The sequence below is a fragment of the Magnolia sinica genome, chromosome 1 (assembly GCF_029962835.1).
Source record: "Magnolia sinica isolate HGM2019 chromosome 1, MsV1, whole genome shotgun sequence".
Classification (NCBI taxonomy): domain Eukaryota; kingdom Viridiplantae; phylum Streptophyta; class Magnoliopsida; order Magnoliales; family Magnoliaceae; genus Magnolia; species Magnolia sinica.
The window spans coordinates 131,522,122-131,586,994 of record NC_080573.1 but is presented as its reverse complement, the minus strand read 5'-3'; the positions used below and the strand labels follow the sequence as shown (position 1 = coordinate 131,586,994).

Genomic DNA, 64,873 nt, shown 5'->3' with positions numbered 1-64,873 from the left:
CTGAATAAAAAATAAAGTCAATACGACTTATCATAAGTAGACATGTTACAAAAGAGAAAATACCGAAAGGTCGAGTCATAGTGCGTGGTATCACGGGCCAGTAGGGGCATAGCACCAAGGACCACAACTGACGTCAGTCTCATACCCAACGTGCGAAGTGATTCCATGATGATAGACTCCCAATCCAGAATAGTTCCATACCTATTGGAGATCGTGGCCCACGAATGTGTGCACCAAAATTTTATTTAGGCATCCACAACCCGAATATATGAGAACATTAACATTTTAATAATAACAATTGAAATTCTAAATAAAGAATTCAAATAAAATAAAATGACTTCTAATCCATTTTTGGACTTGGCCAGGGCAGAGTACCCATATATAGATTCACTTAACCTTACATAAAAAATAATAATAACTTGCATCCTAGAACAATGGCCAAGGATTGAATATCACATACGACATACATCCTGAAACATGGGTCGGGGATCGAATGTTCATAATTGTTAAATTTTAAATGTGGTACAAAATAAACATCCTTTTCGGGATTGACACGGGCAGAGCACTCATAACAACATGATCCTTTCTAGGGCAGAGCAATCATAACAACAGTGAATTAAATATATTATACAATATGAAACATAAATTAAATAAAATTCATGCTACGATGTAATACTCAAATAAATCTAATTAATCTATATAATGAGAATCAAATAATTTCAATTTAAATAATTATGCTCAAATAAATTTATTGTATATATTGATTATCGACTAAACTCAACGTAACGTAATGTTTTCAACGGGGAAGATCACCTACCTGTTGTGATGATAAAACATTTTGATATAGATATGAATTTTCGTAAGATTATTCTTTAGATAACAAAGTCTGCTACAAATCTGATTCGATGTAACGATCACGAACAAAATTGGATTTGTATGCTATAATTGGTCTGATAAGATAAGATTTACCTATGGTTCCAATACAATTCTCATAATTAGGATTTTTACGTGTACAAAAACTTCTGAAAATAAATGAATAATTACAAGCTAATTGACTTAGTGAGTTGGCTTATATTACAACTATACATTGCTTTTAGATTAATTATCTGGGAAACAATTTACCTATTATAGGTTGTAAATATACATATTAAGACCCTGGATATTAATTAATGGTCAGATCTATTTTTAATAGGCCTCATGGAAAGATTTACTTCTCGTAATGCTGGTTTACATATATCAGATGGTGGTGGTGTAGATGAAGAAGAAGATCATGTCAGAATCTGGATTGATGCATTTTGCAACACTGACAGTTATGGATGCTTCTTACAGACCGTACAAATCTTGTGGGCTCCACAAATTGAAGCTTGGATTGATTTTGTTGGTTGATTTTGAACTTGGAAAGTGCAGCAGCTAGTTGCATGAAATTGAGAAGTAGAAAGAAGAAGAGATTTATTTATTTATTTATTTTAGAGATCTCAATGGTAAGTTTTTCAATGGCTGTGAATCAATGAGTGGGCGGGCTAGTATCAACGAGGAGAATCTCCACGATCGTAACAGAGGAGATTTGTATATGAAGGAGTCTGAGAGAGAAAGGAATATGAGAGCGTAACTTCGTGCACAAGGTAGATTTTTACTTTCGTTTGTTGTAACCGTGAGGAGTGGGTAGTGATGTAGGGTCCACCATAATGGCTGAGAGAAATCAGGCCATTAATCAGGTTCCATAGGTCATAGTGCTAAAAAAATTAATTCAAATCAAGCTTCAAGGTGAGCCACGTAAAAAAAAATTTTTGGCAAAAGATTTCAAGGGCTAAGGTTAATCGAGGGTTCGGGTTCATTAGACGGTTTAGATTGAGGAGCGGGTCCCACCATGATGATGGCATGCATGGTTGATGGGTTCATGTGCACAATTGTATGGCGGAGAAGAAGGAAAGAGAGAGAGAGTCGTGGAGAAGAGGTTTTGTTTTTTGTTTTTTTATTTTTTTTTTGTGAATGGGCCCCAACAGGAATGATGTGACAAATCCACATCGTTCATCATTTTTGCCCATCAAAGTTAGGGCATGTGCTAAAAAATGAGGGCCATCCACAGCTCATGTGGGCCACACCATATATAACAGTGGAACCCACCGTTAAAAAAGACAGTGTTACAACCAGTCTTCCGGCAGTGATCGCACCAAGGTCATACTTTTTTCGATCTATTGTCTCCAGCTTGATGTTGAGGCCCTTGAACCGAGAGTGCAGATCCTTCAGGGCTGTGAGTCGCAGTTGGTGGTCTCATCATCACTTTCTTTCGACTCTCTTCCATGCGGACTTTTGAAAACGCCTCTCGAATACTAGGTAGCAGTTTCAGCCCATGATTCTTCCTTAAACTTCATCAAGGTCCTTGTTGAGGCCCAACAGAAACTTATACAGTCTTTTCTTTTCAATAATTTTTCAATATTTGATTCCATCTTCTGGGCATTTCCAATCGTATTCTTCAAACATGTCTAATTGCTGCCAATTCCGTGTGAGAGTGTTGAAGTATTGAGTGATCGTGAGATCTCTTTGGCGTAGATCATGAAGAATACTTTCAACAACGAACAGTTCGGATGAGTTATCAAAGCTAGAATACGTTTCTTTGGTTGCGACCCAGATGTCCTTTGCGGTCCCATACAATAGGATATTTTCTCCTATTTTGTTTGTCATTAAGTTGATAAGCTAGGACATCACCATGTTGTTCTCTGACTTCTATGTTCTGTACTTCGAATCTTCTTTGCTTGGTGGGGCTGCTACTCCGGTGAGGTAGTCGTCTCTTCCCTTTCCGCAAATGAACATCATTACTGATTGTGACCACTGAAGATAATTTTGTCTATTGAGTTTGTGCCCTGTAATGGGCAGAAGATTGCCATCTGATCCTCCATTGCTGCCTATGGCTGAGGTTTCAGGATGGGTGGTGACTTCAGAGAAGGATTGACTTTGTCGAGCCATTGTCATCCCGTATTTTGTCATCTATCTACGATTCAGATGTGGCTTTGATACCATGTTGTTTTTAGAGAAGAAATAATTCTCTTATTCATCAATGATAAATGTACAACCTGTATATAATGGAAGGAAGATAAGTTCCTTTCACTATATTCGGTAATAAGATACTAATTACCACAAAATCAGGGAACTAGCTAAATACAAATATAGGAAACTACAAAATAGGAAACAAACTAATAGAGATATCAGGAATTTTTCAGAATTTCTTTATTCCTAAATTAACGTGGTCAACTAATAATAAAATCGGAATGGTTGCAGTGGTATCCCTGATAATCAGGGATTAGGTATTTTCACACACACACACACACACACACAAACTTCTAAATTTGCTATTGAATATTTCAAATAAGGGACCTCGGTTATAGAAAGAGAAAGTGTTAGGCATCCGCTTTATCTATACAATTGTATGGTCTTTACTTCACATGATCAAACAAACCATTAAGGATCAAGATTAGTTCTCACCCACCAGTGATGCAAAGTGTGTGCAATGCTTTGATAGATATAATGAGTATGACAAGTTGTAGCCTTAGATGGATAAATTTGCCTTTACTCTCCCACTTGCTAAAGCGCTAACCAATTTGTCCATGTTTTTGATGGGCATGATCCAATTATCTAGACAAGCCACGTAGTATACTTTTGAACAGGTTGGATGTTGAGTGCTATGTATTCAATGCTTACATACGCAGAGTTATGTGATGTTGCATGTGTGATACGGTGTTAGAGGTAACGCCTATGACAAGTTGTAGCCTAGGCAGAATAAATTCGCCTTAACTCTCTCACTTGTCAAAGCGATAACCAACCAATTCAAGTTTTTAATGGGCAAGATCCGATTAATTCGGCGAGCCACATATTGTACATTTGAATTGATTGTGTGCACAATACCTATGAATGCAATGTTATAGATACAATAAGCAAAGGGGTTGAGAAAGGAACAAGTGTTGCATGATGCTTATTTAAAGATGAACAAAGTTGTTGAGAGTTAGACGGTAAAATCAAGTGTCTTGGATCGAGGCTTGGTTGGCTCAGGAAATTAGGGATTTACCTGAATTAGGCTAGACCTAGGCTGGACTCTTTCCAATTATTCTCAATTTCCTTTGTGGAGGGATGAAAATATGAAGTTAAGGGAGCTTTTTCCTTGATTGGAGAAAGCTTGGAAATGAGAAGGTGTGTTGAAATGAGAAGAGGAAGAGGCTATAAATAGTCCCCAAGTCCGGATTTCTTATAATTATTAGCAAGTTCAAGGTTTGAAGAGGGTTGCATGGCCTGAATTTGAAATTGTCACGTGACAAGATTTCAATGGTTGGATTGGGTGGCATGGATCGTAGTTTGGGTGTAAGCGAGGGATATTAGAGTCTTGATTACCCCTAGCACAAGGATAACCTTACATGCGTTGCATCTCTCTCCGCCAAGGCAGGAGAGCTGCCATGTAGCTGGCAGCACCTTGGGTGCCGCCAGAGTCACATGGAGCTTCCTGCTTTGGCAGGTGAGCATCCCTACATGTGTGGAGGCCCTATTTCTTAGGGTGCTAGGTTGCTGGTGCTCCAGATAATGGGATTTGGGTATATGGGCTTGGTTTAGGGCTTCATTTAATGCTTGACTTATCTAGGTGAGTTGATTGGGCAGGTTGACTGGGTTCGATGAGTCAACTCAGCGAGTTAACTAGGTTTGACTGGGTCCTGTTTAGCGGGGTTTTAAGTAGGTTTGATTGGGTGAGTCAGGCTGGGTTGATCGACTGGGTTCTAGGGTTAGGATTTTGGATTAGGGTTTTGCTTAGTTGAAAATTTGGTGGAGTAAAGTCTGTCCAACAAGATCAACTTGTTGGCTTGGGGTGGGGTGTCTACACATGGCCCACACTATAAAGGTCAATCAAAATCCTATACCTTGATTCCATCACCAATCATATGATCATATCCATACATGAAAATTAGCTAGATTTGGGCCCAGCTTAACAACCTACTCATATCCATCCTTCCTAGCGTCCCTACTCATTTCTCAAAAATATATGATCAGACGATCCAGTGGGGTCCGCAATCTTGAAAATGAAGATAGCAAAATTCGTGGCAATTGGCTGGATTTAGACCATGCCAAATTCGTCTACGCATGGCCTGAACCATAGGCCCAAAGCAAGAGCATGGCATGGGCCCACTAGAGAAACATCAAGCCCAAACTTGGAATTTGGTTGGGCCCAAGCCCAATACAACAACCCAATTTGGTGGGCCCAAAACTGATCACATCCCTATTTCCCACATAAAGGTTCCAAATTCATCCGTTGCTAAAGCAACCCACACATGCACAGAGAAATAGACATTTAGAGGAATGAAACGAACCATCTAATAGGTCCACCCAAAAAATGTGAAATCAGTTTGGTCCAGGTCAAAAATAATGCGAGCCGACGCCCACCCTAAAATTCACCTACTCCGGTCCACAGGCCTAGCTAATAGGTCTAAACCCAGGACAGTCCACCCAGCCCACTACCACCCTTACTTCCTTATACAAATGAGGTGAGCAATTGGCCAGGACGGACTGTCACCCGAACCAGTTTCTTAGGACCCTGATATGTTTGTGGGCCTATGTTTGGGTCCAGGGCTAGCCAACCCATGGCTTATAATCTTCAATTATTTATGAGACGTGATCGACGTGCAACTGTGCAAGAACAGGTCCATTTTGGTACCATAAATTGGGGTGGGCCTAAACGTATGGCCAGTAAGCAAATAGGTGGGCCCAGCGTTAGCTGCCGTATATGGAAAGAGTTAGGGTGGGCTCACCAAGGACATACTGATGGTTTTGTTGAACAAACATCATCAATAACGACTGAATTAACATCCATCTCCCTTGACCGAATAAACTCACTTGAAGGATGATCATGGCCATTGAAGATCTCTCTCCAGTGGTCCAGATTCATCTATACATATAAGGTTGCGTAAAACCCTAGGTCTGTAGTACCCACCATGCTGTATATGTAAAATCCACTCCGTCCATCAGATTCCATCCTTATTTCTAGATCCCAGAGCCAAAAATCAGCTAGATAGAGAACACAAGTGGGCCACACCACAGGGAACAATTATGATGGGATGCCAACCATAGGTTTGTGTGTGGCACAATCATGGTACGTATCTTTAATCAAACCTATTAATCAGGTGGAACTCACCAGGATGAAGTGAAGATTCAAAAATCCACCTGATCCAAAACTCAGGTGGGCCACCACATGAATTTATATGTTATAGGAGCAATTTTATATTGTTCCCATTAGCGTGGGCCATCGTCGTTTTCTATAAGGCTGATATTTTCCATGTACTTCGTATAAAGTGGGGCCCACCTATGAGATGATTGGCTAGATTTTCAAGCTGGGATATCTATAGAGTGGTCCCCACCTGATGGCCCACTTAAATTTGAACACGTACAAGGTAGGTAAGGAGAAGCAACAAGAAACAGTACCAGCTCCAGTCAACGTTTTAATCAGAGACCTATCCATCTCTCCTTTCTCTCACTTGTTTCTCCACACAATCTAATACCAGTTTTATCCGTAGCCGCCTATACCTCTTCCTACTCGCATACAAAACACACCAGTATTCAGAATTCAGTCATTGAAGGTGAGATCTACAACTGATTCTAAAGCTGAGCTTTCAACACACTTCTATTTTGTCACTTTTGGTTGTGTTTGGATGCTCATTTTGGACTACATGGAAATAATTCAGCTAAAATATAAAGGAATTGACTAAAACCAAGTTGGGGTTTTTTTTTTTTTCCTTGGAATAAAGATCATTGCAAATCAACTTGAATTAATCAGACTAAAATGATCAATAATTGCAACAAGCACATATTGAAATTGAATTGAAGTGTGACAGAGGGTAAAAGAGAAATTAAGGGTGTGTTTGCATGTACAAGTGAATGAATTGCAAACATTTAGACATTATGCAAGAGAAAATTTGAGAGAAGGGGAGTTAAGTTACTTAAGAAGGGATTTCCTGGTTTTGATCATTTCCTAACAATTGAATTCTTCAAAAGCTGTGGAAAATTAGTTTCTATCTTTTGCATAGATCATATTTGATTCAGTTCTCTACCCTCAATAAAACAAAACAAAATAAAATAAAATAAAAAACACATGTTCCTGCTCTGCTAACTTTTGGGCTATGTTTGGAAACCATGAATTACATGCCAAAGGATGGAAAATACAATTTATGTTGTTTGGACAGCAGATAAAAAGGGTGGATTCCACCTAGCAATAAGATCGCACTTTTCCATAGTTTTAATTCTTGGCCCAAGAAACTAGCTGATTATTGTAAGAGAATATGAGATTTCCACTTTCTACCCAAACAACTAAAAATTGGAATCGATGTTTTTTATAGTAGCTCTCATGGAGATAATAATTTGATAATTGTTGTTCTTTTCTTGCTATTCCCTTCGATTCCGCGTATCCAAACAGGTCTTTGGTATCTTTGAGTTTCCATGTTTCTTCTTGCATGTTGATTCCATGGTTCATGGTTTAGTATTTTGGGAGTGCTGATCCATTTCTTGCTTCTCCTATGTTGTGTGGCAGCCATGGAAATCGTTGGCGGGTTTATCACTGGAATTGTGAATTGTTTCTGGGCACCACTTGTCAGTCAGTTCAACCATCTAAGAAGACTCAAAGGAAAGGTGAATACTCTGAAAGCCAAAATGGAAGAATTGAGTGCCCGAGAGAAAGATGTAAAGAAAGAGCTGAATACGGCACAGTTGCGGAAGCAGCCAAAGAACGAGGTGCAAGTATGGTTGGAACGTGTGGAAAAGGTCACAAATGAGGCGGGCAGCATAGAAAATGAATTTGAAGAGAAAAGGAGATGCATGAAAGGGTGTTTCCCAGATTTCCATTCTCATTTAAAGCTAAGCAAGCATGCTACGGAAAAGATCGAAGTGGTGGTTGAGCTTCAGGAGAAGGGTCGATTTTCAGATGGATTGTTTATCAATCCACTGTCTGCTAGTCGAAGTATCTTACCTGTAACAATGTTAGTGGGTAAAACAACGGCACAGAAAATCTTGGAAAGGATTTGGGACAGCTTGATGGATGTCGAGATTGGGAGGATTGGAGTCTATGGAATGGGGGGAGTTGGCAAGACGACAATTATGACACATATCAATAATCGACTGAAGGGAGCACAGATTTTCGATGATGTCATCTGGGTTACAGTTTCTCAAGCTTTAAGCTTGGAGAAACTACAAAAAGATATTGCAAAAGCAGTGGATTTGGACTTCTCAAGTGAGGAAGATGAAATGACTCGAGCAGCCATATTGTTTGAATATTTGTTGCGAAGAAAGTTTGTCATCATCTTGGATGATATGTGGTGTAGATTTTCTTTGGAAAATGTCGGAATTCCTCACCCAAATAGAGATAATGGCTGTAAGTTAGTAATGGCTACCCGATTGATGGAAGTCTGTCGAGGTATGGAAACACAGAGAAATAAAAGTGGAGGTTCTTTCCGAGGAGGCGGCCTGGGACTTGTTCAAAGCTAAGGTTGGTGGTGAAGTGGCTCTTTCTCCTGACATAGAAGCAGTAGCAAGGCGTGTTGCAGAAGAATGTGGTCGTTTGCCGCTTGCAATCATCACAGTGGGACGAGCTATGAGGGAAGTGCATGATATAAGGGTGTGGAGGAATGCCTTGGAGGAATTAAGAGGCTCGAGGCCGGAGATTGAAGGAATGGATGATGATGTCTTTGCCCATTTGAAGTTTAGTTATAATCACTTAAAAAGTGATAGGATTCGAGCATGTTTCTTACATTGTTCATTGTTTCCTAAAAATGAGGAGTTTGATGGTGACGAGTTGGTTGAGTATTGGATGGCAGAAGGATTGATAAGTGAAGTGGGGGATAGAGAAAAGGAGATTGACAAGGGGTATGCGATACTGAATGAACTCAAAGATGCATGCATGTTGGAGAGTGCGAAAATTAGAGCAAGAAAAATAAAGATGCATGATTTAATTAGAGATCTTGCTATAAACATAACGAGGGAGAGCCCTCGGTTCATTGTTAAAGCCGGTGTAGGGTTGAAAAAAGTGCCAAATGAAGACGAATGGGTAGAAGATGCTGAGAAGATTTCGTTAATGGAAAATAAGATTGATGTGCTTCTAGACCGACCCAGGAATCCTCAACTCACCACCTTGATGCTCCAACGAAATCCACTGTCGAAAAACATCCCGCAATCATTCTTTGAGCACATGCCGAATCTTAGAGTTCTTGACCTCTCTGACACTAGGATCGAATCACTTCCAGACTCACTTTCCAACTTGGAGAACCTCCGTGCATTATTGTTACGCTTTTCGGAAATAAAGAAGTTACCTTCAGTGGCAAAGCTTAAGGCGTTGAGGGTACTGGACCTCTCTTGTACCCCAATCAAAGAACTGGGGCCAGACATAAAAGAGTTAGTAAATCTCAGACGCCTTGACCTATCCCATACGGAAGATTTAGAAGTATTCCCAGAAGGTGTGATATCAAACCTCTCCCTTCTTGAAGACTTGTCAATGTATGGAAGTGGATATCAATGGTCGATCGACACAATGGAGATAGGAGGAGCAAATATCAAGGAAATCATGAGCACTGCGCAATTGAATAATCTTGGCCTCTCCTTTACAGACTTGCCCAGTTTCATTAGCTATGTGAGGTCATGGCATTGGAGGGAGTTAAGAAGCTTCCATGTTGGTATAGGACTCTTGTCAAGCTTCCCATCCACTTCCAGAAGGAACTATAGTGTAGAAATCCAAGGATGCGATCTCGTTAGCTACAGGAGCACCATGGTACTTCCCAACAACACTCTCCAACTCGGCATCCAAGGCTGTCACGACATCACTCGATTATCGGAACTCTCATGCCTATCAGGCTAAACAGAATTGAGAGAATGTTATATCTCTAGATGCAATGGGTTGGAATTCTTTGTGGTGGCTAGAGAGAACATCTTACTGAGCTTGGAGACGTTGACCCTGCGGAAGCTTCCCAGTCTAAGTGCACTTTGCAGGGGAGTAATGCCACAGGGCACCCTTGTGGGCCTGAGGACCCTAAACATCCACTGCTGTGATAATTTGAAGATTCTTTTCTCCCTTGAGTTGTTGCAACACCTCCAACACCTTGAAGAGATTGAGGTTTGGAATTGCAGCCAGATAGAAGAGATCATAGCAAGAGAAGAGGCGCAGGAAGTCAATAGCAGCGTTGCCATGACCATCACATTACCAAGGCTAAGACGTTTGTACTGCTCTACTTTGCTAGAATTGAAGAGCATCTTTAATGGGGTGTTCATTTGTAATTCGCTACAAGCTATCAACATATGGGATTGTCCCAAGTTGAAGAAACTCCCAATCTCAAGCCACGACCTACCACCCAATCTCAAAGTGATTGGAGGAAGTAGGAAGTGGTGGGATGCATTGGAGTGGAATGATCTGAATGCCAAGACCCTCCTGCAACTCCTATTCAAAGAAGGCGAAGAAGAAGAAGATGATGAAGATGAAGAAGACAACAAATGAGAATCATGCTTGTCAAGATGATGGCAACAGCGATGATGAGATCAAACCTCATTACCATGGGTTTGATGAAGTAGACTTTCATTTATGGCTTTCTGGTGAGCAATTTAAATAAAGTATTCATGTTCTTGCAGGTTTGTATTGTAAAGGGGATTGTTACTAAGGAATTGTAGGATGCACTGACCAAGCCTTTTGAACAATATAAATGGGTTATCAGTTCTGAAAAGTAGGGTGATGCTTCGGAAACCCAAAGCACTGTCCTGTGGCTTCCCATGTGGATGGACCATGCCAAATATATATATATATATATATAATATAAAATATATATCCACAATAGCATAAACATAACCTTTTGATTTGTAGCCTACAAATAGATGGTTAAGAAGAGAAGTACAGCAACCTTCCAGATTCAACTTTATTAAAAAAAAAAAAAAAGGGTTGGCGGCTAGGATTTTCCAATCTAGGCAATTGTTTGGAGCATGGTGCATCCACTGAGGCACAATATAGAACAATGGGCAGACTTGTGCAGATTAACACTCACATGTAATGTGCAAAGACTTGCATTTTGTACCCTGTAATTCCTCAATATTACTGCTATTAGCATCATCATCATCGTTATTGCCAGCATTAGTAAAATGCAAGGCCATGCACATGGGAGCAAAACATGTTCTAGAAGTGTAATTAATGGGGAATGACGGTTTGCTCTAGTGGTTATTACCCAAGTGTTGGCTATTCAAATCATGGTCCAATCCCTCTTTACTCCAAAAATAAAAATAAAAATAAAGGTGGGATCCTAACTCTTTTCCTATAAGTTCCCAATTCTTCTATTCGAAAGATTCCCATCCCCTCATTTCTCTTGGTTAGTAATGAAAATTTTGTTGACGACAACAAGATGGCCCACATAAGGATGTCTTACAATACTTACAAGCCTGAATGATGCGACTAAAGGAGTGCAACCTAATTTTTACCCCCTAATATTGTAGCTTAAGCTATTATTAGAAGGCATTAAAGATCGTTTATCCTTTTCCATAACTAAGCCCTCTGCATTGCAGCATTCTTTTCTTCTTCTTCTTCTTTGAAGAAAGAAACGAGATTCTATAAAGGAGGGGACCAGAAGTCCCAGTACAAAGAAACGGATGTGAGGCCTCCAAAAAAGCAAAGGCAGACACCAGAGATATTGGGTAATCGGCAAGAAGTTTATGTGGAATAGTTAACCCCCAAGCCAAGACAACAATTTTTGATATAGAAACTGAGAATGAATAGACCGCACAGCTTCCCGAAGAGCTCTTACCATGGCTTCCAGAGCAGAGTCCACGATGGGCAGTCCTGAAAAGGCCCTGGACTTCCTCCCTGAGCTATCCAGGAGTTCTGCGATATCAAAGGATTGCAAGAGCTGAAAACTGCATCAATGATCATTCTCCAGCCTGGATCCATCCCCACATTGCTTGGACGACAGTTGATCATTCTCCAGCCTTGATCCATCCCCACATTGCTTGGACGACAGTTCATCCTATTCAGATATTCACGATTCTCTTTCATATAGGGTCCTGAAGGAGAAGGCTGGAATGCCAACAAACGTCTATTATCTAATTCACCCAACCCGATAGTAACCGTTTTAAGCCCATGCAAGGATACTTTATCACTGATTTCCAATTGCGCAATAGTAACCATTTTAAGCCCATGCAAGGATACTATATCATTGATTTCCAATTGCTAAGGAGATCAGGTTCTGAAATCCATTGAAAGGCTCTAAGACTGGACACCCAAGGACAGAGATTGGACATGATATTTTGAAGGACTTTCGGCAGCCAAGATTCCTCTACTTTAAAGATCCTCCTGTTCCTTTCCAGCCTCATTTCCCGACACAGCCCAGGGAAAGGTTCTACTGATTCTGTAAAGACTGAAACCCCAGCTTTCCATAAGGTCTTTAAGACACCCACTAGCTAGCCAAGCCAATGCCAAATAAGGATGCTGGCACATGAGGAGGACACAAAACCACAGTGAATGAGAACGTGTTGGATAGATTCAACATTTCATTTGCACATAACACGCCTTTTAGGAATATAGATACCCCTATGAAGATTAAAGGATAGTAAGAATCTTGTCCTTCACCGCTGTCCATGAGAAAGTTGAGACTCATGGAAACAGCCAATGACCAAATAATGGATGGAAAGGGAGCTGAGCCAGATTTGGTGAGATGCTGGAAGAGAGATTTGTATCGGCATCCACAACATCCATAGGTATCCAAGATGCCAATGCTGGAAGAAAGATTTGTATCGGCATCCACAACAGCCATAGGTATCCAAGATGCTGATGCTGGAAGAAAGATTTGTATCGGCATCCACAACATCCATAGGTATCCAAGACGACGACGCTGGAAGAAAGATTTGTATCGGCATCCACAACAACCATATGTATCCAAGATGCCGATGCTGGAAGAAAGATTTGTATCGGCATCCACAACATCCATAGGTATCCAAGATGCCACAGAGCAAAACTCCCTCTCCACCACCAAAATTGCTAGTGGAGTACTTACGATGATGAATATAAGCACAAGTTTGGAGACTGGAGTTTGCCTTGAATTAGAGCAAGAAATCTTTTAGACTAGCAGTGGACATCTCATTTGGGCCCACAAAAGGAATTTTAAGAGATTCCAACTCCCCTGTTGATTTCTCACAGAACCACCCAAAAGAGGGCGCACTAAAAAGGATTGACCCCACTTTGCCGGCATAGTATCAAATCTCGTTCCCAGAAATTTCTTGGGAGATTTTCAAAAGCAGAGTTTTTTTTTTCTCAGGAAACCAGGAAAATCTTGCCAAAAAATAAATATAATCAAATTTTAAATATATATTTATACAAATTCCTTAAGGGCCTGTTTGGATAGTATGCATCTCGGGAATGCAAACTGTTTGCATCAATAAGACATTTGCACCTGTTTGGGAAGCAGTAGATGCAGCAACAAACTGTTTGCATTTGCTTTCCACTCCACAATAAAAGAGTACAACTGTTTTTCGGAAAGTCAAATGGAGAGTGAGAGTTTGCTCATCAAGAAAAAAGTAAAACTATTTTTCAAAAAGGCCTACCTTTGTAGGATTACCATCCAAACAATTGCAGATGCAAAGGAAAAGCATTTTCAAGTACTTTTCTTTAGCAAAACAAGCAGGTATAAAGGATTGCCTCTCCTAGTGCTGATGTCAGTTTACCCACTGCTTATGCTACATTTTTGCTTTCCCTTATATTCCTCTAGTCTACTTTCAATCCAAACAGGCCTGTTTGTACAATTTTTTGAGTTTATATCATGATAAAAACATACATATTTTAAAATCTGCCTATATTTTGAAAATTTTGCGATAACATCATATAGGGCCTGTTTGGATACCACCAAATAAGTTGATTTTTCTACTTACAGCAGTAGAAAAGTAACTTACTTGAGATAAGTTAGGTTTAACATCAACTATAAGTAACTTTTACTTACATTTACCTAATCACTTCAGCTTAATAAGTAGAAATCATGATAAGTTAGCTTATCTTGAAGTAACTATCCAAACGCCCCGATAAGTCTCCCCTCAGTCTATTTTTCACGCTGTTATTATCACACAGTTTGCCAGGTCATGCCTACCCCACACTGTTGAGTACCCTCAGGTGGTGACATGTCCAGAGGACCAGCATAACACTACCATACCCAAATTCATAATATAAGTAAAGAAAATTCTAGATTTTCAACAAGTAAAAAAAAAAAAAAAAACTTTCACCATTCTACCACAAGCATTCTTCGACCATGAAATTCCTAACATTTCCATAGAAAATTGTTGATTTTTACCTGTTTTCTTAGTGTGAGGTGTCAATCTGCAGTTTACAATCATGGGATGGTAATGTACAGTCAATTCAATGGATTGTGTGAAGTTAACACATCCCATCATCTTTTAAATAAACAATACATCCATAGGTGGGGTTAGGCTACATGAAATGTGGGTTAGAATTTGAAATGACAAGCATTTTAGATCATTTATCCTATTATGTATTTTCCAGCAAAACCCCTGCTCCCTATACATCCCTATTTGAAATTTCTTTGTTGCTACGCAGCCAAACGTCATCCTGCACTTTGCTTACATTTTGTTGATGTATTTTCAAATCTGGCTCCAGATCATCATTTTCAACATGCCAAATCAACAAAAATTGCTCTCATCAAAAGCTCTTTTTCTTTTGTACGGTTTCAGCTAACATATTGTTCAGAACTCAATACAACCCAAAAAGGGGGAGAAAAGTTTCTGATCTAGATGAATTTGCTTCAAACTTAAATTGTCCCGCATGGAGAGAATCAACCAAAATGCCATCAATGGCTATTTATTCAGATGATATAAGTCACTACATCTAAGTTTTACTGTTGGGACCTACCTAAGTTCTAGCAACAAAATAAAACTTGCCAAGGACATGCAGAATGGCAACAAAGGCTATGAATCCGATGCTCATGACAAGGACAGTGTTGGGCGCGATCTTGCAACCTGTGGTGTCATCCGTGTAGAATTGGAGCACGTTCGCTCCTGCTCCAGCCGCAGCCCCGGCAGCACCACCACCTCTCCTCCTACGCAAGCTTGCAGCTGCTGCCGCACTGCCCCTGGGCGGTGTTCCACCATTCGCAACCATTTTTCTTCAGATCTTATTCTAGATAAGAACAGAACTGGGCTGTTCAATAGTAGCATGAAATGTATTAGCAATATTCAGAAAATAAAAATAGCAATCCATTTCAAAATGACAGAGAGAAGCTCCTGAATGAAGAGTATTCTCCACACTTCCATGGGAACTTTTATTGGCTTATGAAAATGAGATTAAATTAAGTCGCTTCTAGCCTTAAATAGGAAAGTTGCTGTTATTTGCTGGGAGGCATACTGTAGCAGCGTAACAGACAAAAAGATTTATCTAAATCAGATTTTTATTTGCTGACTTGCAGAATTATCCGAGGGCACTAGAAAAAGCATGAGCACTTGTACAAGCACCAGTTAAATCTAGCACCATCATCATCAAATGACGGATGAAACATGAATGGAATTTCTGAAGTCCAGATGCATGGGAAGCTTAGACTTATGCGTGCAGGAGATGATGAGCGTATGACATGAATGAACGGAATGCAAACATGTTATAAATAAGTTAAAATGATGTTAACCAAATCGCCAAAACAACTATATTTTCCATCCTGAACCGCCGATCCAAATTATAGACCTCGATACAATGAACTAGCCCTTGATTTTATTTCTTTCCCTTTTGCTTTTAGGCCTAGAATATATTCTAAAATCTTTATAAGATTGACACCTTTTTTAATAGCTGACTCCAATTAGGTGCAATGAGGCTTAGATGATGATGACTTTCAAAATAACAAAAAGGGAAATAATAAAGATTCTGAGGCCATGTTTGGTAGACGCCTAAAAAATGTGTTCATCACATTTTATTTAACAGTGATCATGTATACATGATCACTGTTAACCAAAATGAGATGAACTCATTTGTTGGTGCCTACCAAACAGGGCAGAAGTATCTAATTGACACCTAATCTAGAAATTTAATAAAGGGAATAATCAACAACTAAAGACTCTAGAAACATGCAGGAAAGAACCAAAACAGCCTTGCATGGACAATTGGACCATCAAACTGCATATATAGATTCATCAAGGTTCTACCATAGTCCATCCTGACCCCTGATTTTGGTCAAAATGCCAGGCCATTGGACGACTCAGATCTTCCATCACAGCAACCTGGCCCTTTGGTTGGGTCCAGATCCTAAAATGGGACAGTTGGATCTGCCCAATCTGTGATCAGGACAATTAGATGGACTGGGTCTGGGCAAGCAATGCATTCTGATAGCCTGATCTACAATTTCAAGCAGATTGTGTGACATGGATGCATCCTCCGATTTCTCATACAGTAAAACAAACCAGGAGTCGGGGCAGACTGACTCAACCAAATGATTCTTTGCAAAAATAAAAATAGCATTTCAAAGAACTTCTGTGCATGTTTGAAATCAATATCCCTCCAATCAATAAGAGAAAAGCAACAACATTAACAACAGACAGATTATGCAATGCTCAGCCCAAATTACCACCTACTGTGTTGAGGCCAGCACATCCCTACAGGTGAAACCGTCTTTCAGTAATCCAGACCACTCACCTGGTGGCCCCCACTGTGTATGGGTAATAGATCAAGATCTCCTACATCAAACAATCAAGCCTGAACAAAGAAAAACATAATTCCGGCAGCCGAGCGTTGCAAGGGCTGGTTTGGATGCCTTTAAATTTTGTTAGTAAATGATTTGCAGGTGTAAATCAATTACAACCTGTCCTGTTTGGCTTTAATCTGTAATTTGTTTACAGGTAAATAGTTGTCTGTGTTTGGACAGCCTGTAAATTGTCTACAGGGATTTCATTTGCAGCTAAAAGTTCAAAATTTAACTGTTAGGCTGTGAATGATTTGCAGGTAAATGAAATCACAGCTTTTCAGAGGAAATTCACTTGCTGCAAAAAGCTGTAAATGATTTACAAGCATTTTCAGCAACCAAACACTGTCTGCAAATTATTTACATGTATTTCATTTACAGGTAGCCCACTTTACATGGAATCAAACGACCCCTAAATTTCATCGTTGTTAGAATCCAAACCATGTCATTCTTTCTCTAACGAACCGTACGAAACTTGCGGGATTTTTATCAAATAGAATCCAATGCAATTTTATGAGAATCGAATCAAATATTGAGAATCAAATCATAAACCGTAAAAATAATCCGCCGACGAGCTTACAATTCAAGGCATTCTACAATCTACAATTCCACGGTGCCCTAAATTTTCGTTTATGTTATGCTATTTTCATATCGAAATTACAAAAATTAAAATAACATCAAGCCCTGTGTAAGAAGAATGCAAGGAAAAGCGCATCTTCTGGGATCGTGATTTTCATCAGATGGATTGTAAGAGGCAAGATCTGGATTCGAATTCCACGGATACATGTGTAATCTCAGAGAAATGAAGAAAGATACATACCTGGATCCGTCTCCCTCTCCCTCGCGCTCCGAAAAACCTAGGAAGCGGGTTTTAGGAATTTCGAACTTTCGAGATCTGGTTTTAGGTTTCGCTCTGGTTTTTGTTATGGCATTGGAGAAGTCGTACGCGGTCATACCGCCACGCGGCGCATGCTCTTTTTAGGAAGGATGCGACTGAGGTGGATTGGGAAATCCCAGCCGTCCAAGATGCATTATGCTTGCAATGATGGTCGAGATTAGAGATTTCTGAGAGTCCCAAACATGCACGTCCCCCGCTCGGCCACGAGTACATGACTACGCCCAGTCATCCATGGGGGCGTGGCTATTCGTTTTTGTGCATGGACGACTGCATATAGATGAGATCCAAGCCGTCCATTGTGTGGGCCACTCCTTGTTAGGTCTTCACATGGGTAGAAGAGTCATGTAAATAGGGTCTAATCTGATATTTGTGATATATCTATTTTGTCGGGAGCGGATTAGGTGAGATCCCGGATCCACTGGGGTCGGTGGGACACATTACTGTGGGGCTCACAATAATGTATGTGCCTTAAATCCACACCGTCCAACCATTTTGAAAGCTCATTTTATATCATGGTGCCAAAAATGAAGCTCTCTTAGGTAGACCGCACCACATTAAACAGTAGTGGTTGAATCCCCACCATTAAAAACTTCATGAATTCCACCGGAATGTTTATTTGCCATCAAACCTGTTTACAATGTCACAAACACCTAGATGACGAGACCACACAAATATCATCTTGATCCAAAGCTTTTGTAGCTCACGAGAAGTTTTTAATGGTCAAGCACCATTGTTTCCTGTACCATGGTCCATCTGGGATTTGGTAATGCTTCATTTTTTGGATTATGCCCTAAAATTAGATTTCAATTGGGATGGATGGCATGGATGTAGTCACATACATCAAAGAGGGCCCCACAGTCAGGGTCACACCCACCTTGGTACATCCATTTTAGGCCAACCCATACTCGCGGGAGGTCTGATCCAAGGGGTCCAGAGGGCCGTTCCACGCTTGCATTAGGCATCCCATCCACAGGCATGCCCGAGTGGCACGTGTGCATTCCATCCCATCCATCCATCCATCCATCATATCACCTTTATTATTTCTATAGTCCAGCAAAAACCTCATGCCTGTCAGCAGATCAAGCTGACCACAATTTAGTAAAGAGATGTAGAGTTGAGAGATTTTTGGACCACTTAACTAGAGGAAACAACCTAAGTTTGGTGCGTGCATCAACAACATTATACACGGGCATGGGCTTAAACCTATTTCCATTTTGCTAGAATACATCTAACGAAAGCTGAGGGTACCGAAAGAAGTCTCTAAATAATAAGAGTTTAACTGATCAACGGTTGAACTAGTCAGAGTTTATTTTATGGGATCAGCGAAAGATGACCCAGTCCAATGGCTTAACTCTCAACTCATCCTATGGCAATGCATCCAGATTTGTAGACCACAGATCAATGATAGGAGCTCGAATCCTTGATTCAGACCGTTCAAGAAGGTTTCAATCGTCTAAAATAAAATCAAGTGGGTGTCAGAAGTTGAAGCCTTAAAACGGTCGTTCTTAAGTTTATATTGCTCATATGGCCAATCCAACTGCTACTTCTTATAACTCGTGTTTGATCATCATGAGTATGTAGGTGTGGCTCACCTGAAGTTCTACTTTATAGACTACATTAAATTGAAAGATTTCAATATACATAACAGGTGTATGAAATTTGGAATTAACGGGTACTTTTTTAGTATAGACCCGATGTACTTTTTTTTCATTCCACCCAAAAAAACTTAAATTGCCAAACTAGTCTATTATTCAGATGAAATCATAAAAATGAAAATATCCTTACTTTTTTACTTTACCCAAACAAGTGGAGAAATAGTCTTCGAGCGGCATAAAAAAAAGACACAATATGGACTCGTCTATAGTACTAATTTTTTCAGAATTACCCCAACAGGCGGATAATGCACTCTCAAGAGATCGACATCTGTCTAGGGGCCCTGCTTATGGATCTGACCTTGGGAACACATGCTCAGGAAGAACCTAACACCTCTAAAATATACATGAAGTTTGAAACCGATCTAATGTAAAATCAAGATTGGGTCCATGCAACCATTCATCATAAATGAGCCAAGTCGCCCCACATACACCAAATCAGCCTCCTAAAGTGTAATGGGTTGAAGATCCAAACACTTAATGGACATCCGTTAAAGTTTCAATGTAAACAGGAGTTAAAATCAAGAGAAAATTAATTAACGGTGATCACAGAAGAGGGCCCACTTATCTAATTGTACACAAAGAGGCGTGAAATCGAAGAACTCAATATATTGAAATTGTACACAAATTTTCAGGTCAATCTAATGTACGAATAAAAAGATAAGAGCTGTAACTGGACCTTCGACACAACCCTGCAGTTCGGCCATATGATCCCGACTGGGTCGCACTACCCTATTGGGTTACACGACCTAGTAAACCCTCTTGGGTCACATAACTCAGCTGCCTACACTGCATGACTTTACGACATCGAGGATTTGAATCATCTTGAGCTCATTGTGAAGATAATTTCACAATATTTCAACTGACATCATTTGGATACGTTTGATCCATCAAAATTGAACTCAAATTTCAGTAATAAATCCAATTATATCTTCCTCATTACACAATGGATTTTAGTAAATGTTGGATTTATAAGAAAGATAATTTTATGAGATTTCAAGACATTTTGATACTTGATCAATCAAAAGTAACCCCAAAGTCTCAAGTCATACTGGGTAGCATGACCTTTAATTGCCCAATTCCTTCTCAAATAATCACTCAGGATGGGGGATCATAATCTTCCAATCAAATACTAAAGGATATGAGCAGTTCATATTGGCCATATTATAAATAGTGCCATCTTTAATTTAGGCTATTCATCAAGTCAGTCTCACACCTTTAATTGCCCATGCCTCTCAAAGACGGGCAGCTTCAGGTCAAATAATTCTAACACAAGATTTAAAGAATCCCTAGTAGGCATTAGAATGAAATACCATCATAAGAGTATAATAATACTTCCATAATGACAGGTTGGCATCTAAATTAGTGAGATTTACAATGCCCATCATCCTCCAAATGCCGGAATCATGATAGTAGGAAGTATTAGAATACTCAAAATTTAGATTCCCCAATCCAAACGACCCCTTAGTGAAACTCTAAATAGATTAATTAGAGGAGTTTCCTTTTCACATGCTTGTAAAAGTTTAGGGCGTGATTGGGTATAAGGAATCCTAAGCAAAAAATAAATAAATACAGAAAAAAGAAAACAATGATTATTTTCATAAAACACTGTTGAAAAAGCAATTACATATCATCTTTCAAATACAAAAATATCAAAATATGCATGCTCAACCAAGAGCATTATCAGCCATACGGACAGTAATGCATTGGGTGTAAAAACCACCATGGTTTAGCCCAGATTGCCTGCCTAAAAAGTTCATGCCCATGCCTAGCCTTCAGATCCATATTTGGGCATGATTCCTTACTTGGGTGAAGTTTATAACAATGTATTTTATATATATATATATATATATATATATATATATATATATATATATATATAATGAACAATTTCCATGGACAATTGAGAGAAGATTTTTGGCACATGTGAAAGATCCAGACGGTTCATTAAAGGTGCCGTCGAAGATCACGCCCTGACCCCAAAGCCAAGCAGGTGACAGATGGATTTTTTTTTTTTAAAAAAAAAGGGTTGGCCCACATATTGAGCAAACCAACTTAGCAAACATGTGCAAAATGAATGGAATAAAAATGTTTCATAAGAGATGAAACTCTAAATGTCCCTAACATCTAAAACTGATAAACAATACTGCAACAGTAGTTGCCACTGCCACTCCAACTACGGATGTTTTTTTAATCCGTATCATTTATAATTCATTTCCACTTGTATTTCCAATTGGATAGCCAAGATCGTGAGGACATGGAATTGAACCACCATTTTTCCACAGCACCTTTTCGCCCTCTGTTTGAGGACACGATAGATGATCAGGTGATGTCGCCAATCCTGTAATACAGCCCACATACATGCATGTCGTTCCGAAGCATCTTTTCTCGTCAGCACAATCTTCCCAGGTAAGGGCCATCACCCCATACATGGGATTCGAGATTGTAAACTTCCAAACCATGGGTCCATGCACACGACTATTCATCGCTTTACTCAGGTGGAACGGGTGGCGAAATAACCTCAATTTCCATTCTTTTGCTTTTTCCAGGACTACAAATGAAAGAACTCCTCGCTCCTCTTTTGAACAATCCTACATCCGTAACTTACACCCTTTGGATTTGTTGCGGATAATCTAACCCTCCTCTCCTTTCTAATCTACTCCGAGTCGCTTTCCATACTCCCCATTGCCTTCAACCCCCTAGGTCTCTGCAAAAATACAAAAAATACAGACAAAAGCATGAGCTACACAAGCATCCGCACACGTAATTCTACTTTTACATTATTCTGCCATCTCTGCCTTCCCATCTTTAAAGGAAGTTATTTGATACTCCAGCTGCATCCGATGCTTGCTGCACGGGGGAACTGTACATGTGGCATGCATCAGCTCAATTTATGTTGATAAAACAATCATCACCATCCTATACCACCCACCTGAACTTGGGTGATGGACATTTTCTTCTTAACCATCCATTTGATGGCAACCAATGGACAATGAGGACGATCGACTAGAGTCATTTTCAAGCTATGTCCATCCACCATTATGGGCCAATGATCTGGAGGGTCAAGATTGCAAAGCACATGCACGGTGACTGTAGATTAGCTCATATTCCATTCTCATAGAATGTCAGATTATTCTGGCCCCTTGCCAATAGTCACTGTGCATGCGGGCGGTCAAATCATCCATTTACACTGTCCATTAGGTTTCCTACTGCCCATGGGTTACCATGAAAAATTCAAACCAATTAGTGGAACTGTTCATCCAATCCATGACATGCAGAACTGGGCTGTTTGGATTAAGGGTCCAATAATCAACATGAATGGTCCACTTTCAGTAACTAGGAATTATTTTTATCAATTTGCCAAGAAAAACTACCTGTTAGGGGTTGCTGGATGCCTGTAACTTTTCAAGTTGTAAACAAGTTACACCTGAAAGTGAGTTTCAAGTTCAGGTGTAAGTGAAATCACTTGTTTTTCTCAGGATTTCAAATGCATTGGAAAGCTACGACTGACTGACTGAAATTTTAACTCATAAAAGTGAAATTTCCTGTATAAACAATACAAGTGAGTTACCTGTAAATCCTTTACAACTTATAGAACTTATAGGCATCCAAAAGACCCCATATAGAAAGAGATGCCAATGTTTGGACGGTTAGCATCCTCTGATCAATATGAGTTTCTGATGGTGGCCCACAAAAAGAGGGCCAAACCTAACAAACCATCCAGACATATGGGCACACTAAGAGTGTCAATGCACCCTAGGCATAAATGATCTTTTGCTTTTTAAATTTAGTATCTGAGTTCTTTACTTTACCTTCTTGATGATCTTCTTCTCCCGGACCTCGTACCGGTCTAAGGTCAGGTCGCACAGCCAAGCACCCGGGCTTACCAACTGCAACACCACAAAACCAAATAAATATTTCTTAGTAAAAATTTAAGACACTAAAATTCTATGCATAAACTATAATCCAAAAATCTCAATATCATCAATCAGATGGCCCAAAAAATCACACTGATTTAATATGGGCCCCATTATATTGGTCATAATCCATAATTAGATACAATGCAGACCCCTGATTAGTTGACAATTTTTTGTGGAATTCGAGACTATGGCTTTTTATTCTTAATGTCCAAGCTAGGGTTATGCTTGCATTGAGAATTTTTGGGTATTATCTATTGGTTTTTTGCCGTGCACCTGGACAGATGAAGACTTGATTGACTCAGTTGGACTTGATCTCCAGCTGGGCCAGCTCAACTTGAAAACTTGCTTGAACTTGACTTGTTGATCGATAATTAAATCGAAACTATTTAAAGTGGTCATAAATATGTAAAATAGTTATTTAAGTAGTTTAATCATATACGATAGCCAAAATTAGCAAAAGCAGGCAGTAAGGTTGTTATAGGTGTTTGATTTTTTCAGCCATGGACTGAGTTCAAAATGCACTTACCCTTTCCATTTATTTATTTACCAACAACGTGGTTATAAGTATATCTGTTTCTCTGGTGAAAGTCCTGAGTTGGAGATGCACCTTATCAGCAAACCAGTTGAGTGACTCAGTTCAAGTGACCAGGAGTTTGATTGAGTTGAAAGAGTCAGCTCGTTGAGTAAATGAACCATGGTGACTCAAAACTGAGTCACCCTTTCGAGTGACTTTCCTAGCGACAATAGGATCAGCTTTGGCAATCACAAGAATCTTTACGTTCCAACATATAATGTTACATCTACTGCGTGGCCAAGACCGACTCAAAGGGGTCCAGGAAAGAATATTCAAAACCACAATGAGATTTTTGTCATGTGGCCCACCACGAGAGAGATGTTCAATAGCCTGGGTCAACACGTCATGGGCAGACGGGGCAATTAGCGTGAGCAAGCCTCTCAACATTTTCTACACATCAAACATGGATCAAACGAACTCTTAAACCTACGGAAACAATGGACCAGACTTCCAGTCGCTCTCAAGTGCACGCACCTCGGACAACGAATGGAGAACACGTGTGCAAGATCAGAGCCGCTGGTCATGTGATTCCCTCTGTGAATAGGATGTCTCAAAAATCAGGCCGATGTCATCATCCAGGGGCCCACACGCGTACACATAATCAGGACCATCAGTCAATGACCTGTTATTTTGTACAAGTTTGGTAAGCGTGGGTCAGCCTAATCTTCCACCCATAATGCGGAATTGACCGATGAGTGGCTACCATTTTGCACGTGCGCCTCGTCTTTTTAATTGTGAGGTGTGACTTTCAAGTTTCAAAGCTCGCTCAAAGACTATGGTGGTCAGGAAGAGATCAACCGCAGCCACGGGGCCATTTATCAAAACGCGTACAAGGAACCCAAGGTTGCTAAGTGCATGTATAACAAGATCCCAGCCATCTAAAATTGCAATCCCAGCGCATGCACGTGTGCCAATATGTCACAAGTGTTCAAGATCTGATACTTCCATCTGCTGGGCTCAATCAAGATGCCGCTCATCCATTTGGGAGCCACAGTGCACGGCATAAACAAGCGGCACGTTATCTAGCCGTACAGTTCCTTTGTACACTGTGGTCCACCTGAAGAGCGACCCAACCTGGATTTTATGCGAGAAGATGCAAATGATGTGGCTCGCTTTATGAAAGGTCTGGATATCTCACGTGTGACAAATCAGCAGACCTGCTTGCCTGGGCCCTGCAGGCGTAAGGACAGTCACCAACCAAAGTACAATCATCTAATGAGGCTGATTTTGAAAATAAAAAATAAAAAACAAAAATGGACGCATCCAAGGTGGAGCCAACGACTAGGACGGTCCGGATTGGATAAATATCAGTACGTATTGCGTATGAATGGTCTTCGTCTTCATGCGAATCAAGAAAAAACAAACCCCTACAGTTTCATCTATTCTTTTGACCACTGAAAGCCACGGAGACGCCTTCTTTTCATCCGTGCTTGCCCCCCTTTCACGACAGGAAAACCAAGACACCTGGTTCCACCCGCACGGTACTTATTTTTTTATTTTTCACACGCACACGCACCCACACACTCACGCCGTAGTGGGCTTTCACCACAATGGATACTCGAATCCGTGACCGGGTGTTGAAACTCCCGAGAGTCTACCACCTACCACCTGAGCAAGAGCAAGGATCCACATGCACGGTACCTGTCGAGTTAATTTTTGGTAGAAAAAACTCGCGTGCATAAAATCCAAGCCGTCCATCACGTGCATCTCGTGTTAGGTCAAGGTAAAAAAAATCAAGATGATTCAGCAATCAGGTAAGCCACTCCAAATATTTTATACCTAAAACCTCCAAATTCACGTGGTCTGGGCCTTCTGATTTTTAGAACACTATGATTAACAAAACTAATGTTGGAGGTTTCATCCCAACTATTTCCTCTGTTGTGGCTTCCATCTGTTTTAGATTATCAAGATTTTCGAGTCCATTCTTAAAATGAGGCAGCGTACCTGATGGACGGGGCGGATCTAATGAAAGTTTCAACCACATAACCGTCGGTTGGCGAGAGTAACCCTTACCCTGGTAGGAGGCAGGCGCGGATTAGCTACTGACAGGTTGAGAGCGAGACTCGCGACTGAAGTGACATCACCAAGATCTCAAGAGCCCCACCATCATGTGTTGTATCCACACCATCCATCCATGTGGAGGCATCAGCCAAAGAATGAATCAGATCGAAAGCTAGAGTGGACCCACCACAGAAAACAATGGTGATTGAACGTCTACCATTAAAAACTTCTAATAGCCACAGAAGTTTTCGATCAAGCTGACATCTATGTTTTCCATTTATTCATGTCTGCGTGGATCTCAAATAAACATCGTAGCGAAGAAGGTTTCAACAGTGGGCATCACTATCTCCACTGTTTTCTGTGGTGTGGTCCACTCGAGCTTTGGATCTAGCTGATTCTTTAGCTCGTACACTAAAATAATCTCTCCAAATGGATAGACGGGGTGGATAAAACACATACATCATGGTGGGGCTCACAGAACTTGTTGACGTCACTTCAGCAGCGAGCGTCGTCACTCAACCGGTCAGTAGCACCTAGCGTAGCTTACCCCAAGAAACCCGACTCAGCACGTAAAACCATCGCAGAAGGGATGGCAGTTTTGTAGTATTCTGAGAATCCAATGGCAATTTAATAATCCCACCCAACCCGTAAATATAATTAAAAAAAATAAAAAAAAACAGATGGAAAACGGTTGCTTTCTTTCTAATTCCGATTTTCCGGTAGATAGATAACTTCGGAAAATATAATAATAATAATAATAATAACAACAACGGATAGAGAGAGAGAGGTATTACTGGGAGGGGCCCACTTACATTGAGGGTCCTCTGGATGAACTTGGCTCGCTTTTTGGGCCGTTGAGGGAGCCTAGATCCCTTGAAGACCATGAAATCCTCCTCTTTCTCTTTGTTCGTCAGCGCTATCGTGACTTTCGGCCACACCGGCGCGTCGCTCCCGGACGATGACCCGCCTCCCTTCTTATCCTGCACCGTCTCCGACGACACCGACGCCCCGTTCCCCTTCCCCGCCTCACCTCCTCTCTCCTCCGGAGAAGACGTATGGACGCCGTTGATCTGCCCTTTCATGGCCCCACAACCCGATCCATCCGAATTCCTTACATAAAAAAACAAAAGGTAAAAACAAAATCAGAGAAAAGCAAGGTAGGAAATAGAAAAAGGAAAAAGGTTAAACAGCTCATCTTTCATTCGAATCGGTGTATTAGCTGACGAGTAACGATAGAAAAGAGGAACCGTGTAAATTTACGAAAATGCCCTTCCTATTAACTATTGAATCGCGCTTGCTCTCTTCCTAATCCGAAGGAGAGGTGTGTTTCGCTTCGCCCGCACCTGTTTTTTTTTTTCCTTCTTTTTTATATAAAATAAAATTGAATATTTGAGGAAGAATGGCAGATCTCAATCCTGAACTGACGTGGGCAATAGAGAAACCAGGCGCATTACCAGTAGACGAGGCGATTTGAGCCGTCCGATCTAATTTGTTTTTCCGGGTTCACGATCTAATTTGTTTTTCTCTATCCATCTATCAACGTCTAGCATCGCACCTGACAAATCAGGTGCACGTTAGCACGATATGTCGTGGTGAATCCCATTTTAGATCCGTTCCCCTCCACGAATAAGCATGTGGAGCCTACCATTTATTAATTACACCACGTGGACGCTTTCTTATAAAGTTGATCGCACTCGGAGCCACTACATGACACTGGTTCTCCTTCTCTTAGTTTCACCAAGTGGAGCCGTGTTGGGCTGTCCAACCCGTTGATCTGCACGGAGGTCTCCTACATCGAATGATCTCAGCCGTCCATTTTTTTACGTTTTTGTAGACCACTACTTTTATTTCATTTTTAACCAGTGCGGGCGGATCTAGTCACGGTGGGGTTCATCAAATCAACAGTCCCGATAACGCATCAATGGTTTCACTAGTAGAAGCATATGATCCAACAATATGGCATGAGATCATGAAAAGCGCCCATGAAAGGCCAACGGTCTGTAAAATGGGGCCAATGATTTCGAGATCCAAACAGTTGATCTGATGGACCATGAAGTCGATGCCCAAATATCTCCTAGATCCGGCAATCCTAACCTAGTATTGATACAGTGGACCGTAAAACAGCGCGGAAGGACGTTCGTTCCCAACAAGCGATCAAAACCATTCAATAATTGACTTTCAAATTAATGTCCAATTTCTACCGTAAAACGTTCATCAGTTGTAAGGAAATTCCGAAACGTGAGGCAAACTTGGTAAGACAACAGATGGACGGTTCAGATTAGCAGCGTATAGTCTCGGACGCAGGGAAGTATTTACAATGAACCATGACCGGTTCATTGACCACATGGACATTTCAATATTGTACAAGGTCGCTGGCTGCTAGAACCCGAAGGGTCGACGGACAGCGCCGCCTCCGCAGCGGGGTCGAACCAAATTGGGAGACGGTGCAACAAGAAGCTATGTGGGGGCCACCGGGATGTTTATGTGACAACCAATTGTTAGTGTGCAACGCGCTGCAGAAAGTTTCCACGCATTACTTTTCCCAATGGTGCATCTGCAAATATGCGGTGATCGGAACCGTTCTTCCTGGTGGGGCATCACGCGATGGACCATGGCCCCAGAATCAAGGGGCGTGAATTGCCGGGACCATCGGTTAAGTGATCTGCCAAAGGAACAGTTGGAGGAACACACTGGACCAATGAAACTCACAGCTGGTGGATGGTCATATTTGTCCTGTCAATGCCATTTTTGGCTGATGGGCCGTCCACATCGGAGGGCCCATCTTGTATATCCATGGCATCCATCAGATTTGTCAACTCATTTCAGGTTATGGCCCAAAAAATAAAGCAGATTCAATTCTCAAGTGGACCACCACCGGAAACAGTGGTGATTGGGGCTCACCGTAATATTTATCTGCCATCCAAACTGTTGATAAGGTCACACGGATCTGGATGAAGCGAAAACACAAATATCACTTTATTCAAAACTCGTGTGGCCCCAATAAGTTTTTAATGGTAGGCATTCAATCCCTACAGCGTGGTCCACTTGAGATTTGGATCTGCTTCATTTTATAGGAAAATGCCCCATACTGAACTGAAAAAACTAATGGACGGCGGGGATATACAATACATACGTCAAAGTGGGCCCAACAGTCAAGAGCAACACCCACTAACCTATTACCCGGGTTACACCCAATCCGCTCCCACCAACGGCTAAAATCACCACGCTTGCCACGTGCAGTTTACGAGGTAACTGTACTGAATAATCATGCTTCGCGCGCTGCATGCCTGCGGTCCTCTGTCCTCCCCAATTTCGTTTCGGGATAAAAGAACATGGAAAAAGTCAAAAATGGCAGGAATCTTAATGATAAGCACACCAAAATAGTAGAGCATACGCATACGATGATACAACTTGGTAATTTCCCCTTGTTTATATATAAGCAGGATGAGTGGTTTTGTTCACCATCGATTTTAAAAGGTTGGTGACTCATCCACAATACGTCGATCCAAACCGTCCAAGTCTCTGGGCCCACAGCTGATGTAACTTCTTAAAATGATGCGTGACTCATCCAACCTACACGAATACAAACTCTTCAAAACTCTGGACCTGTTGATGGTCCATTAGCCCAATTCAGGACGGTTCAACGGAGAAGTCCCAACCCAAATTCTACCGAAAGTGGGATGCTAATGGCTATTCGATCAACCAGAGAACTTTCATTAGCCCTGCCACGGCATTGGTCTGCCAGGCTGGCCCCACCAGCTTTCAAAAGGCTGTCGGGACGGGTATTCGATCAATCAGAGAACTTTCATTAGCCCTGAGGGTATACGATGTTGCTACCCTGGATTAACCGAATCCGCTCCCTAATCAACAAGGGATACCCAGATCGGAGAGTCTGGTTTTTTTTCACATGTGTGGAAAGTGCAAGGTGGATACTAACCAAATTCACTATTTTACTTATCGAATGAACGGTTTAGATCTAATACACCAGTTGGGCAGGCCATGCGATGGAAGCATGATACCTCCCATCCCCTCTTGACTCTTGAGGTACTGGATTCGATCCCAATGAATTACACAGTACTCCAGCAGAGAATGGCGGATCATAGACACGCACCCACCAATGTAGCACGCGCATATCAATCGAGACCTTTCAAAATCATGAACCTGTCTTAGCTAGGACATTACCCGAAAATCACAGCAGATCTGAACGGTGCGATATGTTTCTTCGAACAACCCATGCGATGAAGAAAAGATCGGACACCTAGAACAAAATCCGATCACTGTAATTCTGGGATCTGTCCAACCAACAACAGCACCCATGATCTGGATGGTCAGAACTGAATGCATGTGTATGGTCCACCAAACCCCCTATAATACAACTTAAAAAAGCAAAAGTATAGTACCTGAGGACGCGATGATGAGGTAAAGGGCGTGGAGGGAGGGGATTTGTGTTGGGTACGTTGTCGGGTCGGACGACTCGTCGGTCGACTCGGACCGTTGTCTTCTCTGTGGCTTCGTCTTTCACCTGGATTTTAACGCATCGCAACCGCTTTCGATTTCCCCACTGCAACAGAAGGTCGGGCTCCAGGTGCGTTCTACACCCCACGCCTCGCTGCTGCGGCTGCTGATGGTTCCTCACCTCTCCCCTTTCCATCCCAACTTCTCCTTCCTTTTTTTTAAATAAGCCTGCCCAACCAACCCTTAACCATGGTTAGCTATTTCCCAACCCTAGTTAAAGAAAACACCTTTCAATTTCATGAAGAAGAAGAAGAAAATCGAAGTAGAAAATCAAAATTGAGGAAATACGGAAAAGGAGGAGAAGAAGAATACAGAGAGAGAAGGTGAATGAAAGAAACCTGAAAACGAGATTCTCTCTCAGCAAGACGAATATCTAAAAATGAAGACGGCCGAATTAGACCTCCAGCTCCTTGGGAATCTGACGCTTCCGACCAGAAATCGGAAAGGTCTGGCTCTCTGCCAGAAGAGAGAAAGAGAATGAGAGAAGAGAAGAAGAAGATGCTGACGACAATGATTCCGACATGAATGGAGACGGTGATTTCTACAAACCTGAAAACGAGATTCCGGACGGCGAGAGAAATTTTTAATAACACGTTTCCGAAAATTCTATCTTTAGCTGCTCTGCTTTCTCTACAGGTTGCTCAAATCTGACAGACCCGCGAGAAATCTACGACCTGGAGAAAATGCGTTTTCTTTGGCGCTCTGCAACAGCAGGAATGAAAATGAGAGAGAAACAGAGAGAGAACTCTGAATCTGAAATCCCTTAATTACCGTAAAATTCTAACTTTGATGAGGAGATATCTAATGTTTATTATGGCTCTCGAAAGATGGAAAGATAGAAGATTTGGATCAAAGCTCTGAAAATCTTTCAGATTTTCGCATTCTCCAAAAATGCAATAACGGAACAGAAAAACGCCTCTATCGGTCTTTCAGAACTGCAAAAGAAAATGAAATAAAAATAAAAATCAGAAGTCGACCTGAAATGCAAATCTCTTTTTTTCTTTTCCGATCAATTAGATGAGGATTCCAGACCATGTGTACTCAGATTCGCCATTTCGCTCATCGAAAAGCCTAAAATTCCGCAAATCGAAGGAAAGAATAGTCTTTCCAGTGCGCGGGCTCTGTAAAACCGAGATCAAGAACAGATATTTCCGATTCCGATATTTCAATGCCAGAGCTTCGATTTCTATGACGAGATTTCTCTGTTTCAGCAGCGAAAGACTGGAATTTGTCCAAAAATCCACAAATATCTCAGCAAAACTCTGCAAAACGAGAAGTCAATAACGGAAATTCGAAAATCAGAGAAAAATCATAGAAATCAACGAAAATCGAAGAAATTTGCCAAATGCAAGCATCCAATGCTTGGATTTTCTTTTCTTTAAAAAAAATAAATAATAAAATCTGCTTCTCCATTCTGCAATACCTAAGAAATCTCCAAAAACCAGCAAAACGAATCTCAAAAACAAAGAGCCAGTTTCCTCTCCGCTGTCGATTCTTTCAAAAACTCTCGAAAAATTGTAAATTTTCGTCAAATGCGAGGCTTCTGATCTTCAAGAACAGAGGAACTTCTTTATTCAAAGAGAGAGAGAGAGAGCTTGGATCCACGATATGCCCTCTCTCTTTCTTTCAAAACCGATTATATACCCTCCATTTCCGTTCCGCTTCACTCCCCCTCTTTCCGTTTACCTAATCCGTCTCATCTCTCGTTTTCTGAACTCCAATGTCCGTTGATTCTAAGATTAACGGTCTAGATTTCTCTTGTTTAACCACGTCACGTACGATCACGAAAACCGCTAGCGGATTGCCTGTGACCCGCCCGGAGCTGTATGGGGCCCATAGAAATGTCTGTGACAAATACACTCCGTCCATCTATTTTGAAAGACCACAGTCGTACAGGATTCTAAAAATCAGAAATATCCAAAAACTCATGTGGGCCATACCATACGAAACAGTGGGGATTGAAAACCTAGCAATGACAGAAGATTGGATCAGAATAATATTTGTTCCTAAAGTTTATCCGAGTAGTAATAATTTTATGAACGGTTTGGATGGCATGTAAACATCATCATCAGCTCCAGTAAGGTTTCAACGGTGGACATTATTATTCCCACTCTTTTGTTGGTGTGACCCAACTTAGGTTTGTATGTTCCTTATTTTTAGAATCATGTCCCATGGTAGTCTTTCAAAACAGATGGACAGAATGGATCTTTCACGGATATCTCTGTGGACCCCACACAGCCCTGGCACATAGATATCTCTGTGCCCGGGGTCACAGGCAATCCGCTTCCGTTGCGACAGAGACTCTAGCGTCCTCATGTTACGGTCTCTCTCAGCTAGGAGGCTCACGTTAGCAGTTGACGTCGTTAACGTTCCGTTTAGCGAATTTATCGTTCTTTTATTTCCTTCCCGTAACTGGATAGACTGTAGCAACTTAACTAGGGTTAGTTTTGAACCAACTGTTAGGTGCGTGGCTTTTTTTTGTGTGGAAGAAGTAGAGCGATTCGCGCGACGAAAGAGCTGACACACTGTACTCTCCTCATTGAATGATCTTGACCGTTCATCATGTAGAGAACACCTTAAAAGTCAAGTGATCTGGTGCGCTAATGTGTAAGACATAAATGAAAGAGGAAGGTTTACGGACGGTCTAAGTTCAAAACATGTGCGGTTCTCTTCATGACAGGACCTTCTTGATTCTTCGGTCGAGCCATAATTGCCGTGGGTCCCTCCTGACAAGTAGAATGGTTCCATTGCACGCTTCCAATTTCTACACGTGTGCTAAGAGTCGACTCTCGAATCCTTCCCTGCGCGTGTCGCCTGTTTCCCATTCGTCGTAGGAGGTTTCGGATTGAGTTTCTTCCCAGCGTACGCGTGTTTGGTCAATTGCGATTCACCCTGTGCTTCTGGCGATACGTGTCGTAATTGGAAATATTAGCAACTTTGAGCCGTGAGATCCTACAAATCGCGGCCACAGTTTAATGATCACATGGGCCCACTGTAGATGTACCATGCTCTATTTCTTAATTGGTCAACCGTAATCCTTCTATTGGTAAGTCGCCAAAATACTGTACAGAACAAACGATCAACGGCTACCATTCAATGGAAAAGGAGAACAAAATTATTGGATGGCTGAGATCATCCCTTGGCAGATGCGATACGGTACATTCCATCGTGGTCATCAATAGTAGGGTGCACAAGATGCCACACCTCGATGCAACTACTGCACTTGAACAAAATGGGACCGGATCCAGTGCCTCTGATGAGTAGTAGGTACGTCTCATGTAAATTGCTGCGCACGTGGCATACGTGAATTATATCGAGACCGTTCATTTGATAGGCCAAATAGATAATGGACCATAGTCCAAATATATATTGTTTAGGCAATCTGACCCGTTATTAAAAAGACAAAATCATCAATTTCTCACATTCTATGAGAAAAGGTCCATTTATTATATGGTTAGGATAATATTTTATTAGTGTTCGGTGAATGCCGAGACACCGGATGCATGGTTTGGATCATCACACGTGCTCATGTATGGTACACGATTTGGAGGCACGAGGCACTGGATCAGCCACCCAATACCACATGATGAGTGGTTGGGATTTCATTGAATTGTTTCAACGGACCAGAGAGTTTCTCCGTGTTTCTAAATTTCGTTTTTATGTTCCGGAACTTACAAGAGGGCCCCTTGGATGGGCTGTCAAAGGGCCTGGTTTGGTTGGGATCATGAAGTACCCGTAAATTGGGTCGGTGTGGCAGCTCTGGTCAATAAGAGCATTTGTGTGATTGGGCCTGTAACAGATGTATTAATTACATATCATTCATATTCAAGTGTCCCTCTTTATCACATGCGTGGTTGTATAAATGGATTCTCTGACATGCATAAGCAAAGCTTATTAATTTCATTACTAAATACTATCGGAGTAGCACGGGCCCACATAGAGGTGTGAAGTGTGGCTGCGTGCTACTCTTCCACGAAAGGAGTGGAGGAGTGACTAAAATCCAAGCAGTTAGTTTATAAGCTGGTAAATTTTTAAACCATAGGCATCTTTATTTATCGTGAAAATCCCATTTAATGTATAGTAAAAGATTCAAGGGCTAATACAATATATTAAGGACTATTATACATGAATTAGATCAAGAGGTTAAGGGTCTGTTTGGGCAATGGGATTAGAAGGGATTAGGCGGAATGGGATTCAAAAAATATAATTATTACCCATCGCAGGGATTGTCCCCTGTTGCCATGGGATAAGATTAATGCCCTCCTTTGGTTGATAATTAGGTGATACATTGAATGGATATACCTACCATCATTAGAATTTATTAAGAATAACACACGTGTTATATCTAAACTCTTCTACCAAAGGAGCGGAGGAGCGACTAAAATCAAGCAGTTGGTTTATAAGCTGGTAATTTTTTAAACCATAGATATCTTTATTTATCGTGAAAATCTCATTTAATGTATAGTAAAAGATTTAAGAGCTAATACAATATATTAGGGGTTATTATACATGAATTGGATCAGGAGATTAAGAGAGCAGGAAAAACAAAAGAGATGAGGAAAAAGAGTGTATCTATGTGCAAATATGTGTAGCACGTGCGGAGAAAGAGATGGGCACATAAAATGGTTTAAACAATGAACAATTACTTTTTACCTTTTATAGTGTTGTGGTCTACTCAAGTTTTGAATGTACCTTGTTATTATTATTTTTACACGGATTAATTAATATACAAATGGAAACCATGCAACTTATCTTCTTATCAATATGTGTTGATGTTAATTATATCCATAGAAGTGAATAGTTCGAAGCAAGCAAAGGCATGAATATTTTTAGATGATAAATATGTACCCGGTTTTACCAAAGCACATATTATTTTTCTATTAAAAGTACAAAAATTTTCATACCTATCATGCCCAATTAGAGGGGTATAATTGTAGAGTTGGGAGTCAAGTCGAGTCGGACTGGATTGGGTCTAACTTGACTCGGTTCAAAATTTCCATGGCTTGACCCAAACTTAATCCAATCGGGGCTGAGTCCGGGTCATTTGACTCGATCAAATCTGGTGCATTGTTGGCCTGATCCGATCCGAGTCTGACTGGGTCTGTCGGATCGGATTGGGTACGGTTTGGATTGATAATAGATGTTTTTTTTAATTTAAAAAAAAAAAAATCGGACCTGCGCAATCTCCTTGAATCCTTTTGAAAAGAACCGATCCCAAACTGCAGACCTGTGTATTTTTCCTGCTAATGAAACATTCCCCAAGAGCTACAGACCAAACCGAGCTACATCGAGCTCCAAAGGCTGAGATTTGAAAGTGGCTGCAACAACATCGATGTCATCCGATTCAACGAACGAAATCTGGTTCAAGATCTCTCCAGCACAGAGGTTCCATAGGATTTTAAGAGGAAGAGATATTGGATATAGGGAATGAGAGAAGAAAGAGAGGATGGGTCGGGCCGAATGGAGATGGGTGGGGCGCTCGTTCAAGTAGAAAAAGAGAAAGAAAAGTTTAAGGATTTAGGGTTCAGGTAATGGTAGCTGCTACCGGGTAGGTAAAATGTAAAATAATTATTTTAAAAAAACTACTTATATAGACCCAACCGAATTGGATCGGATCGGTCCGAATTGACCACTGATCTGAACTCGATCCAATGTACGGTCGGATCTGACTAGGCCAACTTGATCTGACCCGATCCTGGCCTTCGGTTTGGATTGGATCGGGTTAGATCCGTCGAAATGATCCGGTTTCTACCCAGCTCTATATAATTGGCTAAACATTATTTGCATTATGCATAGAAGAGATTACATTACTAATAAAGTGACCTAACCCGATGTGATCATTATTGGGGGACTACAAAAGCACACTAAGATGAATCAAGTAATCCAATTACACCAATCAAATGCAATGCAAACACACCGGTTTTAACGTGAAAAAATCATTTCATGAAAAAAACTTCGGCACAAAGCGACAGATAATTACTATAAAAACAAAAATTACAAGAGTTTAGAGAATACTTGATTCAAACAAACCTCGAATCACCCCAAGCTACACCCTTAAAACCCTAGGAACGAATTAGAAAAGCTCTAAGAAACACCACAATCCCAATTACACACCTATATATAACCTTAGGAAGAATTACAGTCGAAATCGAAAACAAATACTGCAGATATGCAAAACTGCACAACTCTGCGCAATCCATTCGATGTCACTTCGATGGGACTTTAATGGCATTGACAGATCATTGATGACAACGAACTAACATCAAAACAATCCAGGGACAAAACATGAAAATTTGGATTTTCTCGATTGTAATTCGATAGATCTCGATGGCATCGAACTTAAGTTTCAATGACATCGAACTAACCTTCAATAGTATTGAACAAGTACCTAAATAATCCAACAACCAATTGGAAAATTTTTGAATTTCTTCGATGGGATCAAGTAGTTATTCGATGGCATCGACTAGTCTGTCAATGGCATGCCATCGACAGACCCTGTTGCTGAATTGATTTAAGACATCCAACAATGATCATAATCAAGTCCAAGATGGTGGACCTGACCCAAACTCAATCAAATCAAAGTTTTAATTGAGTCCAAATTGCGAGACACATACCAAAGTTTATTTCTGATTTGGTTCGAAAAAATTGACCGAAGTACATTAAAATTGGATTGGGTCGGAATCCGTGACAACCATATGCTTGGACGTACAAGTATGACCTCGAGATGTTAATGACTATAAGATTATACTTGGTGATATAATTGTTGGGGATTATTATTATTATGTTTGGATAATAGCTTAGAGCATGTGATCATGATTCTCAGGATTTATAATATTAGGGTTTTGTTGAATTATAAGTTAGAAATCACATGTATTAGTTTCCATGTTGATCCTATTATAAAATGATTTATTTAATCGTGATGTAAGCCATTCATCTTATGGCTCCTACTTTAACTGGTCATCTGTCTGAAACAATGGATAATCTACAATGGTCGGGGAAGTGGGTAGTCCATATTATTTTAGACATTCTAATCATTAACCTAAACCATCCATCATCCAACCTCACCATTGAATACTATCCCTATTAAAAAGTAATTGTCAAATAATCTTATTTGTATCAAAATCTCGTAGAACCAAATCAACAGCGTAGAATAAGCCACGTGGCATACATGATATCCTTTGAGCATGTTCGGGAAATATAGGAGATCGATCATATCTTTGATAAGTCTTGGCATTAAGGCAATATCTGGATGAGTATGAGTAATCGTTAAAGTCACGTCAGCGCTAAAGCACGCTCTAAGTATTCAACAAAAGTAAAATACGATCGAGAAAAGGTAATCGTTCTTTTCCAACTAATTACATGCGAAGGTGCCACGTAGAAAAGTGGTTATTCTTGCACTCAATCAAGGAAGGCTATAAATAGCATAGGCAAATTCGAAGAGAAGGATCCCAAAATCACTTAATCAATCAAACCAACGCAATGTTGTTTCTCTTAGTTTAGTTTTCTTTCTTTACCACTTATCAACTGTGAGATGTTTATTCAAGAAGAACAATTCAATCAATCCATACGCATATGCCGGACTGGTTTTAGTAGTAACTAGTAGTTGTAATTTCCTTCCATCTGTGTCTGTATGTTGGATCTGAAGGAAGACCTGAGTCTTACGAATTGACTACCTACTCTCATACGCTAGGTTGACCATAGTTATAATTATTGTCATTATCTCAACCTCACTCATCGGCATGCTGCTCTATAAAATACCTTACTGCTCTTAGTTAGGTCGGTGATCTTGTTATAGTGGTTAGTATCGCTCATTTCCATAAATCCATCTTCCATCGATTTTTCATTCATTCAACCCATACAATTGATGCACATTCAAAAGCCCTTGCTTTCCAAAGCAATAAAAAACTCATTAAAGGAAGAGCTCCAACCTCCGTAAGTCGACTGATAGTGCACTTAACAGTTGGTTGAATAGACAATCGATTGAGCCACGATCAAGCATCACTCTATCTCAACACCAGGGGTTAATGGCTACGGTTTGAATCGGACCCAATCAATTTTAGCACGCCCGCAGACCTCACACGTGTCCTATGTGCCTGAATTCGAGATCAATAGATCCTAACTAACAATTCAATGGTTAGGAAAATGAATGTTTTGTATTGATATACCATGAATAATTAATAAGTGACTATGATCATCCATCATGTGGTTCCACCCTTGATTGCCCATCACACACACACACACAAAAACTTTAGCCAGGATAAACCAAACTATCAATTCAATGGTTAAGGATATGTATAGTCTAAGTTGATTGTACTGGAGATGATTCAATCTTTGATTTTAACCTTCAATCATCTGGGTCCCACTTTGATTGCCCATTCCTCTGAAAATTTGCCTATAGAAGATGATCCTAAATATCAATTCAATGCCCAGAGAAATGGACAGTCCATATTGATTATAATACTACAAGCAATCAGATCACTAGTCTAAACTGGACCATCCTCTTCTAAGTTGAACCTTGTCTCATACCATTACTTCATTTAGACTAATTAATGAAAAGAGAAATGGACGGTTCATATTGATCACACCATAACTAGTCCCTCATTTATCTGGACCATCCATCACGTGGGTCACCCAGCTCTCTCTTTGAAAGGTGATCATAGCCGTTTAATCAATAGCGAAGAGAAACAGACGGTCCATATTGTTCACACTACAAAAGGTCCGCTTATTGGTATAGACAATACCTTACACGGGTCCACCTTTGATTGCCCATCCCTCTCAAAAAAACCACTTTTTTTCCAATCATCCCATCTCTTTTGAGGTATTGTGATTCCTTAATTTTGGGCCATGAGTTTTAAATATTCGAGCATTCAAATGCCAAACAGCCCAAAGCCATGCCCCAAGTTGATATTGAGATTCCGGAAAATTGGAATGGTGACTGTCCAAACAGGTCACATGTGACCAGCATCTTTTGCATAATATAAGTACAACTTTGACTTTTGCAATGATGGCCCATAAAGAATGGATTAAACCCAACCGTTGATCAAGTCCGATTAGTTCAACCGTCCATAATTTCCTACACAACTAGGAACGCTCTAACTCCTGCTCTAGCTCTAGGAGAGCACCTCTCCCTATAGTGATTGACTAACCAAAATTCTGCTCTCTTTTTTTTGTTTCTTTTTCTTTTTCTTTTTGGGTAGACCGTCCATAAGATTCATCATTCCAGAATAAGAAGCCTACTAGCAAAATCAGATTGCGTCCAGAGTTACTCAGTACGCTGCTATCGTACCGAGTAAACTCTGTTGGGCCCACCATGAATGTATGTGATTTATCTGCACCGTCCATTCATTTATTCAGCTCATTTTAGCGGTTGGACCCAAAATTGAAGAATGTCCAAGGCTCAAGTGGACCATACCAAACAGTGGAAATAAGTTGAAACCTTCTTAGGACGCACAGTGATGTTTATTTTTCATCCAACATGCTCATAAGGTCACACAGATATAGATCAAGGGAAAGCAAAAATATCAGCTTGATCACAAAATTTCTATGGCCCCCAGTAAATTTTCAACGGTAGAAATTCAATTCACACTGTTACCTGTGGCACGGTCCACTTGAGTTTTGGATATTCTTTAATTTTAGGCTCAAGCGCTAAAATTATCTGGTAAAATGGATGGATGGAGTGGATAAAATACATAAATTTAGGTGGGCCCCACAAAGCCAAGCGTACGCAATCCAATCCCCCTGCTAGAATACTCACGAGTTACGAATCTTACGATTGCGTTTTAGGTGGGATTTGATAGAAATCATAGAATTCCAAGACCCTCCTCACAGCCACCACCGCAGTACGCTAAGTGTACTGTGTAAACTCTGTGGGGTCCACCGTGATTTTTTTATATTATCCAGTCCGTCCATCCACTTTAGCAGATAATTTTATACCTTAGATAAAAAATGAAGCTTATAAAAGGTTATAATGAACCACACCACCGGAAACAGTGAGAATTGAATTTGTATTGATGAAAAAATCTTGGGGGCCACAGAAGTTTTGGATCAAGATTATATTTGTTTTTTCCCTTCGTCCATGTTTTTTTTTAATCATATGAAAAGTTTAGATGACAAATAAACATCACTGTGGGGCCTAACAAGGTTTCAACTGTGGAAATCATTATTTCCACTGTTTTCTGTGGTATGGTCCACTTGAGCTTTGGATAAGCTTCAATTTTTGTTTCAACGCCTAAAATGAGCTTGGAAAACGTATGAACGGTGTGGATAAACCAGGTACATTTACAGTGTGCCCAACTGAGTTTACTCAGTACGATAAGAGCCTACTGAGTAACTCAGTACGCAATCTGATTTCCACCGGGGGGTGCTGGTTTTTGCCCGTCGAATGGTACGCATGTTAAAGATCTGGGCCATTCATCGGGTAGTGTATGATGTGTGGCGGCTAGAATAGGTCAGAAGTTCCTTACGTGAAATACAAGGAATTCAATTTAGAAGTTATGTTCACGAAATAAAAGTTGAGATTAGTTGATTGTTTGACAATCCACTGGTATATATTTATTGGACGGTGAATTAAAGACAAAAAATATCCAACAGTTCTACACCAACAAACAAATATCCAGGAATCAGAGGTTAGACTGGTTCAACCAATTTAATTTTGGGACTATAACTTAGAGATAGTAATTTCTACAATTTAATCGGTTTAATTTGCGTTAGTCTCTACCATATGTATGAATTTGAGGTGCCTGCTTGTCGACTATCATACTCTGTCAGAGTATTAAATAACTCTAACCAGTCAGATTACACCTGTACGAGAAAATGGACGGTTAGATAAGAAGTCCAATCATCGAAATCCAATGCAGAAGTTTCAAGTGTTGCTCGATTAATTGTTTGGTACATGGCATGTTGACAATGTGCACTACCTAATGAGTAGCTGATACTCAGGCCAGTGACTATCGAAACCCTACAGTGGGGTTTGACCACTTCCCAAATTGTTTCGCTTGATCCGTTAGATTGGCCTCCTTAGAGTACCAGGTGGGCCATTGAGAGAAGGAATTGAGGGGTCTTTTATAATAGAAGTTATGCGAGGGGCTTTTTGTAAATTTCCTCTCCTTATTGGATGCCATTGCATACTGCACTCGCTACTGGACGGTGCTCTGTGTGTCTCACCATGATATGTGTTTTATCCATACCGTCTATCCACTTTGGATCATTATTTTACGGCATAAACCCAAAAATGAAGCAGATTCAAATTCAGGTGGACTACACACAGCGGTGATTGAACGACCACCATTAAAAAGTTTGTGGGGCCCACTGTATGTCTATTTACCATACAACCCGTTGATTAGGTCTCATAGACATGGATGAAGGGAAACACAAAGATCAGTTTGATTAAAAACTTTTGTGGCCCCCAAGAAGTTCTAATGGGGGGCTTCCAATCACCACTGTTTCCTGTGGTGTGGTCCGCCTGAGATTTTAATCTGCCTCAATTTGGGTACATTGACATAAAATGAGCAAGAAAATTGGATGGACGGTGTGGATAAAACACATACATCATGGTGGAACTCACAGAGCACCATCCAGTAATGAGTCGCCACTCGCCGCTGATGGCGTCCCTCATGGCCTTTTAAAAACTTTGATGCTCTGGCAGTGGTGGATGATACGCAGGCAATTATAAATTATTAGAAATTGTGTCATTCAGGGTAAGCATAAAAATAATTCAAATTAAATTGTCCAAATTATTGGTCCCATTTTATGTGCATCATGAGCCAAAAATCATGTCTATTTGATTACTATCTATCCCAGTGGTGGACATTCATTGGACGGTTAAAAGTGAAAAACACCCCAAGGGTCCCATTTTAACAAGCATGTGTCCACAAATCATAGGTTACAATTGTCCAACCAACCTAACTTTGGGAAAGTCACTTAATAGACACGGCTGTCCACAATTTATTCGGTTTATTTGAATTTTTATTTTCCACTTTCATATGTTTATTTCGCCTCTTAATCAGCTCCCCTCCTAAACTGCCTAACTGCCTGTAACACCGGACGACGGGAATTCCCTGTAACCCGACGGTCTGTGGGGCCCACCGTGATTTTCGTCTTATATCTACACCGTCCATGCGTTTCTCTGGCTAACACCGGCCAATACATGAAGGAGATCAAAAATCAAGTGGACCAAAACAAGGAAAAAACAATGGAAATGGAAGTACCCACCGTTGGGAGTTCCGAATGAGGCTGATATCTGTATTTTCCCTTCATCCAGGTGGGGTAATCAACTTATCAAGACACCCATAAAAGCTCCAACGGTGGTCGTTTCCATCTCCACTTTTTATTTTGGTGTGGCCAACTTGATTCGTCTATGCCCCTCATGTTATTACAGATATACTAAAATGATCCAGAGAAACGGATGGATGGACCAGATATAACAGAACATCATGATGGGCCCACAGCAGGCAAGTCGCGTTCTCGTACATAAAAAAAAATGCGATTGGCGGGAACGGCGAGGCGGCGGAAATTGATGGGACAGGGAATCAATTATAGGACTGGAATACTCTACAACCGAAGTTCTGCGCAGCGCGTAAAACAATCTAACTCTGTGGGGCCCACCATATTCTATAGGTAAAATCCACTCCGCCCATCAGGTTTTATCCTAGATTTTAGACCTGTTGATAAGAATATTGGGGATGGAATGCCAAAAATAGGCTTGTTCGTGGGCCCACCTTAGTATGAATCTTTCAAAAGAACCTGATGATGACGTGAAGATATCATCACGAAGATATGGTAATCGTCCCGAAACTCAGGCGGGCCAAACAGGATGCCAAAGCATTTTGGGCCTCACCAATGATATATATAGATATATAAAAGTTTTATCCACTCCATCCATTCATTAGTACAGATTATTTAAAAATATAGTACAAAAAAATGGGCCATATTAAAAGATTAGATGGACCACACTATATAAATACTAGATATTAAATGCTAACCGTTTAAATGTTCTGCCTATAGTGTGGTCCACTTGAGCTTTGGATATGTATCATTTTTTGAGTCGTATCCTGGAATGATCTGTCTAAATGAATGGACAGCATGGATATAACATATAAATCACGGTGGGACTGACAGAGTCCATCTCCAAAATACATCCAACCAATTGGTGTGACCCATTGGAGATTTTAATAGCTTAATCTTTTGTAATTGTCACCTGATGGACGGAGTGGATTCACATATACAAAATGGTGGGGCCCACATAGTTAGGGAGTTTTACTCTCTGCATAAAACAGGCGTTGCAGAGCCGTTCGATGACCGTAACCCCTCTTGAACGTGTTGGAGTCTTCCCATATTTAAAATCCCAAGGTGCCTTCCTTGACGGAAGTCAAGAAAAATTATACACTGAAGTTCAGTGTAAGCACCTTCCCCTTTGATCCGACCTAACAAGCAGAACCATTGATCTAGACCACACATCTGATGGGTCAATCGAGTATTATTCAATTCAAATGATCCATCCTGCCAATGGCCTTTTTAAATGGACTTTTGGTCATGAATTTTGTCGACTATCCCTGCCTTTGATATGGACAAGGAAAATGCCCAATTAATCTAGACCACTCATTTCATTGGTCACTGAAGAATCATACGAATAAAACAAACCGTCTAATTAAGGTCTCATTCATGTTGATTGTCATCGATGAATTTTTTTGACTACCAGAGAGCAAGGTATAAAACTCAACGTCACCCCGATCCATTGCTCAAGTGGTAGACTGGGTGAAAGATACCTCGTTTCAAGAGTCCTCGGTACCGATCCCTTGTGGGGGTGGCTAACAGTGAAGTGTGTGAAACGACAGTGGGGTGTACTACCAAGCTAACAGAAAAAAAAAAAAAAAAAAAGAGTATAAAATTCAACGATGCCTCTTGATGATTAAGAACAATAAATGAGAAGATTTTTAAGGCTATGGCCCATATACAAGATGGCCATGTATTGGACGGTTCTTATTAATAATAATTTCCAATTGGATGGTTGAGATGCTTATACATACACCGAACTTAAAATAGGGTGAACTTAATGATGGGAAATCATGCATTAGCCCATGCTCACCTTCAGAGCTATTTTCTTTAATGGTTCTGAATGAATTTTGAAGCCCCAAGCTTAAATTTTAGTGAGGCATCCAATGGCTAGAGTGAATTTCATATAATCATCATAAGTTGTCCTGTAATATCATGCATCGACATCTTTCAACTATTATTTTGGTGTGGCTCACATAAATTTAGGTCAACTTACTTTTTTGGTCATGAACCTAACATAAGATTATATATCTAATGATGGAAGTGAATATCACATGTATATCATTAGAGGTGTACATGAATCGAGCTAGCTCAATTAGCTCGTGACTTTAAAAAGCTCAATTGGACTCGTTTCGAAGCTGAGCTCGAGCTAGCCCAGCTCAACTTGACTCGGATTGAACCTAGCTCGGATCGAACCAGTTCAATGACTCGATTACTTTGATATTGATGTTGGTCACCAAGTGTTTGATAAAATGACTCAAGGAAGTATGGCTGGTGGCAAGAAAGGTATGTATATGAAAATAATAGCCTTTTTTTCTTAAGTTTTATTTTGCTTAGAAGGTGTTTGATAAAATACTTGTAAAACTATTGCTGCTATGTTAAATACAATGAAATTTTGAAGGTATAGTATGAGTGTTTGTGACATGCTGCATAGGCGAACTTGGCTCGATCTTGGCTTGAACTGGCTCGAGTTGTTAACCGAATCGAGCCGAACTAGCCAATCAAACTAGAGGATCGAGCCAAGCCAAGTTCGAGCTGAGGTCAACTAGTGGCCAAGCCGAATCAAGCTGAGGCCAACTCGACTCGATTTGACTCAATGTACACCCCTACATATCATCATAAGCCTTTTATAAAATATCAGTGGAATTTTTATCCAAAATAATTCGGAGAGGGAGATGCATCCCTTGAATTTTCAAGATCCTATCATGATGTATATACAGAATCCACTACAACCATTAGATGTGTAAGCTCAAATTAGCTTTACTACAAAAAAAGAAAAAGAAAAAAAGGTAAGCTTAAAAAAGTTGGAGATTGACTTCCACCTTTGTTTTTACAAGACCCACCAAGATAATTATATGAAATCTTCTATAACCATCAAATGTCACACTAAAATTAAGGACAAGAGCTCGAAATTCAAGTCTATTCATGATTTTGATGGGCCAAATTCAGAAAATTCATTTGGAGGGTGAGCATCATCTTATACAATATTTTCAACTGGGGTCCACATAAATCACTAATAGACACCTGATCTGGGTGGATTTCACGTAAATATCACAACGGGACCCACCGTAGCTGCTACCTTTTTTGTTCCCACATCTGATCTATCTGGCCGTCAAAAAAATATACCGAAAAGGATCTCTAATTATAATCATTTAGGGGCCATTTAGATCTCAAGTTATTTAAGATGAGCTACTTATGTCTTAATTATCTTTATCTTAATTTTACTTATTAAACTAAAGTGATTTAGTAAATTTTAAATTAAAAAAATACTTATAATTGATCTTAAACCAAACTTATCTGTCTCAAATCAGTTTCTTATCTACTTTATCTACTTCTCTGGGTAGAAAAACGAAGCTTTGGACCCTCAGGAAAAATATCATTTCCATTTGTCAGGGACCATCATCGATGGCTTTTGATACCGAAGAAACACTTTTTTCAGGCAATCGTAACCATCCCATCCATGGCCTGGAAAATGGATGGCTGCAGAAGATAAGGCCTAATTAGGATGGATTAGATCATTCTATTGGGGAGAAATTTTTCACATTAGCCCATGGAATATGTTCTGAACATAATGGACGTTTCAGATCAATCTATTAGAGTGGCCAATATAACTTACAGTCGTGTGAGAGCAGTGGAGGATTTCTCAACAAATAATGTGGAAGCTTGCCACCGCCTCCCGGAATAACTTGTCCACCACGTTCCCCCGCGAGAAATGTTCACATATACTGCTGTAGATATCTTAACATACAACGGTTTTCTTTTTGTTCTAATACTTTATTCTTGTATGAAATCCAAGACGTGTAGAAGGTGGGCCACATGCGGAACATCATCATGAACTGAAACGAGAATCGTTCGTTCATCAGATGGGCTACACCATTGAAGCAAATGGACGGCCAATGGTCTGATCACTATTTTTTTTGTGGCCCAACTGATGAGTGGATTCTTACAATTTACCCTTCAATGATATTCATTGTCTAATCCACTATTTCCACGGATCGGATTTTCTATCGAACTGATACGTCAGCAAAAAAGTAAAAACGTTTTCTATTAAAAAGATAACATACAATGTTGCACGTGAACATTTCTCGTACACCGATTTGTTAAAGATGACACGTCATGCTCTTGCAATAGCCGAACCGCGAGAAAATTACCACTGTATATCCGACCTTTTATCCAACGACTTGTATGAAATACCCAAAACTTACCTTCCTAACTTAGACCTTTCACGTACGGACACATCATTTGAGGATGAAGATACCTCTGTACGCAGCCTATGGCTACGGTTATAATACGTAGCTAGGTCTACAGAAAGGAATATCATTATGAAAACCAGGGGTATTTTGGTCCTCAAATGCTCTGTCCGTACGTGCAAGGTCTAAGTTAGAAAGGTACGTTTTGGATTCTTCATAAAAGACGCTGGATAAAAGGTACAGATACAGTGGTAATTTTCTCCCGAACCGCCGAAGTCTCCCCCACGAGCGTCTCACGTGCCTGTCGTCTAGCTTCAATGACAATCACGAGTCCCGAGAGAAGATCTCGTTTTGTCCATGCTGCGACTTAGACTTACGCGTGTGTCGCCGTCCATTGGGCTCACATGCTGGGTTATCTTATGATCTGAATCGTCCATGTTGTGAAATCATCTATTCTATATGGGTCAACATGCGAAATTTAAGCATAACGGATGAAAGTGATCTTCGCAGTCCGTATGTAAATCAGAACCATGAAAAGAAAATCTCCACTGGTTGCCATTCAACTTGAAAAAATAAAATAAAAATTCACAAGTAGGAAACGTGACTACGGGAAAATAGCTTATTTCAGGTAGTAAATAGAATCAGACGGTCCAGATAGTCGGGCGAGACAGTTGCTGGATCCGTGAGTCAAAACGAACTTGGAAGTGAGCAGTTTCATCTCGGGCAAGCAGGGAAACGGATTGGCTACTCCCCCTGACACCAGCCAATGGCTGGTGGTCGGTGCTCTGTGGGCCCCAATGATGATGTATGTGTTTCACCCATGTTGTCCATCTATTTTTACAAATCATTTTACGATACACAGCAAAAAATGAGGTATATCCCAACCTCAAATGGACCACTAGGAAACAGTGTTGAATGAGCATTAACCATTAAAAAAACAATTTGAGGCCACAAAAGTTTTAGAGCAAGCTGATTTTCATTTTTTCTCTTCACATGAGACTTTATGACCTAATCGACATATTGGATGTCAAATAAACAGTACAGTAAAACTTAGGAGGATTTTAATGGTGGATATTCAATTACTATTGTTTTCACGTGGTGTGACCCACTTGTGATTTATATACCTCTCATTTTTTGTTTGAAGCCATAAAATGGTAAAATGATTGTAAAAATGGATGAACGGGATGAAACACACATCATGGTGGGGCCTATAGAGAACTGACCAGCCATGGGGTTGGCGCCGGGGGGAGTAGCCAGTCTGTTTCCGGCGAGCATACCACGTGAGGGAACGGATTGACGACTCCCCCTGCCACCAGCCAATGGCTGATGGTCGATGCTCTGTGGGCCCCACCATGATGTTTGTGTTTCCTCCATGTCGTCCATCTATTTTTCCATATCATTTTTTGGTATGAGACCAAAAATTAAGTTTATCCCAATCTCAACTGTACCACATTACACAAACAATGTTCAATGAGTGTTGACCATTAAAAACTTTTTGGGGCCATAAAAGTTTTTGATCAAGATGATTTTTGTTTTCCCCCTTCATCTGAGCTTGTATGACCTAACCAATAGATTGGATGTCAAATAAATAATACACTGGGCCTTAGGAGGATTTTAATGGTGGATATCCAATCACTATTTTTTCCTGTGGTGGTGTCCACCCGCGATTTATATCCCTCTATATATACATCATGGTAGGGCCCAAGGAGCACTGACCATCAGCCACCGGGCTGGTGTGGTGGAAACGGATTGGCTACCCCCGGGCCACCAGCCATTGGCTGATGGTCAGTGCTCTGTGGGCTCCACCATGATGTGCGTGTCTCATCCATTCCGTCCATCCATTTTTATAGATAATTTTCTGGTATGAGAATAAAAATTAGATATATTCCAATCTCAAGTGGACCACATTACAGGAAATAGTGTTGAATGAATGTCAACCATTAAAAACTTTTTGGGTGCCATAAAAGTTTTGGATCAAATGATCTTTGTTTTTACCCTTCATCTGGTTCTGTATGACCTAATCAACAGATTTGATGTCAAATAAACAGTACAGTGGGCCTTAGGAGGATTTTAATGGAGGATATCCAATTACTATTGTTTTCTTGTGGTGTGGTCCACCTGATATTTATATCCCTATAATTTTTTGTATCAAGCCCTAACACAATCTTTTAAAATGTATGAACGTAATGGATGAAACACATACATCATAGTGGGGCCCACAAAGCCAAATCCGTTTCTAGCGGAGGTGAATCGCCTACCGACGAAGTCAGTAGCCAGTGGCAAATACTGGATGGTGCTCCGTGGGCCTTACCATGATGTATTTATTGCATCCATGCCGTTCATACATTTTTTAATATAATTTTAGGGCATGAGACTAAAAATAAGGCAGATCCAAGTTTAATGTATACTACACCACAGAAAACAGTGGTGATTGAACACTTACCATTAAAAATTCTTAGGGGCCACAAAAGCTTTGAATCAAGCTGATATTTGTGTTTTCCCTTCATCTAGATCTGTGTGACATAATCAACAGGTTGGATGGCAAATAAACATTACACTGGGCCCTAGGAAGTTATTAACGGTGGCATTCAATCACCACTCTTTTCTTGTGGTGTGGTCCACTTAAGATTTAAATGTCTCATTTTAAATGATCTGTAAAAATAGATGGACGGCGCAGATAAAAACAACTATTTCATGGTGGGGCCACAGAGCACTGTCCAGTAGCCTCCTCGCTATTGGCAGCGTCAGTTGGAACCCGCCGCGTCCCACACGAGAAGAAACGGATTAGCTACTCCCTATGCCACCAGCGCCGTGGCCGGTGGTTGGTGCTCTGTGGGCCCCACCATGATGTATGTGCTTCATCCATTCCGTTCACCTATTTTTACAGATCATTTTAGTGCTCTATGCCAAAAATTAGAGGGATATAAATCTCAGGTGGACCACACCACATGAAAACAATAGTGATTGGATATCTACCATTAAAATCCTCCTAAGGCCCATTGTAATGTTTATTTGACATCTAATCTGTTGATTAGGTATACAGGCCTAGATTAATGGAAAAAAACAAAAATTAGATTGAACCAAAACTTCTATGGCACCCAAAATGTTTTTAATGGTCGACACTCATTCAACACTGTTTCCTAAATGTGGTCCATTTGAGAATGGGATATACCTCAATTTTAGACTCATATCGTAAAATGATCTATAACAATATATGGACGGCATGGATGAAACACATACATCATGATGGGCCCACAGAGAACCGACCATCAGCCATTGGCTGGTGTCCACGTGCCATGCCTACGGAGCGACGATAGACATTCGCAGCGTACTCGGGTTTCTGCGTCCATGATCGCATGCCTTCTTCGGTGTGCCAATTACCACACGTTCGATCTATGTGCGGCCCACCTGTGATGTATTGTGAAATCTAAACAGTGCATCTGGTGCCCCTACTCATTACTCATTTGCACCATACATCCCGAGAATCGTCCCTATCAAATACTCAGATGATACACGCTTCAAACCTATACTCGGGTGGCAATGGACTGGCAGCCTGACCTTGTGGAACCAGGGCCTGGGGCCCAAGACTTAGCCTGAAGCTTTCCTAGGCCTAGGCTCGAAATCGAGGCCTGGTGTCTGGGCTGGACAGGTCCAGTCCAATTATATAAACCGTCCTATGAATAATGTGGACGATATCCAAATATTTTCTTAGATTGGCGTATTTTTTGCCATTGATCATTTAAATTCTTTTAAGGGACTGACCTACACCTTTTAACATGTTTTTTTTTTGGGCTTACAGGACTCTATTAGTAATGGCTTTTTTGCTTATTCTAAGAAAGTAAGCTTTTTATTCTTAAAATAGACTGCTTAATAAAACTTTAATTTTAAAGCTTATTATTATTTGAGAAATTAGTTAAAAACTCCTAAAAAACAAGTGATGGATAGGTTACTATTTTTTAGAACTAATTTAGCTTTTAAGTAGGTAGGTATTTTTTTATATTAATTTTTAGACATGTTTGTCCTTAAACTTTTTATATAGTTCCCATCATACACACCTCTCATCACTTCACAGTCTCTTTAAGGTGGACTCATATGGTGAGCAACCCACATTGAAGGTGGGGCTCCACACAAAGAAGGGTCCACATCAAGGTGGGCTCACATAATGTAGGTTCACATCAAAGTGGGCCCCACATCAAAGTGTAGCCCCACATGATGAACGACCCACGTCAAAGGTGGGACCCAAATGATCGATGGTGGCATTGAAAGTGGGACCACATGTTGAAGGTTAACATCAAAGGTGGGCCCACATGATGAAAGATCCATATTGAAGGTTGGGCCTCACATGATGGATGGTGAACATCAAGCGTGGGTCCTACATCAAAATGTACCCCTAATAGATTATTTGCATCAAGTGGGCCCTACATGATGGATGGTCCGTAGAAAGGTGGGACCCACATGATGGATGGTGAACATCAAAGGTGGGCTTGCATGATGAACGACCCATATTAAAGGTGCCCCCACATGATGAATGGTCCACATCAAGGTGGGCCCACATAATACACTGTTCACATCAAAGGTGGACCCCACATGATGGATGACTAAGATCAAAGTGTGGCCTAGCATGATGGATCATCTGCGTCAAAATGGGCCCCACTTGATGGATGGACCATTTCAAAGGTGGGACCCACACAATGAGTGGTGGACATTAAAGGTGGGCTCACGTGGTGGAGTTTAACATAAAAGGCGGGTCCACATGATAAATGATCCGTATTGAAGGGGGGGCCCACGTGATAGAGTGGGTGACACATGATGGATACCCCACATCAAAGTGTAGCCCCTCATGATGGACAGTCCACATTAAGTGGGCCCAACCCAATGGACGGTCCACATCCAAGGTCTAGCATGTTGGATGACGCATATCCAAAGTGGCCCAACATGATGGATGGTCCACATGGATGCACCCTACACGATCGACAACATATTTCGAAGGTGGGGCCCACACAATGGACGCATCAAATGTAAATTTTACATTGTGAATAGTGGACATTGATGTAATGGAGTTGTTGGAATCTTTAAAAATGATATTAACTACTCTTAGAAAAAAAAAAAAAAAACTCTTATTTGAATGTTTTTCCTAACATGATTATTTCATACAAAAGCTTTTTATAGTTTTGAAAACCTAATTTTACATAAGGAGCTTTATTTAAAACAAGAGCAGGAATAAAAAGAACTTATTGGTGTAGCTCTCAATTTACTAGCGTAGAGATGCCAAACGAGCCCTAAGACAGGTCAGTGATAACCTTGGCCTGGACTCGGATTCAGCAGTGACCCCTCGTGTACCTAGCTCCGTACCGGTCCATGCTAGAAAAATCTGTGGGCTCCATCATGATATATGTTTTTATCAACACCATCCATCGATTTTTCCATGTCACTTTAGAGCATGAGCCCAAAAATGGTACAGATTCAAATCTCAAGTAGACCACACCATAAGAAACAGTCGTGATTGAACAGTCACCATTAAAAACTTCTTAGGGCCACAACTTTTTTTGATCATGTATTTGTGTTTTCCCTTCATCTATCCAATTCTATTTCACCTAATCAATAGGTTGGATGGCAATAAACATTATAATGGGTGATCAATCACCACTGTTTCATGTGGGGTGTTCCACCTGAGATTTGGATCTATCTCACCTTTGGGCCCATGCCCTAAAATAAATGGATGGATGGTGTGGATAAGACACATACATTAAGGAGCTTTTCTAACACCGACCAGTACCAATCTATACCAATCTAGGTACTGAAGAGTATATTTGATGTGAATTGGAATCCCATTTTTGAAATCACACTAAAAATACTTGATTCCATATGAATTTCATTTACCATCAATTCACAAGTCCCAGTTATCTCTCTCCACTAATGCTTTTCAAATACACGTGATCAAATATATTCACATGGATTTCAATGGATTATGATTAGAGGCTGCCAAACACAATTACTAATTCCAAATCACAAAGATAACATGTTAATAGCCAATGCATATATATATATAAAAGGTTCAATGCGGTCAAGCTCATGGAAACTTCCCATGAGGTCGAGTTGTGTGGGCCCCACCGTGATGTGTGTCGAACATCAACACCGTGCATTTGATAGGTTCCCTTTAAATTATGGAATATCCCAAAAATCAGCCGTATACAAAACTCAGGTGGTCCATACCATCTAAAATCATGGACATGCCTAAAACATATAAAAGCACTTGGTGGGGCCCACCTGAAACTTGGATGTGTCTGAAACTTGGTCTTACCCCTCATCCAAGTGGGACACACATAATGCATGGGCTGGATTTGTGAACCACATCTAGGTGGGCCCAACAACTGATAATGAATGTTTTAATGGGAGGGTAACCCCTCTCAACTTTTGTATGTGGTGTGGTCACACAAGTCAGATTGACTTGATTTTTAAGCCCGAGGCCCACCATGGAATGGTGCATCTGACTGATGGAGTAGATGTTCGACATGCATCACGGTGGGGAATATATTACAAACGGTTTGGATCGCACTTTCCAACAGAAAACTCAAAGCATGTATACCATAGACATTCTTGGTGTAGATTTGTATAATGTCTTACTATAGGATATATAATTACTCAATGTTCCTAAGTTCCTACCAATTCCTCACTTTGTACGTGCGAGACCCATGATTCAGCATCCGGACCATTAATCTGATGGACCCTAAGGGCGTGTTTGGCCCGGCGCTGGATATGGTATTAGATGGGATTAGGAGGGTTATCCCGCGCCATCTCATCCCATCCCCCGTTTGGGATGGCGGGATGTACCTCGCCCTCGTAAACACCGCCCGGTAGCTAACATGGATTCTGCCAATCCCAGGATGTGAATTTTCACCTCTATGTGGGGCCCACCAAGATATCAATGAGATATCCACTCCGTCCATCATTTTCACGGGCCTACATTTAGCCATAAACCTGTTTTAAGGCAAATGTAAAATAGTGAGTGAGGCACACCACAAGAAGCAGTGTAGATGCAAACCCATCCATTTGGGACGGTCCAAACAGGCTGCTGTATATCCCATGGGCTATCCCAAACCCATGGGATCAACGGGACAAACACTGACATCACCATCATTACCTTAAAATCCATTCCATCCCACCTAATCCCTTGGAATTAGTCCGGCCAAACACGCCCTAATGTTTTGAGCTGCAGCCTGCAAATATGACAGTTGAAAGACTCCTTGGCAACACTAACCCTTCTATTGTGGCGACAAGAAACAAGATCCACATTCAACTGGAAAAAAAAACAGCCAAAGATTGAGTGGCCAGGATCTTCCAATCATGGAATTTTTGGTATGCTGTCCACCTGTGGTGGGACCCATCACCAGCATTATGGATCAATGAACCATGAGCTCGTGTACAAACTGAAAACCATAGGGATGCTGTCCATATCCAAATTCCTTTGAATTTGAAGGGTGTGCATAAAACCAAAATAAGTGAAGAGGGCCAAGAGGCACGATCCTCTACAACATCTGTAGAAAAGGCTTTTTCGCAACTCTGTTTGTGGGGCCCAGTGTAGTTTGTGTAAGAATCCAACCCGTTCAGATGGGTCGCCCCACCGAGAAAGTAGGGTGCCTCAAAAAATAAGGCTGATCAAACCATCACAGGGGCCACCACATGAATTTGGAAGTTTTTAGGTGAATGCCATTGTTTTCTTTGGTGGGACCCACCTACTTATCTAATAGACCTGATTTTTGAGGCATCCCATCATCATCATCATTGGAATCGCATGATGCGTGGGTTGGACGGCATACACACAACATGGTGGACCCATGCAGTAGTTGAATAACATTTACACTTGGGTAAATAAGTTGCAGGCATGCTAATAATTTCTACAGGGATGTTAATAACCACCACAAGCAGGTAAATAATAGTAGAGGATCCCACCTCATAAATGAAACCCTGAAAAACTAGAAAAGTAGAACCTATGTGTGATGAACCTGTACGAGTGAAACCGATGGAACAGGCCCACTGTGATAATAGATCAAAGACAGTGAAATGATCTGACCCATACAATTAAATCTGCAAAAAGGGATGATGGATGGGAATGCATTCTGCCCAAAATCGTAATTTCGATAAGAAAGAGCATACATGTTCTTATAACAGTATGGTCTGGTGTGGGAAAATTGAGAATACAGGTTTCATCTTCACATGCATAGTACTGCAAATTTTGAAAACCACGAGAGAATCGATGATATTATAAAAGGCGGGCAATAGTTTTAATTGTACATCTGAAAATGCTGTGGAGAAATACAGTTGCTAATTTATGTGTGTAAGCTTATATATGAGAGATTTGCTAGCCCCACATGCACCCTCCCAACGCACACCTTCATGTGACAAACTGGCACACATGTAGGAGTAACCATGTATGAGGTTGGATCCGCTGTGGGACGTAAGAATCAGGTGTCTGTTCATGAGGCAGGCTATGCACATGCTTCATATCCAGACCTTCACCGAGTTTTCTCTAAACCGTCCATCATTTCATGAAGGGTTTCTGCACATGATGAGTGGGGCTGCCATAATGTTCGCACAGATCATTTTCGCATCGAGGCCTGCCCTATCCAGGACTCAGATGACCCACATGCATGTGGGCTTAGCACGTGCGCTGTGTGTAAAACTGTATGTAGACGGTGCATGTGGGGCTAGCAAACCTACGTATAAGAAGGTGACTTCTATCTACTAAAGAGGGTGCATTTCAGAACCGACCTTGATGTAATAAATTCTCAAGAATTTCACAAATGACCTTGTTGTATTCACGATCTTTGTCAGCTCTTCTTCTGCTGCCATTGTTTCTCCGGTGACACTTTCATCATCAGCCGTACCCAAAGAACTTGGGTGCGAATTCCAATAGAGGCTCCAAAGCACTGGGAGCAAACTTCCGAGCAAAAAGGAAACAGACCGAAGAGGGCTGGTTATTGTACAAACAGCTATGGCCCTCAAGCAATCTATTTAGAAATGCCTCTGTAATATCGGGTTTCCCAAACGTTGCGGGGTGGGCCCCACCCCTTGACCAATCCACCCAAGTAACACTTCGGTTCGCTATGAGACGTGGCTCTTCGATGGTCAGCATGGTCGGGAAATAGTGTTCATCAACGTAGCATCCTGGTCGACAGAATTCCTTAAATTTTGGGTAGAACTTGGTGTCTCTAACCATACTAACTGCAATCTTCTGATTAACAGTGAACCATTGGGCCCCTTTACGCCACTCTGTGATGTTGACCTCAGGCGCCATTCTTGGGTTGTAACGTCCTCTTCCATGCGGGCTGGGATCATCGAACGCACCGACAAAACTATGCCGGGATCTCAAAAAATATGTGTAAATGATGCTGAAGTTGAAGAGAGGGATGCACGACTCGGACAGGAGGACAAACCATTCATTGGAGATATCAAGCAATGCATTTGCAAGGAGACGTCTCTCCGCATCGCACATACTCATCTGCCCCCACTCTGTCACCTGCGGACGAAGAAATCCTTAGACATTCGAATGGCATGATATTGTCCCATGTGAACACGTGGAATGAGGAATTGATAAGGAATAATGTAGAATGAAGATCCATTCAAAATTAGCAAGTGAAACATTAGCAGCATGGTTCTAAAATTTGGTAACTTGAAACTCAGCCAAGTCAACTCGACTTGGTGAGATTCCGAGCCGAGTCACTAGGAAACTCGCTCAGGCATGTGACGCAAGTCTTGAATCAACAAGACTCATCAAGATGGCTTGATGAATTGGTCAACTTGAAGTGACTTATGGTGACTTGAGCTAAGTCACTTGATTCAAAAGGGTTGGTAGAAGTTAAAAGAAAGAAGTGAGTTTTGAACTCACGACATCCACTAAGTGGACACCTATAACCCTCATATCACCGACTATGGATTTGCTTAGTTTTGCTATTTTACATTATTCAACATCTACAACCGATTTAAATATTCACAAGAGTTTCGCACCTTTATTTTACTTCTTCAAAATAAATATGCCAATTTTGTAACTCTCCTAAACTTAGATTGTTCTGGGTTTTTTAGTGAGTGGGTTCAACCAACCCGAACTCAAGTGTCGGTCCAGTCAAACAACAGCTGCATCATGGAAAAAAGAAATGCTTCATAACTCTCTTGCAGCTTTGTGTGGACATGTGCTGCCTGTTGTGATTTGAGGAATGCTGCAGTCTAATTCCCTTCGTGCCCTTTTCAAACTCATCATTCAAGATTTTGTGCAGACTGCAGAGGCATCGACCAGCTTATGAGTTATGACGGAATCTCTAATGATAATGAACAAGTAAATTTATGTCCTCCAACAAATCAAACTTAATGGTGCATCCTGATATTTATTCCATCTTCCCGAAGTCATTCGAGTAGCTCTTCTGAAACATCGCATCTCGTTATAGTCTAAGGCTCACATCGCATTTTGAGTGTGTGTGTGTGTGTGTGCAGATGTTCCTCTCAAAATCCACACATCATTCATTGTAACATTCTTCAACCGTGTTTTATGTGTGCGTTTTCTGCCCATTCTTCTACCAGAGGATGGCTCATTCCTTCATCTCTCTTCTTGAACATTCAGACATCTAGTCATGTCACCAGGAATTCACATCAAGTAGGGGTCCACAGCATGGCAGCATTTTACTCTACACAAGTTGGAGTAAGAAAGGGCAAAAATACTTCCTCCACTCGCGAATTTCAAGTTCAAAAAAAAAGAAAGAAAAAGAATGACGTGATGACATGCTAAAACCACATAGTGATCCTCAAAACATAATGTACAGATGCTGGTGCATTCCCTGTTTCCACTAAGGGAAACTCATGTTAAAATGGGAAGACCCCACCCCCATCAACTAAACTGAATTACACAATAAACCTCTTAAATCTTGCATTCAGAGATTCTGAAATGCAAGGCCAAAGAGACTGTTTCCAACCCTTCCTGCTCATCATGTCTACTAGACCTACTAATCAACGACTAAATGCTCCTAGTTGCATCAGTTCACTTAGACAGTTCATTCGGTCGACCTGAACTGTCCAGAACACATTTCTTAGGTATCATAAAAATAAAAATAAATAAATAAAAATCTTACTGATCGGATGATCCAATCTAACTTTGATTTGGCCTTATTTTCTATAACTATCCATTCTCGAAGCATGGATGAGATTGTTACGATTGCTTTGAAAGTGATTATTTAGAATCATAAGTGATCCAGGACAGGCCCAAACAAATATATGGATCAAAGTGTTGATTGGACCTACTTTGTGTAAATTATCCTGATCATCAATCTTAAAGGCCATTGATCAAATGGTTCATAATTGTCAGATTGGTGTGATGCTTGCGTGATAGGCCATGAAATATGAGCTGAACCCAAGAACAGTCTATATCAACGGGTTGGACTGTCTAAGTGTCCTAATGCAACTAGGAGCACTACAAGTATTCTGAGAGCACTTGAGCATCTCTTTAAGATAATAAAAATCAATAAAACAATAACCAATAGGCATTGGATAAGGGGAATCTAACTGAGGACAGCACATCAATTTACTCACGTAGTGTGCTGCAGACAAATTGGACTAGTGGCACAATGATCCATGATCTGGGCAGTTCATCTCATAGACCTCACTGTGGATGGGCCATTGTCTCCAAATTGCACAGATTGAACGTTTATAACTACTACACCTTATCAAGTTCAATGCTGATCATTTCCAGTATTCATTCATACCTTCCATTTACAGGCACTATTTCGATTTTGGATAGTTAATATTGCTTGGTTGGTGCGATTTCTCTACAGTGGTCAATCCATGAAATCCACATGATGGTGGTCCAGATCATGGACCATTCCACCACATGCTGAATAAGCACAAGATTCCATGCCCATACCTCTAGCACAATATACACTTGAAGGAGGCGGGTAGATCTTCAGTCCAAACACTGAAAGTAACAGTTTCACACCCTTAAATGAACTAGGACTCTAGATCTAGCTTTTGGCACTTGTTTAGGGCTTGAGTATATGAGAAAAACGAAAAAGGAATAAGTGTAGAGAATATAAGAAGGCAGAGCTAAAGCAAAAGAAAGCTAAATTAAGGGTAGATCTTTTCAGATTTTTGCCAGAACTTGAGAAAAGAAATAGGGAAACCAGGAAAAACAAGAACAAGGCGCGAATAGGGAAATAGGGTGGACTTACATGAATCTTCAAAATGACAAAAGCTCCATATATAAAATGTCAGTGAAACCAAAGCCCAGTAAAAAAATAGTTTGTTTTTTTCAAAATGCGATGATCTTCAAAATAATGATAATTCATGCAACTCTATTTGAATCGAAATATAAGAATATTATGTATTTGGTAACCGCCCTTTATCACTTGAGTTCATTCAAACACTTCTAGAACTCGAAATGTTGTCTTATTTTAGGCTGCTTTTGGTTGCGCCAGAAATCATGAAATTTTATTATATTTTGCACCAAATTAGACTGTTTAATCATATAATATCATGATATTTGGCACAACCAAATGCAGCCTTAGTTAACAAGTCTCGGCAAGAGGGGGAAAAAACACCTACATCTATTCCTTCTCCCTGAAGCCTAATCTCTCACATGCCAATTGCTTTTGCCGCAAACCCACTAAGACCGACTAAGATCTCTGACTCTGAGAGATGACTCAAATCTCTATTCTCTAGTTCAAGCACATATTCTTAGATCGGCAGCTTCTTTTGATTCAAAGAGACCAAGAAACTCACAAAATAACCTTTTAAAAAGACACCCAGATCCATAGCTCAACTGGCAGACTGAGGATCCTTACTCTTGCTCGGGTGGTAGACTCTCGGGAGTTTCAACACCCGGTCAAGGGTTTGAGTATCCATAGGTGGTGAAATTCCACTAGCATGAGTGTATGGGGTGTGTGTGTGTGTGTGTAAATAATAATAATAATAATAAACTGGCAGACTGAGTGGAGACACCTCGTTTCAACACTTGAGGTCTTGGTATCGATCCCTAGTGGGGGTGGCTAACATGGAGTGTGTGTACTGACATGGGTGTGTACTAACAAGCTAACCCAAAAAAAAAAAAAAAAAAAAAAAACCTTTTCAAAAGAAAGAAGGAAGGAAACTCACAAGACGGATTTTTAATGGAGAATAAGTCACTCTTCTCAAGGCCATTACATCTGCTTAAACACAACCTAGAAATCCTCTTTTGCTTCTAACTCTACCTTCAATCAACACTCATTAGTTACTCTCCATCCTATAAACTAATTAAATCCATTTGACCCACCTCTATATTTCCTCCCCACAGCCAAAGTTTTCTATATTCCTTATCTTCACAAGAACACATTTGAGCCTTGGTGGAAGACAGTAAGTAGCAATGGGTAGGGGTTGTCGGGATTGAAAAGTCTGTTATATTTTAATTTTTGGATCATTATTTTCCAAGACAACATGATTGCGCACATTATAACAATTTTGACATGCATTATAAGTCATAGCGTTCACAAAGCTGAACGGAAATAGCTCGGACAAGGCAATGATGACCATTACGATGGCTTGGAAATTCCTAGTTTCCTAGTATCATCTACTCATTATCATCATTTCACTAACCATTGTCGTCATCCTAGCCTTCCTCCCAGCAGTTTGGCTTGGTGTTTAAATGGTAGATTGGGAAGTATTGAAATTGACTGCTAATGGGACATCAACCTTCCTCTTTTACTCAAGCTCTAGAACCAGCCCTGCAGAGGTTCACATTCCTAGTTTCTTAATATCTTCGATCAAATTATCAAATCATTGACTTTGGTATTAAAACTAACGTTGAGTTTTAGTAAAGAAAACCAGGATAACATATCATGATTTTATGGAAGTTGTACACCAAGGTTTAAGAACAAGATTAATTCATAATTGGAATACTCATTATGATAATTCAACCATTTAAAGTAACACCAATTAGATTTTATATATATATATATATATATATATATTATAACATTGCTGAATAGACATGTGGAATTTTGAATTCAAACCTTCTATATGTATTGAAAGAGTATAAGGATATCGTAAACACAATTTTTAAATCTAAACTCGAATAGCTATATTAGTCTCCTATATCTAGGATATGGTTTCTCCTGATTTCAGAACACAGATTCCCTGAATTTCTGAGGAAAAGTGATTCCATCCCAAGTGGGGAATAGATTTTAGACCCATCATGGGCACGACTTCTCAGTATGGTGAGAATGAAGACATTACAGTTCCTTGGAAACTATGGCTATTACCTTCCTCAATGGCTGTCAATGGGCTGACCCTGGGCAAACAAAAATAAAAATAAAAATTGAACATGGCAAGCCCAACCAGATCAAAGTCTGAGCCTAAACCAACCACAGGTTGAACTCATTGACAGCCCCATCTTCATACATAATATTATGTTCTCTAGGACCTGAAAACATGAAAAACAATAAGAAAGGGGAACATTACATGACAGTGATGAATGCTTAAGCAAGACGAAGGTCCAGCTGGCATTCATCTGTTGAAGGACATGTCATAAGAGGATGTGATTTGCTTGAGGTTTACAGAAATAAGGAGAGTAATAGTATTATTCTGTAATGATTCGATTTTCTAAGGTATAATTTGGACTTCTGTCAAATCTATTACTTTGCCAGTGTTTTTTTAACACATGCACTGACACCGCCACACACACTCACACACTCACACCACAGTGGGATTTCACCACAATGGATACTCAAACCCATGACCTCATGTTGAAACTCTTGTGAGTCTACCACCGAGGCATGAGTAAGGACCCTATTTTGCCAGATATTGCTTATCTATTCTGCTAGGCATTTGGGGCAGCACCCGTTCCTGGATTTGATCCCCAAAAGGACGTGTTTCCATGCTTTTCTACAAGGTAGTGGTGAGGGGGGGTGTAAAAGCACTACTGGCTTGGCCCAAAAAATCTGTGCCACGAGATGTTTTTCGGAAATCCAAGTGCAGCGGAAGCCTACTAGATATAACTAAAGATGACAACATAGAAAAAACCCAAGCCATTGAAACATCACAGTAGCCGAGAAATCGACATGATCATCAAAACATACATAATTAAGATGAAAATATGAAACTTTCCATTCTTCATACAGTATTTTTTTAAAAAATTCCAACAGCATAGAAAAGTTACCTTGCTAGGGATCTGTCGTCGATAGAATACTGATGTCGACGAGAAATCAGGATGGTAAGATGGCAGCGAATGGATGTAGATTGAGTAAAGCGCTTCATGCCCTTTTAGAAACCTCTCCCAGAGAGGAGATAGTGGCAAAGGCCCTCTTGTCAAGAACATGAACGCAACCTTAGGAACCCTTCTAAAGGGATACTTATTTATGCGAGGAACAAAAGACGCACGCCAAAATAGCTCTTCATCATTCATTGAGTGCATCAAACTAGATGGGGGTTTGATCCAACGATCGAGATTAGTTGATTCTTCAACGCATGGCAGATAAACAGAGCTTGGTGTGGGAACAAGGTTTAGAGCTCCAAACTGCCGCATCATGTACATGCTAAGGACAGAAGCCCCAAGACCCAGAATCAAAAACAGTGCAAAGAACTTGAGGAGATTTAATTGGAAAGCCCTGGACGGGGCTCTGGCGGTCGAATCCTTTCCTTCCTGTAACGGAGCCACCTGAGGCTGCATCCTTTAACGGTGGAAAAGAAAAAAAAAAATGGTTTCGGGTCTTCTATCTTCTCTGTGTTTTATTTCAAGGATTCTACAGAATTGTAGATCTGTCTTGAATCAAACCTCAACAATATCATATGTTCCTATCAGCAATATCTTGTCTGCCTCCAACGGAAAATTTCCAATTGAACCTGACCACGAAAATGGCAAAAGGAGTTGGATTTCTGCCTTGAGGGTATTTGAATTGAGACAATTTTATCGAACTTTCTGCATGGAAAACTCGACAATCTTTGACGAACAAGAAGATTGGGATTTCATGATTCTATACTAAAAAAACAGTGCAAGCGTTGGACTTTTACCTTCTGCATCTACAACTCCAATGATTCTGTCGAAGAATTTGTCTCTGTCGCCTAGAGAACTCAACAAACTTCAAAGCAAGAGAAGACCCAAATGAGCTTGAATTTCAATTCTTCTGACTTTAGACTAAAAATAGTGACAGGATCCCAACTTCATTTGAGTATTCAAATTTCAACGATTTTACCCAATTCTACTCTGTTCTCGCATCGAAAAGTCAATAGTTTTCAAGAAAGAAGAAGACCCAGAAGGAGATTTCTTGAATCCAGACCAAAAATAAAAAATAAAAAACGTAGGAAGTTCAGATTTTTACCTTCTGGGTCTTCTAACTCGAGCGGTTTATTTGAATTCCTACTCAATACTTTCCAATGAAGTAGAATACCCAAACGTGGAATTTCAGAATTCTTGATCCTATACTCTTTTTTTTTTTTTTTTTTTAAAGGTGGAAAGGGCAGCACTCTTACCTTCAAAGCACCTTGCTTCTGACGATTCTATTGAATTCTATGCCATCTCCGCATCGAAAACTCAAGGATCTTCAAGGAAAATAAGAAAAAGAAGAAGACCCAGATAGGAATTTCTCGAAACTTGGCGTTTCTGATTCAGCTCTCCGCCATATTTCAATTGAAGGAGAGAGTAACTGAAGAACGGCAGAGAGAAGTACAAACTGGCAATAGGAAAATAAAGAAGTAATTGAATGGAATTGAATAGGCTTTTACAGATTCTTTCCTTCTTATATACAGAAGAATGAAGGAGCAAAAAGGAGCCTAGTCAAAGAAGGAAAGGAAAGAGAGCCTGGAAGCTGGTACTCCAACGTCCACGAGACTAAGGAAGGCGGTAGTGGGTCACGCGCGAGAGAGAGAGAGAGAGAGAGAGAGAGAGAGAGAGAGCTGCTTTTTAAGTTGAAGGGAGATTTGTTACTCTGGCCGTTTACGAAGATTGATACGCAGAGAGAGAGAGAGAGATAGAGAGAGCTGCTTTTTGAGTTGGGGGAGATTTGTTACTCTGGCTGCTTATGAAGCTTGATACGCAGGCACTAAGAAATGGTACAAGTGGAATATTAACTCAATTAAACCGAATAAATTGAGGAATCCAATATCTCTAAGTTACACTGTTAAAATAATATTGGATGAAAATTTCTGTTCTCTGATTCGTGGGCACTTCCTTTTTGAAATAAAGCCATTGGCTAATTTTTCATTTTCAACCGTCAGATAAATGTCCACCAATTAATATTCAAATAACCAAATAAGAGTAATTTTTCAGTTAATGATGCATCTAAACTGGTATATTGGAAATAATTTTATCCTACGTTTACAATTTATCTGTGGTTTCTAATGCCGGCGCATCATTCATCACGTTCTGACAGAGTAGTATCAAAGTATTTTTTCTCATTTCTCTTTGAGCTCTGACTTTGACGTAGATGAGCAATTTGTACTCTGGCAGCGTATGATGCTTGATACGCAGGCACCCAAAATTTATACATGCAGCATATAGTAACTCAAATTGAATCGACTAAACTGTGGATCGTAATTTTTCCAAATTCAAATCCCAAAATCAGATTTACTGAACAATCCTAAACTCTGATTTGTAGGCACTTGCTTGTCGGATAATTTCCATTTTCAACCGTCCAAGTAATGTCCATCAATCTGATGGTCAGATAATCAAATGATCTTATTTGGTTCGCTATATGTCTAAATTGGGACCCGTGATTTGGAAAGTTGAATCTGAAGTACTTATTTTCCCACGATTTTAAAGCAATTTCTAGTGCCTACATATCATCCATCACGCTCCGCCAGATTATCAAAGTCTTCCACTCTTCCTCTTGTTGCATACGATATGCAACTCGCGTCTTTGCAAGTTAGGCCACGCTCCAGCAATCCAGACCATTGGGCTTTTGCGGCACACAGTAGATGGACCATGACCCCCAATGATGTGCCACATTTAAAGATATCAACTACCAATTTTTTTAGATTTTTTTTTTTTTTTTTCCGTTTCAGTTGAATGTGAACCGTTGCTGTGTCTCTCTTCTCAACCATCTAGACGTTGGCCATTAATCTAGGGGTTAGGATTTCCCTATAGAGGAGATTTTTGGAAAATGGTCAATCCACTATGGACCCAACAGACCAATGGTGCAGATA

The 64,873-nt window shown here is 40.5% G+C and overlaps 3 protein-coding genes, 1 long non-coding RNA gene and 1 pseudogene across 17 annotated transcripts; 2 read left to right on the top strand and 3 right to left on the bottom strand.

Annotated features, from left to right (window-relative positions):
* Window positions 1-6,491: 6,491 nt before the first annotated feature.
* LOC131217623 (disease resistance protein At4g27190-like) lies at window positions 6,492-10,631 on the top strand (annotated as a pseudogene).
* Window positions 10,632-14,816: 4,185 nt separating this feature from the next.
* Window positions 14,817-17,682, bottom strand: LOC131217615 (protein transport protein Sec61 subunit beta-like). Its single transcript, XM_058212558.1, has 2 exons — window positions 17,524-17,682; window positions 14,817-15,181 (listed from the first exon to the last, which is right to left on the bottom strand). The coding sequence occupies exon 2, from the start codon at window positions 15,140-15,142 to the stop codon at window positions 14,894-14,896; it is 249 nt and encodes an 82-aa protein (XP_058068541.1). The 5' UTR covers window positions 15,143-15,181; window positions 17,524-17,682; the 3' UTR covers window positions 14,817-14,893.
* A 3,591-nt stretch (window positions 17,683-21,273) lies between these two features.
* LOC131217553 (uncharacterized) lies at window positions 21,274-31,927 on the bottom strand. 12 transcript variants are annotated; one of them, XM_058212527.1, is made up of 8 exons: window positions 31,296-31,433; window positions 31,049-31,198; window positions 30,813-30,965; window positions 30,602-30,719; window positions 30,149-30,431; window positions 26,561-26,858; window positions 23,066-23,143; window positions 21,274-21,960 (listed from the first exon to the last, which is right to left on the bottom strand). In XM_058212527.1, the coding sequence occupies exons 5-8, from the start codon at window positions 30,397-30,399 to the stop codon at window positions 21,910-21,912; spliced, it is 678 nt and encodes a 225-aa protein (XP_058068510.1). In that variant the 5' UTR covers window positions 30,400-30,431; window positions 30,602-30,719; window positions 30,813-30,965; window positions 31,049-31,198; window positions 31,296-31,433; the 3' UTR covers window positions 21,274-21,909. The 12 variants fall into 12 exon arrangements, 10 of the variants coding, with proteins under 10 accessions (XP_058068510.1, XP_058068518.1, XP_058068507.1 ...); XM_058212535.1 differs by lacking the exons at window positions 31,049-31,198; window positions 31,296-31,433 and adding an exon at window positions 31,687-31,923; XM_058212524.1 differs by lacking the exon at window positions 31,049-31,198 and having other exon boundaries at window positions 31,241-31,382.
* Window positions 31,045-31,527, top strand: LOC131217607 (uncharacterized). Its single transcript, XR_009157277.1, has 2 exons — window positions 31,045-31,187; window positions 31,286-31,527. It is a non-coding gene; the product is annotated as an uncharacterized LOC131217607 (long non-coding RNA).
* A 23,025-nt stretch (window positions 31,928-54,952) lies between the features above and the next one.
* LOC131217535 (glycosyltransferase BC10-like) lies at window positions 54,953-63,597 on the bottom strand. Of its 3 annotated transcripts, XM_058212477.1 has the most exons (5): window positions 63,203-63,597; window positions 63,052-63,099; window positions 62,744-62,811; window positions 61,893-62,575; window positions 54,953-56,240 (listed from the first exon to the last, which is right to left on the bottom strand). In XM_058212477.1, exons 4-5 carry the CDS (start codon window positions 62,400-62,402, stop codon window positions 55,599-55,601), a joined length of 1,152 nt encoding a protein of 383 aa, XP_058068460.1. In that variant the 5' UTR covers window positions 62,403-62,575; window positions 62,744-62,811; window positions 63,052-63,099; window positions 63,203-63,597; the 3' UTR covers window positions 54,953-55,598. The 3 variants fall into 3 exon arrangements, with proteins under 3 accessions (XP_058068460.1, XP_058068454.1, XP_058068467.1); XM_058212471.1 differs by lacking the exon at window positions 63,052-63,099; XM_058212484.1 differs by lacking the exons at window positions 62,744-62,811; window positions 63,052-63,099.
* Window positions 63,598-64,873: the final 1,276 nt, after the last annotated feature.

Bases quoted from the DNA above. Each gene is read 5' to 3' on its own strand.
- LOC131217615 (XM_058212558.1), bottom strand. From the start codon at position 15,142: ATGGTTGCGAATGGTGGAACACCGCCCAGGGGCAGTGCGGCAGCAGCT.
- LOC131217535 (XM_058212477.1), bottom strand. From the start codon at position 62,402: ATGCAGCCTCAGGTGGCTCCGTTACAGGAAGGAAAGGATTCGACCGCC. The intron at 56,241-61,892 runs GTAACTTTTCTA...CTTCGTCCGCAG, and splicing joins GACGACAGATCCCTAGCAAG to GTGACAGAGTGGGGGCAGAT.
- LOC131217553 (XM_058212492.1), bottom strand. From the start codon at position 31,298: ATGGTCTGGAATCCTCATCTAATTGATCGGAAAAGAAAAAAAGAGATT. The intron at 30,432-31,240 runs GTCGACTTCTGA...TTGGTTGGGCAG, and splicing joins AAAAGAGATTTGCATTTCAG to GCTTATTTAAAAAAAAGGAA. The intron at 26,859-30,148 runs GTACTATACTTT...TTTTTATGTAAG, and splicing joins CCTCATCATCGCGTCCTCAG to GAATTCGGATGGATCGGGTT.